This window comes from Trachypithecus francoisi, unplaced genomic scaffold, assembly GCF_009764315.1.
Source record: "Trachypithecus francoisi isolate TF-2019V2 unplaced genomic scaffold, Tfra_2.0 Lachesis_group0, whole genome shotgun sequence".
Taxonomy (NCBI): domain Eukaryota; kingdom Metazoa; phylum Chordata; class Mammalia; order Primates; family Cercopithecidae; genus Trachypithecus; species Trachypithecus francoisi.
Window position 1 is genome coordinate 79,687,569 of NW_022681453.1, and position 72,089 is coordinate 79,759,657.

General features: G+C 38.8%; 1 pseudogene; it reads left to right on the forward strand.

Moving 5' to 3' along the window:
- Nucleotides 1–38,944: 38,944 nt before the first annotated feature.
- LOC117078284 lies at nt 38,945–39,478 on the forward strand (annotated as a pseudogene).
- The last annotated feature ends 32,611 nt before the right edge of the window (nt 39,479–72,089 follow it).

Genomic DNA, 72,089 nt, shown 5'->3' on the forward strand with positions numbered 1-72,089 from the left:
GGCAAAGTCCTATGCAAGGAAATCCAAAAAGCAATACAAGAAGTGAGGGGAGTAATATTCAAAAAAATAGATAGCATAAATAAAAAACAGTCAAAACTTCAGGAAACAATGGACACAATTATAGAAATGCAAAATGCTCTGGAAAGTCTCAGCAATAGCATTGAAGAAGTAGAAGAAAGAAATTCAGAGCTAGAAGACAAGGTCTTCACATTAACCCAATCCAACAAAGACAAAGAGAAAAGAATAAGAAAATATGAAGAAAGCTGGGATTTTGTTAAACACCAAACCTAAGAATAATCAGTGTTCCTGAGGAAGAACAGAATCTATAAGTCTGGAAAACATATTTGGTGGAATAATTGAAGAAAATTCCCCAGCCTTGCTAGAGACCTACACATCCAAATACAAGAAGCTCAAAGAATACCTGGGAAATTCATTGCTAAAAGAACATCACCTAGGCACATTGTCTGGTTATCTAAGTGAAGATGAAGGAAAGAATCTTTAAAACTGTGAGAAAAAAGTACCAGTTAACTTATAAAGGAAAACCTATCAGATTAACAGCAGATTTCTTAGCAGTAACCCTACAAGCTGGAAGGGATCGGGGCCCTATCTTCAGCCTCCTCAAACAAAGCAATTATCAGCCAATAATTTTGTATCCAGCGAAACTAAGCTTCACATATAAAGGAAAGATGAAGTCTTTTTCAAACAAACAAATGATGAAGGAATTCCCACTAACAAGCCACCACAATAAGAACTGCGAAAAGGAGCTCTAAATCTTGAAACAAATCGTGGAAACACACCAAAACAGAACCTCTTTAAAGCATAAATTTCACAGAACCTATAAAGCAAAAATACAATTTAAAAAGCAAAAACGAAAAACAAAAAACAAGTATACAGGCAACAAATAGCACAGTGAATGGAATGGAACCTTACATCTCAATACTAACATTGAATGTAAATGGCCTAAATGCTCCACTTAAAAGATACAAAACAGCAGAATGGATATGAATTTACCAACCAACTGTCTGATGCCTTCAAGAGACTCATCTAACACATAAGGACTCATACAAACTTAAGGTAAAGGGGTGGAAAAAGACATTTCAGGTAAATGCACAACAAAAGCAAGCAGGAGTAACTATTCTTATATCAGACAAAACAAACTTTAAAGTAACAGCAGTTTAAAAAGACAAAAAGGGGCATTATATAAGGATAAAAGGCCTTGTCCAACAGGAAAATATCATAATCCTAAACATACATTCACCTAACACTGGAGCTCCCAAATTTATAAAACAATTACTAATAGACCAAAGAAATGAGATAGACAGCAACACAATAATATTGGGAAACTTTAATACTCCACTCACAGCACCAGACAGGTCATCAAGACAGGAAGTCAACAAAGACCAACAACGGATGTAAACTATACCCTGGAACAAACGAGCTTAATAGCAATATACAGAACATTCCATCCATCAACTGTAGAATATACATTCTATTCAACAGCACATGGAACTTTCTCCAAGATAGACTATATGATAGGCCACAAAACAAGCCTCAATAAATTCAAAAAAAATTGAAATTATATCAAGCACTCTCTCAGACCACAGTGGAATAAAACTAAAAATCAACTCCAAAAGAAACCTTTAAAACAATGCAAATACATGGAAATTAAATAACCTGCTCCTGAATGATCATTGGGTCTAAAATGAAATCAAGATGAAAATTTAAAAATTCTTGGAATGAAACAATTGTAACACAACCTACCATAACCTCTGCGACACAGCAAAGGCAGTGCTAAGAGGAAAGTTCATAGCCCTAAACGCCTGCGTCAAAAAGTCCAAAAGAGCACAAACAGACAATCTGAGTTCACACCTTAAGGAACTAGAGAAACAAAACAAAACCAAACCCAAACTCAGCAGAAGGAAATAACCAAGATCAGAGCAGACTGAATGAAATAGAAACAAAAAAATACAAAAGATAAATGAAACAAAAAGTTGGTTCTTTGAAAGAACCAATAAAATGGATAGACCATTAGCAAAATTAACCAAGAAAAGAAGACAGAAAATCCAAATAAGCTCAATTAGAAATAAAACGGGAGATATTACAACTAACACCACAGAAATAAAAAAGATTATTCAAGGCTACTATGAACACCATTACTCACATGAACTAGAAAACCTAGAATAGATAGATAAATTATGGGAAAGATACAATCCTCCTAGCTGAAACCAGGAAAAATTAGACACCCTTAACAGACCAATAACAAGCAGTGAGATTGAAATGGTAATTTTAAAATTACCAAAAAAAAAAAAAGTCCAGGACCAGATGGATTCACAGCAGAATTCTCCCAGACATTCAAAGAATTGGTACCAATCCATTTGACACTATTCCACAAGATAGAGAAAGGGGGAACCCTCCCTAAATCATTCTATGAAGCCAGTATCACCATAATACCAAAATCGGAAAAGGACATAGCAAAAAAAGAAAAGTATAGACCAATATCCTTGATGAACATAAAATTCTAACATTCCTATGGAATCCACCTAAGTCTTCCTCCACATCATCCTCATGGGACTTGAGGGTCAAGAGAGCCATGTGAACATTAATCTCCCTCTTGTACCGTGCACACTAATATTCTTTGTCTCTGACCCAGGGGCTTTGTGTCTTCTGGCAGCATCTGTGAAACTGTGGCAGCTACACTGTTAGCTTTCAAGTAGCATAAAATCTTTTCCCCTCTGGAGTTTGTGACAAGTAGGAACACAGCAAAGACAGCTTGGGAGAGAATTTCAAAATATAAATCTGGAAAAGAAAGCAGGATTTTATGAGACATGGGCAGAAGTAATATTGCAAATATTGAACAACCATTCTAACACAGGCACTAACCAATGTGAATGAATGAACTCAAGACAATTGGACAAGCCATTAACAAGTCAATACGGTTTTAGAGCTTCATACCAGCTGAATATCACACATAGCCTGGGATACTTTAAGAAGACAACAAAATCATCATAAAATGTTTAGCTAGGGGGTGGTACTAGCAGATCTGGGTTTTTTTAGACGATTATTCTGATGACAACTAAATGTAATTTGTGAACGTGGATACATGTCTGAATCAGAGAAAAAAATTATTGTACGATGATGATATTAGTGGGGAAATCTGAAAATGTGATCAAAATTTATAATTATATAATAGTCTTATATTGTTAATTTTTTGATGCTGATCACTGTACTTTGGCCATATAAAAAAACTACTTATTTTAAATAAATACACACTGAAGTATTTCAATATAAAGAAGTATCGTGTTTCCAATGTACTCTCAAACAGTTCAAAATATACAACTATAGAGAGAGAAAAAAAAGGAAAGAAGGAAGGAAGGGAAAGGGGAAGGAAGAAAGAGAGAAAGGAAACAAGAGAGAGATAAATGTGGTAAAATGTTAACATTTGGGAAATCTATATAAAGAGTATATGGAATTTATTTTTGAAACTTATGTAAATCTAAAATTATTCCAAAAAAACTTAAAAAGTACTGTGTTGGCAATATGGAAAATGGTTTAAAGGAGGTCACATATAAAGTGAGTGAAACATTTTTAATTAATAAATTTATCTAATTTTTTTATACAAATAAAGCACATTATCACTTGATCTAGTTGACTTCTACCTTACTACTATAAAATGCAATGCAGTCATCGAATTTTAACTAGTCTTTTATTATTCAGACATTCTATAATAATATAAATTTATATTACTATATTATCCTATAATAATATTTAGCAATTATGCAGCCTTATATCTACAAGTTATAAAGGTTTTTCTTGCACCTCTTCTCAATTTTCACTGAAGAGTATTGTCCTAAATTTTATATTTCTGAAAATTTTTTCCACTGTGCTATTTTAATTTTCCTGGTCTTCTCTCTACAAAGCTATGGTTCTTTTATTTCTCATTCACGACCCACTCCAATTTCCACACTTCGTGACAGTCTCATCTACTTCTCCATTGCTTTGTGCACTCTGAAATTAACTAACTTTACATGTTGTTAGCTTGCCCAGCATAGTTCCATCTGCAGACTTAATGAACAATCTCTCCATTCCATCACTGGAGAAGATGCTAATTAATTATTAAATTATAAGGTAGCGTATGAAAAATCAACTTCTCTCTCTCCTCTCTCTCTCTCTCTCTCTCACACACACACACACACACACACACACACACACACAGAGGCAAACATACAGGTACAGACAAGCTAATTTTAAATTCTGGAAAAGTTAGATGACATAGGAGAATCTCAATAAAAAGCCTGACTAATTTCTGAATGCTTTTGTATCAAGCTATTTGTCGTTAGTCTACTGACCAAAATAAAAAGTTTAAGGATCTCCTGCAGCTACAGGAGAGTCTCATACTTAATCAACAACAACAAAAAAAATCCCATCTGTCATCTATTTGCAGCTAGATTGTACCATGTTGAAAACTAGGTGAGTTGTGTAAGGTATCAGAGACAGAGTGTTGCACTGGATTTTCTTGGATCTTGGTGGAGGTTACAGATATACTGGAGGGGCCTGGGTTGTCAGCTCACTTTCAATATAACTTAGGATACTTAAGCTTGGGTGAGTTTCTTCTTAGAAAAAAGAACTGAACTCTCAGCTTCATTTTGTCTTCTCCTATGAAAATAGTATTATCTAAAGGACATGTAATTAAAAGGAATCAAAAAGGAGGCTCTGTGGTCCAGAAGTCTAGGGTTCCTGTTTCTTCCCCAGTCCCTGAGAATCATTTATATATTGACAGGATGCACTCACCCTTCAGTAACAAGTCAACCCTGAGGATATTAGGAAAATCAAAACAGAGAGAACTAGACAGAGGCCAAATGTATCTTTAGAAAGGCATTTAAAGAAATCAGATAATAGTGGCATCTGCAGTTTCAATCACAAAATCAATTCATGTTTGATTTGATTACATTATGGCAGCAGTTATCAGAGTTATCAGCGAAACAAATCCTACACTCTGAGGAACAGAGGCAGGAAATGACACATCATCAAGCTCAGCACAAGTACAATTAAAATTAATGTAATATTTGGGTCACTCCATGTACTGCATAGAGATAGGGGGATAAACTGGGTGACCTCTCACTCTACCCTTCCACCCTACCATTTCTGTTTCTGTGGAACAGGTGGCTTCTCAGAAACAAACCTGACTTGATGCATTAAAATTTGACCTCTAGCTAACATCCATCTCTCTGGTGTCAGGCCCACGTCTAAAGGTAATACTGAAGAAAAGTTAATACAGGAGAGGCTCAGGTGTCCACTGTTATATAAGTGGTTACTTCTAATAGTCTATTAGATTATCTGTGGATGAAAAAAATGTCACCATCTGACAGCCTTTGGGCATTTAGTAAAATAATAAATAACTAGCAAGAAAAAAGTCTTTTTCATGCCAAGAGGAGAACAGCTGGGTATCTCTGGTCTACCTGTATCCATTGGATATTTTAGCCAATATCTTGTACCTACCCAGACAGAATGGGGAACTTTTGAAGCAGAAAACCTCCTGATATAATCCTTTCTTTAAAAAAATAGTGGTCCAGAAATGTAAAAATTATTTTATATATCACCTTACTTTTGGATCTTGTTATTACCAGTGACAGGGTATGAGTATTTCCCTAAGCTGCTGAGTGTTTCCACCCCCATGCTGTCCCGTGGGCACCTGTTAGCCATCGGTAGAAGAATCATTGTCTAGAATTATTTCTCCTGTTCCACTCTAACACTGCATTAACCACTGACTCTCTGGATTTCTAGTCTTTTCTGCTTGAACCAAAGAGGAAATTGAGTTCCAGATACCAGCAGCCTAAATTTCATAATGGTTATCATCTCTTCTTTGAATTTGTATCAGGCACTGACAGGGAAAGTCACAGGCACTCACCATTCCTAATCTATCTCAACAGTGTGTCAATGTCGAGGCCCATGTATGCAGAAAACCCTGATAGTGCCCAGTAAACAGGGATTTCCTATTTGTGCATTCATTAAGCAATTATAGGTGGGGCGCAGTGGCTTACACCTGTGATCCCAGCACTTCAGGAGGCTGAGGTGGATGGATCACTTGAGGTCAGGAGTTTGAGAGAAGCGTGACCAACATACTGAAACCCCATCTCCACTAAAAATACAAAAATTAGCTGGGCGTGGTGGCATGTGCCTGTAGTCCCAGCTACCTGGGAGGTCTAGGCAGGAGAATCTCTTGAACCCATGAGGCAGGAGTTTCAGGGAGCTGAGATCACACCATTGACTGGATTCCAGCCTGGGTGACAGAGCAAGTCTCTGTCTTAAAAAAAAAAAAAAAAAAAAAATACAAACCAATTTTTAAGTTGCAGAACATTGATCTCTGCTCTCAAGAAAATTATCATTCATCAAAGGAATTCTCTAATTCTTCCTCTGTTTAAATCCTCTTTCATTTTGACCTTTGTTTTTGTTTTTTCTCCATTTGTTGCTTAAGTGTTTCAAATTTCCAGTCTTACAGACTTAGTGCCTCTAAGCTGAGCAGTCCAGCCAACAGGCTGCTCTTTATTAGTGTTAACCATGTCCTCAGAGACTCTTCCCCCAACCTCTCTTCACTACCCACTTTTCCACTTTGGGCAGATTGTCCACTATCCGGGACGAGGTGTTGTAACTCAGAGGCAGATGTGAATCTAGAATGCATGACACCTTGATGGGTGCAGACTGAGAACATACAGAAAGTCAGTTAGAGAAATTATGCCAAGGACTGTGCAAATCACATTCCAAGTATATTTCAGTTAGTTTCCACAGCAATGCTATGAAGTAGATAAAGACTGTTAGTCTTAAGATGAAGAAAACTGAAGCTTAGAGAAAGTAACTTCCCCCAACTCACATAGTTGAGATAAATCAGATTTCCAGATCTAAACTATACCTTTTTCCTACCTCACTAAATTGTTAGCTTGCTCCATAGGATTGGAAATATTTCCCTTTGATAGTTAGGTTATAAATCTAAACCTGTTTACTGGAAGATTTTTCTGATTAACCGAGAACCACTAACTATAGCATTTAATCTCAATTCCAGAGCAAGTCACTCCTTCCTAATGTGCAAGAGTCAAGCATTCATCAATTTGATCCTTCTCATTAGACTATAAGTCCCTTGAGAACAAAGCTGATATATATTTAAACTAAAACAACTTTTGCGGCCTTCAAACGAAGCACAGTCCAGGATAGGAGACGATTCAATGAATATCAAGAATGTCAGCTTCTCAAGCAGACTACTCTGTAACATGTGCTCCCGTTGGGCACAGAGACTATGTTTTCATGTTGGTTTCCACGATGATTTTAGATAAACATGTCTTAATTTTTAATTGCTCTATAATTGGCAGTGAATTCCTAATTCTTTAATTTTCTCTGCCCTGGTATCTTTATAAAGTAGTTAATTATGTGTAAAATAAGCAGATGTACTTTAACAGCTGGCTTCTAGAAGTAACCCCTTGACAGATCTTTTCAGTAAGCTAAAGATCACTTATGAAAAACTCCCCCAACTTCTTTTTGTATATAAATGTTTCTATGTTTTTTAATAGACTAGGGTGCTCCTGTACTCTAGATAAACTAAGTTCCCAGAAAGAATCACTTATCTTGTGAGCACAGAACTCGGTAGAAAATGAAAAAAGTGCAAAGCTTGAATTTCCACAAAGTCCAAGAACAAACACTTTGGAAAATTAAATTCTGTTTACCAGGCATTTCCACTCAAATGGCAGGTTGTGGTGCTAGAAAAGTTACATCAAAAAATTGTATCTACTTGATACAGTTGGTTTAGAACAAAGCAAGTTAAATATGAAGGGAAAATGCTATGACACATTGACAACAGCAAAGGATATGTCATATGTGCCAGAGAAGTATGAGAAAAAATATTATTATGATGGAAGGTAATAACCAAAAAACTACTTTTCTTCATTTAAAGCTGTCAAAATGGATGGAATGGGAAGAGATTTTGGAGTTTAATCTCCTTTTTTCCTCCCTAAATGAAAAACCAAACCTGTTAAAGTAAAAGCCTAAATTACTGGAGTATGTTATAGTCTTACGTTACTTTCAGAAAATTGAAACAGCATTTTTCAACCCAGTTTCCTGCAGTGTACATCATTGAGCTGTTTCTCTCTTTTGCTGTGCTGCAGCAAAAGTATTTAATGTATTGATATTTGCATTTTGATTATAAGTCTGACAGGCAGCTTTATACTGAAAGCTCAACTGGTTTTTGTTGTTGCTTCCAGCTTCCAATATTTTTTTTTTTTTTTTTTTTTTTGAGACGGAGTCTGGCTCTGTCCACCAGGCCGGAGTGCAGTGGCGCAATCCCAGCTCATTGCAAGCTCCGCCTCCCAGGTTTACGCCATTCTCCTGCCTCAGCCTCTCACATAGCTGGGACTACAGGCGCCCGCCACCTCGCCCGGCTAGTTTTTTGTATTTTTTAGTAGAGATGGGGTTTCACCGTGTTAGCCAGGATGGTCTCGATCTCCTGACCTCGTGATCCACCCGTCTCGGCCTCCCAAAGTGCTGGGATTACAGGCTTGAGCCACCGTGCCCGGCCTCCAATATTATTAAACTTTAGGACGGGCGTAGTGGCTCAAGCCTGTAATGCCAGCACTTTGGGAGGCCGAGACGGGTGGGTCACTTGAGGTCAGGAGTTCAAGACCAGCCTGGCCAATATGGTGAGACCCCATCTCTATTAAAAATAAAAAAAAATTAGCCAGGCGTGCTGGCGCATGCCTGTAATCCCAGAGACTTGGGAAGCTGAGGCAGAAGAATCACTTTAACCAAGCAGGCGGAGGTTGCATTGAGCCGAGATCACACCATTGCACTCCAGCCTGGGCAACAGCGCCAGACTCTATCTCAAAAAAAAAAAAAACTCTGTGCCTGTCAGTGTGCTTCAAAAAAACACATTTTGTCAGTTTTGTTATTACACCACTTAGTGTTACACAGAATATATCTAAAGGATGGATACTCCTTCTGGCTTCGTATTTGAAAATACATAATTTTTTTTTTTTGAGACGGAGTCTCGCTCTGTCGCCCAGGCTGGAGTGCAGTGGCGCGACTGAAAATACATAATTTTAAGAAAAAAATATGTCTGACAATATTCTGTGATCATCTTTGACAAAGGAAAAAAACAGTCTAGGAACTTGATTTTTTTTTTTTTTTTTTTAATGTTCTGGTTTGTCTCTGGTCTTTACAGAACCATTTCACCAGACATTTGCTTCCACCACCAAAGAAAACAAATGGAAATAAATATATACCAAATCTCATGGCTTCATCTTAGCTTCCCATCTGGAAATCTTTCTGAATTCTACCTCTAATCAGCCACTTCATCTCAAACTCAAATTTTACTACTTAAAGTTTGCTTTATAATAAAATACTCTAAACTATCAGCCTTAGACATTTTCTGTGAAATCATTTGTTAATAGTGATTTTTTTCACAAAACATATTATGGTAAATAGAACAGAGTGAAGATATATATGTATATATACAGCCATATGCAGATATACATATACAAAAAAAGCTTGAAACTCTCATCCCCTGCCAAGCTTAACCCTTCAGATATCCCAAAACAGAAAAAAAAAAAAAAAAAAAAGAAAAAAAAGTTGGACATAAACAAAATGGAACATTGTAGGTAAGTAATTAGGCAATGGGTAAGTGGCCATTCTCAATCTTGCATTCAATGGCTAATTATATATATGACTTCATTGCTACAACTTGGGTTATACACTTGTAAACTATGGCTGATTACTTTATTGAAAGCTATATTTATAAAGAAAGTTGAGATCCTAGGATGAAATAGGTTGACATAATCTACCAAATGTTATTAGTGGACTTCTTCATTAACAAAATCCATTTCCAAATACTCTACCATCCCCAAGGATTCATGTTCTGTTTCTCCACAGTACTACTAAATTAGGGGGCCCCTTGGTTTACAACAGTAGCTATGGATGAGACTCTTAAACTTGATGGTGTATTCTGGCTTTATTTATTTTTATTTTTTACCCCATATACTACATTCAATGATTTTCTTTCTTCCAATTTCAAATCATTATCTGTGGATCAAGATTACATGTCTTGACTTTTTTCATAAAGGGCTATTTCTTCTTCAAAATGTGTGCTGTCAATTGCAACAAAAACAAAAATTGAGTGGGACCTAATTAAACTAAAGAGCTTCTGCACAGCAAAAGAAGACAGAGAAAACAACCCACAGAATGGGAGAAGATATTTGCAAACTATGCATCTGACAAAGGCCTAATAGCCAGAATCTACAGGGAACTTAAGTAATTCAACAAGCAAAAAACAAATAACTCCATTAAAAAATAGGTAAAAGACATGAACAGACAATTCTCAAAAGAAGACATACAAGCAACCAACAAACATAATGAAAAAATGCTCCACATCACTAATCATCAGAGAAACGCTAATCAAAACTATAATGAGATACCATCTTACACCAGTCAGAAAGGCTATTATTTAAAAAGTCAAAAAACAACATATGCTGGTGAGGCTATAGTGAAAAGGGAACACTTATACACTGTTGGTGGGAATATAAACTAGTTCAGCCACCACTCTGGAAAGCAGTTTGGAGATCTCTCAAAGAACTTAAAACAGAACTACATTTTGATCTAACAATCCCGTTACTAGCTACATATGCAAAAGAAAATAAATTGTTCTACCAAAAAGACATGCACTCATATGTTCATTGCAATGCTATTCACAATAGCAAAGATATGGAATCAACCTAGGTGGCCCCTCAGTGATGGAGTGGATAAAGAAAATGTGCTACATATACACCATGGAATACTACACAGCCATAAAAAAAAGAACAAAATCATGTCCTTTGGAGCAACATGGATGAATTTGGAGGCCACAATCCTAAGCAAATTAACACAGGAATAGAAAACCAAATGCCACATGTTCTCACTTATAAGTGGGAGCTAAACAGTGAGCATACATCAACATAAGCATGGGAATAGACACTGTGGACTACCAGAGGGAAGAAGCAGGAGGGGAATGTGTGTTGAAAATCTACCTATTGGGTACTATGCTCACTACCTGGGCACGATATGTCCCATGTAACAAGCTTTCACATGTACCTACTATCTAAAATAAAAGTTGACTTTTAAAAATAAAATAAAATAAAAACAGCAAAAAAAAAAACCACAGACACAACTGCTAAGATTGTTTTTTACTTGCATTTGATTTGCTAATGAAACAAACTAGACTGGCAAAGAGGAGATAAACTTATTAATTCAAGGTTGGTTGGAGATTTTCTTTTTCTTATAAAATTTAGCCAGTTCCTATTAAAATGTAAATAATTCAAAATTAACCTTAAAATAATTTGAAACTATAAAAAGGAAAAAAGGGAAAGTAAAAGAGACTAAAGAGACTGTTTGTTAAAAAATCAAACTGCCATGGAAACTTCTTTACCCAAAATTTTGGTCCATAGCCTTCATTAGGTTACCTATCAGGGCAAATAACATTTAGCTATATGAATACTTCCCAATTTTGTCAGAAACATAATTTGGATCCAACTGTATTTTATAAGCTAGTGAGTTTGTGTTATTACCTCATGAATTAGATTCTAAAATGAAAGCTATAAGGTCTGTATTTTGGTGTATGTGTATATATATGTGTATATATATATGCTTGGATGTACTTATGCATATGTACATGTATTATATTATATGTTGTGTCTACATGGTAAAACCTGATATATCAACCAGAAATTACTCAAAGATAAATGAGTACTTATATAAAATAAGAAATGTATAGTAATTAACCTAAATACCTTTTAATTTACATGACCTAAGTAAGTCATTAATCCATATGGTGGTTTGAAAGTTGTTGGTAAAATAAGCCGGGCGCAGTGGCTCAAGCCTGTAATCCCAGCACTTTGGGAGGCTGAGACGGGTGGATCACGAGGTCAGGAGATCGAGACCATCCTGGCTAACACGGTGAAACCCCGTCTCTACTAAAAATACAAAAAACTAGCCGGGTGAGGTGGCGGGCGCCTGTAGTCCCAGCTACTCCGAAGGCTGAGGCAGGAGAATGGCGTGAACCCGGGAGGCGGAGCTTGCAGTGAGCTGAGATCAGTCCACTGCACTCCAGCCCGGGCGACAGAGCAGGACTCCGTCTCAAAAAAAAAAAAAAAAAAAAGAAAGTTGTTGGTAAAATAAAAATAAAACATGTCTTCAAAAAAAAGAAAAAATGTGGCACACGTACACCATAGAATACTATTCAGCAATTAAAAAAAAACTAAAGCATGTCTTTTGCAGCAACACAAATACATCTGGAGGCCATTATCCTTAGCAAATTAAACAGGAACAGAAAACCAAATACAGAATGCTCTGACTTATAAGTGGAAACTAAACAATGAGTACTCATGGGCATAAAAATGGATACAATAGACATTGGGGGCTACTAGCAGGGGAGGGAATAAGGGGGCAAAGGCTGAAAAACTATTAGGTACTATATGCTCAGTACTTAGGTGACAGAATCAATCATACCTCAAACCTCATCATCATGTAATATACCCATGTAACAAACCTGCATATGTACCCCCGAACCTAAAATAAAAGTTGAAATTATTAGGAAAAAAAAGAAAATTTATGCTGTCACCAAGGTTAAAGAACGGTTCTTTCCAGATTGCTTAAGACGCCTTAGTTTTCAGAGATCTGAGCATTATTCTGAACACATCCAGTCATTACCTTTCTCAAGAATTTCATCAGACTCAGCCAGGTGCCATGGCTCACCACTGTAATCTTAGCACTTTGGGAAGCTGAAGTAGGAGGATCTCCTGAGGTCAAGAGTTCAAGACTAGTCTAAGCAGCATAGTGAGACCCTGTCTCTTCAAAACAAAAAATAAAAAAATTAGCCAGATGTGGTGATGCATACTTGTAGTCCCAGCTACTAGGCAGGCTGAGGTGAGAGGATGGCTTGGCCCCAGGAGTTTGAGGTTACAGTGAGCTATGATTGCACTACTGAACTCCAGCCTGGGTGATAGAGTAAGAATTTGTTGCTAAAAAGAAATTATTAATTTAAAAAAAATTTCATCAGACCCTCATGCAATGAGCAGCTCCACTGGCCTACCCCCTGCCCTGACACAGCTTTCTTTAGTGGATGATAATAAAACTAAGATCTGATGTAATTGGATAATAATCTTGGGTCTCTTTAGATCTTGGAAAGATGGTGAAATAGCATGCTCAGATTTTCCTAAATCAACCTTAGAAGAAAACTATAAAGAGACAAAAGTAAAAATAACAAAAACTAGAAAAATAATGTAAGAGACTCTAAGGAGAGCAAAGATTGTCTAAAGCAGTGATGCCCAACCTTTTTGGCACCAGGGACCATTTTCACGGAAGACAATTTTTGCACAGACAGGGGTTGTGGGGAATGACTTTGGGATGAAACTGTTCCACCTCAGATCATCAGGCATTAGATTCTCAGAAGGCGCGCAAAACCTAGATCCCTCACATGCACAGTTTTGCAACAGCGTTTGTGCTCCTATGAGAACCTAATGGCACCACTGATCTGACAGGAGACAGAGTTCAGGTGGTAATGCTCACTTGCCCACTGTTCACTTCCTTTTGTGCAGCCCAGTTCCTAACAGGCCATGGACTGCTACCAGTCCATTGCCTGGGGACTGGGGATCCCTGGTCTAGAGTATGGAGTAGAAGCGTGGGGAAAAGAAGACTGTTGTGTGACTCCCACCCTAGGATGGAAAGTAGTGAGGGGTGTTGGTAAGAACAGAAGTTGGAGGAAAACTTTTCCTCTTCTTGCCTGTCTGTTGTTTTGCCTTAGGTTTTTCATTGCCCAGTCTTTCTTCTTAAATATCAGGAACAATGACCCAGGTTGCAGACTACCTGTATTGGTGAGCAAAAATTAAGTTAGCACAAAAAGCCCTATGAGGTGCACATTTATTGAAACTAGATACTGGGTGACCAGTTGTCCTCAATCTGGTGGCAATCTGGAATACCTGGTCAAAATGGGCATCAACTCAGCACTTCTATTCATGAGTATTTTAAACAAATCCTTAAATATCTCTATGGGGATTTTCATGAGGATGTTGAGTTGTTCCATTCAGCATTGTTTGTCGTGGTGGGAAGTGGGAAATAATTGCATTGTCCCTCAGTGGGAGAATTTACCAAAAAAAAATAGATGTTTTATTTATCACCCAAGGGATCTCATAAGCAAACATTCCAAGAGAGAGGAAGCAGAAGCTGCCAGGTCTCTTAAAAACTAAGCCCAGATATAGCTGTGTCACTTTACCTCATTTTCTTTGTCAATGAATGTCACCCCAGCTTCAGTGTACATGGGAACAGCCAAAAGCATAAATAAAAGAAGGTATGGTTCACTTTGGGAACATCTTTGAAGACACCTTGTCACAGCTACTAAGTGGCAAAACTTCAATTTACTATTAGGTTACTTTTGCCCCCCAAAACTTCTACTGTATAATGCTCCCATCATTATCAGCAGGAACATCATCCACCTCAGAAGATACACAAATGGCCAACAAACATATGAAAAAATGCTCAACATCACTAATGATCAGGGAAATGCAAATCAAAATCACAATGCGATATTACCTTACTCCTACAAGAATGGCCATAATCAGGCTGGGCACTGTGGCTCACGCCTGTAATCCCAGCACTTTGGTGAGTGGGCCAAGGTGAGTGGGAAACCTGAGGTCAGGAGTTCAAGGCCAGCCTGGTCAACATGGTGAAACCCTATCTTTACGAAAAATACAAAAATTAGCCAGGTGTGGTGGTGAGTGCCTGTAATCCCAGCTACTCAGGAGGCTGAGGCAGGAGAATCACTTGAATCCAGGAGGCAGAGTTTGCAATGAGCCAAGATTATGCCATTGCACTCCAGTCTGGGTGACAAGAGTGAAATTCTATCTCAAAAAAAAGAATGGCCATAATCAAAAAATCAAAAAATAGTAGATGTTGGCATGGATGCAGTGAATGGGGAACACTTCTACACTGCTAATGGGAATGTAAACTAGTACAACAACTATGAAAAACAATGTGGAGATTCCTTAGAGAACTAAAAGTAGAACTATCATTTGCTCCAGCAGTTCTACCACTTGGTATCTACCCAGAGGAAAAGAAGTCATTATACAAAAAAGGTACTTGCACATGCATGTGTAGAGCAGCACAATTCACAACTGCAAAAATGTGGAACCAACCCAAATGCCCATCAATCAACCAGTGGATAAAGAAACTGTGGTGTATATACATGAGAGAATACTACTCAGCCATAAAAAGGAATAAGCTGATGGCATTTGCAATGACCTGAATGAGATTGGAGACTATTATTCTAAGTGAAGTAACTCAGGAATGGAAAACCAAACATCGTATGTTCTCATTCATAAGTGGGAGCTAAGCTTTGAGGATGCAAATGCGTAAGAATGACACGATGGACTTTGGGGACTCAGGGGGAAGGGGTGGGGGTGAAAGATAAAAGACTACATAATAGGGTGCAGTGTATGCTGCTCAGGTGATAGGTGCACCAAAATTTCACAAATCACCACTAAAGAACTTACACATGTAACCAAACACCACTTGTTACCCAGTAACCTATGGAAAAGTTAAAATTTTTTAAAAAAGAATCCCTGCAAGCACAAAATTTCTCGTTCAGAGCCAGGAATAGGACTGAGAGGGAAGCAATACTTTCCCCCTCACCTCATTTGTCCCTTACTGTTAAGTCTTAATTCACCACACAATAATTGGACTCAGTACTTGTAACACAAGAAACATAGCTGAGAAAATCAAGTTTCTGGGTATTAGAGATTCCACAACAAAACAATATGATGATGGTTACCATAGCCTAGGAAGCAGTAGGAATGCAGGCTTTGGAGCGCCCAGACGTGAGTTTAAATTCCAGCTCTTACTCTTGAGGGCTGAGCAAACTGGCTAGGTTGCTTGACCACCCTGAAACTATTTCCTTGTCTGTAAAATGGAATAATAAAACCTGCCTGTGGAGATTAAGTGGGGTAATACATTAAAATAATTAGTAAAGTTTGCAGCACTACTGACTACTAAATAAATGGTAGCTAAGATTACTATCAATTTAATTGTTTGAGGAAAATAAACATCTTATTCTGGGAGGCCAGAGATGGACCTAATTAAGTCTGCCATGTTGGAACTAGAGAAAAACAGGACAGTTTCTCCAGCAGCGGTATTCTCGGTACTTAGAAAGGACTATCTGATTTATTTTCTGACTTTGACTTTAATCTCTAATTCTAAATGAATGAAAAAAATTAAGAGTAATGTTTTTGGGTAATAAAAATCATTGTTTTCTAAGTATAAAGACAGTCTCTATGATACAAGTATTGGTTAAAATCTAAAAAAATGAGATACTAAGTATGTATATGCTATTTACTATAACCTTGGCAGGCATTTAATATTATTGAACCACGACTTAATTGTCTTTAAAGGGCAACATAATAGCTATTCAACCTTATACGCAGTTTGTGATGTATTTTTTACGAATACCTGGAAAAGCAGTTTCTGGTTTGAGATTATTAGATAAGTCTACTTAAACATTAACGTGATAGGTTTGCTCGCTGTTCCACTCTTAGCTAAAGCTATTGTTATTAACAAATATATTATCTAAAACTGTAGAGTCAAATTTGCTATCATTTTAAACTATTTGCAATCAGAAATTACTAAGTCTTCACATTGAGAAAATTAGAGAATATACTGGAAATGAATCACATATTTATATATGTTTTACTCTAACAAAAAATTTTAAAGTTACTTATTCATTTTCATTAAAAAATTTACCAAGTGCATACTATGTGGTAGGTTCAGCCAGTGCAAACATGAAAAAGACAGTCTCTACTCTAAAGATGTTTATAATCATATAATATGTTTAATAGCAAATTTATATTTCCACATAGTTACATCATGTTTTACAAATTTGTTTGTAAAAATCAGGTAGTTTGTTTAAATATCTCTTTCTTTTCTGAGTAATAAAGTGCTGAATTTTAAAATGTAGATCATCTCACTGATACCTGCCTACAAATGTTTGGTACTCAATGCATTTAATTTTCAATGTTCTTGATTTTAAATTGATTCTACATCCACTGTAGCCCATTCAAGTGATCAGAATGCTTTTTGTAAAAGAACAAAGAAAATAAGAAGTTTCATTAGCAGTAGTAAAGGTAAAAATACCTAATACAAACGAGAAACATGCCCATGGAAACACCAGTATTAAGCAATTCGTTCCACACGTTAAAAATGGAGTTAACTCACAGAAATCACAGAGTAAGTACTTATTTGTATCAAAGGCAGTAAAAGATATTGCTTTTGCCAACCTTTACATGACATTTACAGAAAAACGTGGGCTCCATGATCTTTAGAACTCAGTTCTCATAGCCTGATTCTCCAGAACTCGGCCTTAGACCGGACACTAAATTTCAAGCAAAAGAAAGGCCAAACATAAATCCAAACAAGGAAGAGAAGCAAGAGGCAGGCTGCTGGTGCACAGGAATGGGCTCTGGAAGGAGCAGGGATCAGGTAACAATGATTACCAAAAAAATGGGCTCATTTCAGGCATCAGCTCCTCACTAACAGAGGCGTAGCTCAGCTTGTAAGAGTTCCAGTCTACAAAGCACAAAATAGAAATATAGTTCGTAGGATAACTTGATTGCTGGATGATTTGTTCTTACATGTGGTTGCCAAGAGATGCATTAAATAGCAACATAAATATTGACCAATTTTCAAACTGCTGCTATTTCATTTAGTATATATTTCAATGTCACTCTGTATATTGAAGTATAAGACTAATTAATTAATAAACTACAGTGGGATCCATTTGAAAATATTTATTTTCTCTCAATAAATACTCATTAGAATTACTCCATCATATCAGAAAATTCCTCCCAATTCCAATTAAGGCATATTAGATATGCATGAATTAACATTGGCATAATAAATGCCAAATAAATTAATAACTATCGACCACTAATTATAAGACGAGACAGCAGAAAAATTGAAAAAGATTAAAATACAATTTGGGAAGAGGCAGTTCCCACCTTGTTTATTCAACCATGAAGAGCTGGGCTGTTGTTTTTATTTCTATTTCTGAAATTCTCATAAATTTATATCGCCCAAATATTCAACAGCTCATCATCATTTAGTTGTCTTTTGTTTCTTCTCTACTTGACTTTTCTTTATCCTGTTTGAAATTGAAGTTTGAGGCACAGCTGAAGTAATGAAGATATAACCCTTCAAAAATATTTTTAATATATTACATTTCTAAGACTACAATAACTTCCCCAGCAATGATTATTTACCACTGTATTTGTCACAAGTGGCATTAAAAACAAAAACAAAATCTTCACAGGAAGTTTGTCTTAAGAGAACAGTCCGGAGGGGTGAGTAGAGAATACATAGTAAACGTCTGAATATCAAATAAGGTTTCATGACAGATAGTATATACATTTTATGCTTTGGAAGGCAATCAATTTTGCACTTAAGATTCCCAACACGTGCTTCAAAGGCTATTTTGCTCTTGGCTGGATACAGTCTCCACATATACAAAGTCCCATGAAACACCTAAAATACATTTGTCCAAGGAATGGCTTATATTTATTTTCACTTTACCCTTTAAGCATGCACATTTCAAGATACATCATTTTATTGGAAAAAAACTTACCAATTGTAAGAATATGAATTTGTTTAAGCAACCACACTGGGTACGACTTTATACCAAAAATTAGCATAAATCAACAGATCCAATGTTTTTAAGCTCCAATCTCCTTAATCCCCTATCCCTTTAAAGTTGCAATTATTGCTATAAGATATATACTTATTGATTAGTCTTGATAATTAAGAAGCAATTAACCACCTACAAGACACTTACAAAGTTGATCTTGTTCACGAGAGTTTTTAAAGTTGTTTTTGCAATGGGCTGCACAAAAGAAGACAGGTGTACAAATATGTACAACAAAAATAGGGTCACTATCAGGAATATATAAAACTTCACTAGTTCATTTTAAATACCTACACATGCATTTTATGGAAAATATGAATGTTCATTTTTTTTCTTCTCAGGTGCAATGTTCATGAATCTAGTGACAGAACTTTGAAAGAGTCACACACAGTTTTCCATGGATAATTGTGAATTTTGGAATATAAAGCATACCTTTTAAGAGAGGAGGAAAGGAATATTAGCTTGGAATGAGACATTAGAGGGGTTTCTGGGTGCTTATTAATTTTTTATTGATAGTTGGTTACAAATGTATTAGTTTGTGGTAACTGATTGAGCTATATGCATATGATTTGTGTGCTTTTCTCTATTATAACTGATGCCTGCTTCATGGATATGTAGTGTGGTGGTTACTACAATTTACATAAATGCAGTTTTCCATTCACATTGCTTTTTTATTTTTAGCTTGTCAGAGAGAGGACAAGGTTGGATTTTAATTGAGTCTATATTTGTTCCCTTGTGCACTTGTCCTCTTCAACTGCGAGGCAGTCTAGCTCTGGCAATAGGTTCTAGACAGTGAGGAGTTTTGTAGCAGGAGGATTTGGGGGATAAAAGACATTATTTCATCAAAAGGTCATCCTCAGGACAAACTCACTGGGGATGTTCAGTTTGTAAATTTTTCTCTTTGTATAAATTAACAAATGGTGACACATACTTACTGTTACATGCTGGTAGATAACTTAAAAATTAACTGTTAAAATATAAGTATATAGCTTCTCCAAAAGTTAACCCCCTGCCACTTTCAGTGTCTTTTTTTTTTTTTTTTTTTTTTTTTTGAGACGGAGTTTCGCTCTGTCACCCAGGCTGGAGTACAGTGGCGCGATCTCGGCTCACTGCAAGCTCCACCTCCCGGGTTCATGCCATTCTCCTGCCTCAGCCTCCCGAGTAGCTGGGACTACAGGCGCCCGCCACCTCGCCCGGCTAGTTTTTTGTATTTTTTAGTAGAGACGGGGTTTCACCATGTTAGCCAGGATGGTCTCGACCTCCTGACCTCGTGATCCCTCCGTCTTGGCCTCCCAAAGTGCTGGGATTACAGGCTTGAGCCACCGCGCCCGGCCTCAGTGTCATCTTAATAAACTAACAGGCAGAACTTTCATGTGATCATGGATACCTGCATATTATTATATTAGTGCAAACTCATGCCAACAACAGGGAAGTTTGGTGAAATGTACCTTCCCTTTTGAACAAACAGAAGATGCCTTCTGTGAGTTCTAAGGAATTGTAGCAGACTCTCCAGAATGCGCGCACACACACACACACACACACACACACACACACATATCCCTTTCTGAATGACTTGGAAAGCAAAACATATTGTTCCTTCCTCCTTCAATAAGCCCTACTCATGGGTGAGAAGCTGTGAATCTCCAGAGCCCCCTTTTCACTTGGGACCTCATGCAGCAAGGGCCAATATGAAGGTTCATCATCATTTGATTTAAGCCAGCTGGGCCCTTAGGTTACGCTGCATGACTTCAGACACTACTCAGCTACTTATTGGCTATGCAATCTTGGATATGTCCCTTAATCTCCGTGGATCTGTTTCTTCCTCCTCCTCTAACGGGAAGGAGATAATTTTAACTACCTAATAAATATGTTATTACAATTAAATAAACTTATACATGTAAACTGCTTGGCACTAGGCAAATGATGAATAAATGGTAATTATTATCTTTTCTGTGTAGGTGTATATATATGTTAATCTACATATATACTATTGCTAAAATATGTCAATAATGTATATTTATTTAAATACATATCTATATATTTATACATTTATAAATATAATATATAAATACATACAGATACGTGTGTGTGTATGTGTATATACATATATATAGTATATCAGTGGTCAGCAAACCTTTCTATGAAGAGCTAGATAGTTAACATTTTAGGATTTGAAAGCCATACAGTCTCTATCACATCTACTTGACTGCATTATTGTAGTTCACAGATGACTGTAGACCATATGTGAACAAAGAAGTCTGGCTATGTTCCAATAAAACTTTATTTATAAAAATAGTGGTAGACCACATTTAACCAACAGTTTGTCAAATACTGGTATAAACGGTATTTGTGGTATCGATATTACATATACTGTGTGTGTATACATAGTCACACACACACATATATAACTTAAATATGATACGATTTTTTTCTAAAGTTCACCTTAGTATATTCTTATGGGCTTGTTGCATGTCTGTATGTTTATGTTAAACAACATTGTGAACACACTGAAATATACCTTGGAGAAATGTATCTGAGTTAATATAAGGAAGATGTTTTTCACAATGGACAAGTTCCTTTATTATCACTGAATAATTTGCCAAATACAAATATTTTTATAATACTCTGAAGATGTAAAGGTGCCCCACATTGGTAATGATAATAAAAAGTAATTAATAATCATAGCCATAATTTTAGGTACATACTATATGCTAGATGCTGAATTATGACTTTGATGTACATTATATAAATAAATGCTAACACCTACAGTGTAAATAGGTATTGTCTCAGTTTTACAAATGGAAAACATTAGTTTGCCTAGTAGCTACCCAGACCATGTAAGAATTGATGCACGAGGCAATTCTGTTTTCTATTCATACAGTATTTTGCAGCTCTAAAATGATTGTCTTATTCCTTAGACACAAATTTACTCACTCTTCTCTCTCACTCCATTATTCCATTTCACATATGAAGAAACTGCAGCTGAGAGCAGTAAAGTGATTTGTCCAAGATTCCTCAGTTAGTGAAAAGAAAAGGTGGGACTTCAAGTTTACTGCCAACTTTTAAAGGTAATGGCAATAGTCAAGTGCAATGAATGAGGCCGGGCACGTGGCTCATGCTTTTAATCCTAGCACTTTGGGAGGCTGAGATGGGCTTGAGCTCAGGAGTTCCAGACCAGCCTGGGCAACATGGTGAAACCATATCTCTACAAAAAATACAAAATATTAGCCGGGCGTGGTGGCGCCTGCCTGTAGTCCCAGCTACTTGGAGTACAGAGTTGGGAGGATCACCTGAGCACAGGAGGTGGAGGTTGCAAGTGAGCCAAGATCGTGCCACTGCACTCCAGCCTGGGTCTAAAAAAAGAAAAAAAATTAATGGGAATTTTTCATTTAATATCAAAAATACAAGGTTTGCTGGCTAGCTTAATTTTACATATCTAATGTTACAGAAAGTGTTTTTTGTTTTTTTTGTTTTTTTAAATGGAGTCTTGCTCTGTTGCCCAGGCTGGAGTGCAGTGGCACCATCTTGACTCACTGCAATCTCTGCCTCCCAGGTTCAAGCTATTCTCCTGCCTCAGCTTCCTGAGCAGCTGGGATTACAGGCACCTGCCACCACATCTGGCTAATTTTTGTATTTTTTTTTAGGTGGAGATGGGGGGTTCACCATGTTGGCCAGGCAGGTCTTGAACTCCTGACCTCAAGTGATCCGCCCGCCTCATCCTCCCAAAGTGCTGGGATTACAGGCATGAGCCACCGTGCCCAGCCTAATGTTATAGAAAGTTTTAAAATGTGCAAACATACAGGAAAAAAATCACACTCCTTCAAATTTTAATAATTCTTCGGAAGTCACAGCACCAACCTAAAAGACTAAATACAAAAGGGAAATATCCCCAAGGTCTTTTTAATGTTCCTACTGTATTTATTTCCTCTTTTTTGTTCAAGCAGCTAATCTCTTGATTGATTCCTCTTTTAGAAGTAACTCAGCCTCTTGGCCTGACTTTAGACACTGGCCCCTATACCCTGGTCTGAGTGTCAGTTTTTAGTCTTTATTGTCTCCTCTGAGGACCTCCCTCCCCTTCTGCCTGTGGCAGCATAATGACCCCAGGCCAACTTAAACTTGGGTCTCTGCTCTTTGTAGCTAAGCAGCCCTTGGCTAAGCCATATTTCCCAACTGTTAGCATGCTGCCCCTTAAGACAGTGTCTTTAGAAAATACCAACAGAGAAAGAAACATCACCATGTTAAAGAAGTTGGAATATTGACTTTGTTTAGTCTTTCTCTGTCTAGGGATCAAGTCAGTCATTACCGTGATATTCGTTGTACTATTGTTAATTCAAATATATGCAAAATCATTTACTTAAAATTGTTAGAGCTCATATGATACAATGAATGAACTAATGCATTATTATTTAGTAGAAAATAAATATTTCCATAAGAATTTCAAGATGTTTAGCTACTAACTGTAATACTGCATGAAGAAACACAAAAATATTATACAGTCTTGAACTTTAACTAATATTTACAATTACATTTAACAGTATTTGTAAAATTTTTATGTTTCACATATATTAAAGAATAAATTCAACTTTGTTTGTATTTTTCCCCTGAAATAGCTTTCTTTTTGTCAGATGTTCAATGATTATTGCAACATAGTCGTCATTTTTGGTTTTGCAAACTGGACTTTTCTATATATATATTCCAACTCTAGTTTAACCTGAAGCTATACTAAAGAATAACTTTTCCTGCTGTATGTAATGTTCTGTTTCTGTAAAATACCAGTTGGTACCCAGGCCTCTAACTGCCTACCTCAAAGTGACTTATAATTTTCTAAAAATCACACCTGCTAAAATAATCAGGAGACCAAAACAAAATAAACACATTTGCCACTCTTTGTCGATATTATTGAATCCTTAATATAGGCCCTGAAAAATCTTTAGTAAATATGCTTTCCTTAAAGTTAGATACTAAGTTTAGAAGTTTAGAGGAACAAAACGCACCCTCCCCCATCCCCTTTTGTTAATAGAGGGCTTTTGGTTTTGGTTTTGTTTCTTTCCTTTGTTGACTCATGTTATTTATTTGCATTTTTTATATAGTACCTTTAAATATCTTAGTTTTAGTATATGTTATTTTCTCACTTCCTCAAATTTTAAATCACAAGTATCCTTTTTGTATTATTTCATTTGTAAACAAACTCTTACTCCCTACTTTGATTTCTTTCAAAGTGAAATAAGTCATTGTCCAAGTCTATTTAGGGTTGTTATTAAGAAATACCTGAGACCGAATAATCTGAAAGAAAACAGCTTTATGTGGGTCATGATTTTCATGGCTGGGAAAGTTCAAGGTTGAGCATCTGCATCCGGTAAGGGCCACAGGCTGCTTCCACTCATAGCAGAAAGTGAAGGGGAGCCCATGTGTGCAGAGATCACATGGTGAGAGAGGAAGCAAGAGAGAGGAGGGAGGTGCCACACTCTTTTTAACAATCAGCTCTTGAGGAAACTAATAGAATGACAGCATGCTGCTCATTACCACTACTATAGCATCAAGCCATTCATAAGGGATCTGCTCCCATGACCCAAACACTCCCATTAGGCATCACTTCTACCACTGCGGATCAAATTTCAACATGAGATTTGGAGGGGACAAAGATCCAAACTACAGCAGTAATGGCATCTAATATTTAATTTAAAAGCATATTGAACTATATTGAATAACATTTAATTGTTTTTTCACTCTCCTTCCAGAGAGAAACACATACTGCTTGAACCAATTCACACAAAAATCAAGCCCTGAAAACATATACTAGTTATCTAAGCATTTATTCCCTATTTTATTAATTTATTTTTCAATAAATATCTCTTGAATAATTACTGCATGCAAGGCACTGTGCTAAACATTGATTATGCCATGGTGGATAAAAGAAACATGACACCCTCCTCTCAGAGTTTAAAAACCAGTGAGAAAGACAAAGAACAATCAAGGTAACAAATAAATACAGATTTTCAAATTGCAAAAATCTTCATAGAAGAAATTGTCAGGGTACAGGAACAGAAAAGAACGGTGGGCCTTACACAGGTGGGGTATTGGAAGATTACACTGACGAGGTATCACTTTGACTGAAACTGGGAAGATGAGAAGAGGTTACTTCTTGAAAATAGGAAGTAAAAGATCTTCAGAAAAAGAAACATGCCTATATAAATAGATGTTCCCAATGCGGAAGATAGCTGGGCATATCTGGAACATTAAAGGTGGCCCAATTGGCTCAAATTGTGATTTGAGAGAAAAAAATTACACACACACATAAATTAGATAGATAGATAATGCTAAAGCAGGTATGTTTAGGTGCTAACATTTGATAGATCTGCATGAAAAGTGTAGGGGGATTCTATGTCCTTTTATTAAGTCTGAAATTTTTTCAAAAAGTTTTTTTAATGTTTCCCACTGGGCGCAGTGGCTCACTCCTGTAATCCCAACACTTTGAGAGGATAAGGCGGACAGATCACTCGAACCCAGAAGTTTAAGACCAGCCTTGTCAACATGGCAAAAATCTATCTCTACTAAAAATGCAAAAATTAGCCAGGCGTGGTGGCACACACCTGTAGTCCCAGCTACACTGGATGCTGAAGCAAGAGAATCACTTGAACCCAGGAGGCAGAAGTTGCAATGAGCCGAAATCGCACCACTGCACTTTCAGCCTGGGTGAGGAAGGGAGACCCTGTCTCATAAAGAAAAAAAATAATGTTTTACAAAAAGGATTATGAAAGCAATGAACCAATATCCCTATAAATATAGACACAAAAATTATCACCAAAATACTAGCAAGCTATATTCAACAAAATATAAAAGTCCATCATGACCAAGGTGGATTTATTCTAGGAATATAAGGTTGGTGGTTTAGGCTACAAAAATCAATCAAGGTAATATACCATATTAGTAGAAAAATAGAAAATAAAAAACATTATTTTCTCAATAGACTGTTGCAGGAAGTCAGGGACCCCAAACAGAGGGACCAGCTGAAGCAGAGGCAGAGGAACATAAACTGTGAAGATTTCATGGACGTTTATCAGTTCCCAAATAACACTTTCACAATTTCTTACATCTGTCTTACTTTCATCTCTTAATCCTGTTACCTTCGTAAACTGAGGATGTACATCACCTTAGGGCCACTATGATAATTGTCTTAACTGTACAAATTGATTGTAAAACATGTGTGTTTGAACAATATGAAATCAGTGCACCTTGAAAAAGAACAGAATAACAGCAATTTTCAGGGAACAAGGGAAGACAACCATAAGGTCTGACTGCCTGCGGGGTCAAGCAAAATAAAGCCATATTTTTCTTCTTGCAGAGAGCCTATAAATGGACATACAAGTAGAGAAGAGATCACTAAATTCTTTTCCTAGCAAGGAATATTAATAATTAATACCCTGGGGAAGGAATGCATTCCTGGGAAGAGGTCTATAAATGGCCACTCTGGGAGTGTCCATCCTATGTGGTTGCGATAAGGACTGAAATACGCCCGGTCTCCTGCAGTACCCTCAGGCTTACTAGGGTGGGGAAAAACCCCACCCTGGTAAATTTGAGGTCAGACTGGTTCTCTGCTCTCGAACCCTGTTTTCTGTTGTTAAAGATGTCTATCAAGACGATACATGCACTGCTGAACATAGATCCTTATCAATAATTTTGCTTTTGCCCCTTGCCTTGTGATCTTTGTTGGACCCTAATCAGGAGTTTCTGATTTTGCCCTTAGAAGCATGTGATCTTTGTTCTCCTTTTTGCCCTTTGAAGCATGTGATCTTTGTGACCTACTCCCAGTTCTTGCACCCGCTCCCCTTTTGAAATCCTTAATAAAACTTGCTGGCTTTAAGGCTCAGGTGGGCATCACAGTCCTACTGATATGTGATGTCACTTCCAGAGGCCCAGCTGTAAAATTCCTCTCTTTGTACTCTTTCAATTTATTTCTCAGCTGGTCGACACCTACAGAAAATAGAAAGAACCTATGCTGAAATATTGGGGGTGGGTTCCCCTGATAATAGACAGAAAAAGCAGTTGAGCTGGGTGCAGTGGCTCATGCTTATAATCCTAGCCCTTTGAGAGGCCAAAGTCAGTACACAGCTTGAGCCCAGGAGTTCATGACCAGCCTGGGCAACCACGGCAACACCCTGTCTCTACAAAAAATACAAAAATTAACCAGATGTGGGGGCATGTGCCTAAAGTTCGAAGTTTACTCAGGCACTGAAGCTGCAGTGAGTCATAATCAAGCCACTGCACTTCAACCTAGGTGACAGAACAAGACCCTGTCTCGAGAAAAAAAAAGAAACCACAGCTGAAAAAAATCCAACACACTTTCATGATAAAAACACTTTTAAAAATTAGAAATAAAAAGGAATGTTCTCAGTCTGATTAGGGGTATCTGTGGAAAACCACAGCTAACATGCTTAATGAAGGAAAACTGAGTGCCATTTCTCTAAGAACAGGAACAAGATAAGGATGTCTGCACTCACCACTTGAATCCACATTGCTCTTGAGGTTTTAGGAAAGCAACTGCGCAAGAAAAAAGATTGAAAAAGAAGATAGGAAATTATCTTTATTTGCAAGCTACCTATATTTGTACATAGAAAACTCTAAGGAATGAGATTTTAAAACTTGTAGAACTAACAAATGAGTTCAAAAACTTGCCAGGATACAAGGTCAATATACAAAAATCAATTGTATTTCTATCTACAAGTAATGAACAATCTGAAAATGAAATTAAGAAATGATCCCATCTTTATTAGCAGCAAATAAAATACCTAGGAAAATTTTAGCCGAATAAATCACAGGATCACAGGCCTTCTACACTGAACACTGCAAATATTGTTGAAAGAAACTAAAGAATCTAAATAAATAGAAAGACATTCCATATTCATGAATCAGAAAACTTAAATTGTTAAGATAGCAATACTCCCCAAATCTACAAATTCAACAAAATATCTATCAAAATTCCAACTGTTTTTTCAATTCAAAAATTGACAGGCTGTCACTAAAATTTATATGGGAATGCAAGGGATCAAGAATAGCCAAAAGAATACTGAAAAATAAAAAGTTGGAAGACACACTTCCTGATTTCCAAACCTACTATTAGGTTGACGCAAAAGTAACTGCGGGTTTTACAATTGAAAATAATGGGGCCGGGCGCGGTGGCTCAAGCCTGTAATCCCAGCACTTTGGGAGGCCGAGAAGGGCGGATCACGAGGTCAGGAGATTGAGACCATCCTGGCAAACACGGTGAAACCCCGTCTCTACTAAAAATACAAAAACTAGCCGGGCGAGATGGTGGGCGCCTGTAGTCCCAGCTACTCGGGAGGCTGAGGCAGGAGAATGGCGTAAACCCGGGAGGCGGAGCTTGCAGTGAGCTGAGATCTGGCCACTGCACTCCAGTCTGGGCGACAGAGCGAGACTCCGCCTCAAAAAAAAAAAAAAAAGAAAATAATGGCAAAAACTGCAATTACTTTTGGACAATATAAAGCTACAGTAATTAAGATGGTGCAAAACTGACAAAGAAATAGACATATAAATCAATGGAATAGAATTAGGAGTCCATACATAAACTCTCACATTTATTGTCAATTGATTTCTGACAAGGATATAAAAACAATTCAGTGGAAAAAGAATAGTATTTTCAAAAATGGTGTTCAGACGATGTGAAAAAGAGTAAGTCTGGACATCTCTGCCTCACAATATATACAAACATTAATGCAAAATGGCTAACAGATCTAAGTGTAAGAGGTAAAATTATAAAACACCAAAAGGAAAACATAGGAGTAAATCTTTGAGACACCGGATTAGGCAATAGCTGATTTCTTAGATAAAACACCAAAAGCACATGAAACAAAAAAAAATAGATAAATTAAGCTTCATTAAGATGTAGAACTTTTGCGCATACAAAACTGAAAAAAGGAACTCCTGGCCAGTTACACTGGCTCATACTGTAATCCCAACATTTTGGGAGGCTAAGGCAGAAGGATCACTTGAGCTCAGGAGTTTGAGACCAGCCTGGGCAACACAGTGAGATCTTGTCTCTATTTTTTTTTTAATTAAAAAAATGTAAAAAAGAGAAGAAAAGAATAGAAGTCCTTGTCAGAGCAATCAGGCAAGATAAAGAAATAAAAGGCACTCATGCCAGGTGTGGTGGCTCACGCATGTAATCCCAGCACTTTGGGATGCCAAGGCAGATGGATTACCTGAGGTCTGGAGTTCGAGACCAGCCTGGTCAACATGGTGAAACCCCATCTGTACCAAAAAAGTACAAAAGTAACCAGGCATGGTGGTGGATGCCTGTAATCCCAGCTACTTGGGAGGCTGAAGTAGGAGAATCTCTTGAACCTGGGGGTCGGAGATTGCAGTGAGCCAAGATCATGCCATTGCACTGCAGCCTGGGCAACAAGAGTGAAACTCCATCTCAAAAAACAAAAAACAAAAAGCATCCAAATAGGAACACAGGAAGTCAAACAATATGATATTATACCTAGAAAACCTGATGGTCTCTGCCCACAGGCTTCTAGATCTTGTGACCGACTTCAGTAAAGTTTTAAGATACAAAATTGACGTACAAAAATCAGTAGCATTTCTGTACACCAATCAATAACATCCAAATTGAGAGCCAAATCAAGAATGCAATCCCTGGCCAGGCGTGGAGCCTCATGCCTATAATCCCAGCACGTTGTGAGACCGAGGCGGGTGGATCACCTGAGGTCAGGAGTTAGAGACCAGCCTGGCCAACATGATGAAACCCCATCTCTACTAAAAACACAAAAAAATTAGCTGGGCATGGTAGTCTGCCTGTAATCCCAGCTGCTCAGGAGGCTGAAGCAAAAGAATCACTTGAACCCAGGAGTCGGAGTTTGCAGTGAGCTGAGACTGCACCACTGCACTTCAGCTTGTGTGACAGAGTGGGATTCCATCTCAAAAAAACAAAAAAAGAATGCAATCCCATTCACAGTAGCCACAAAAGAATAAAACATCTAGCAATACTGCTAACCAGAGAGGTGAAAGATCTCTACAATGAAAATTACAAAACACTGCTTAAAGAAATCAGAAATTACCCAAGCAAATCGAAAAACAATCCATACTCATGGATAGGAGAATCACTATTGTTAAAATGGCCATACTGACCAAAGCTATTTACAGATTCAATGCTATTCTTATCAAACTACCAATGACATGTTCACAGAATTGGGGGAAAAAATTCTAACATTCATTTGTGACCAAAAAAGAGCCTGAATAGCCAAAGCAATCCTAAGAAAAAAGAACAAAGCCAGAGGCATCACACTACTCAACTTCAAACTATACTACAAGGCTACAGTAACTAAAACAGCATGGTAGTGGTACAAAAATAAACACATAGACCAAAGGAACAGACTAGAAACCCCAGAAATAAGGCCACACACCTAAAACTATCTGATCTTGAACAAAGCCAACAAAAGAAATTGGGAAAGGACTCCCTATTTAATGAATGCCGCTGGGATAAATGGCTAAGAATATGCAGAAGATTGAAACTGGACCCCTACCTTTCACCATATAAAAAATCAACTCAAACTGGATTAAAGACTTAAATGCAAAACCTAAAACTATAAAGATCCTAGGAGAAAAGGGAATGCTTATATACCACTGGTGGGAATGTAAATTAGTTCAGCCACTGTGGAAAACAGTCTGGGGATTTTTCAAAGAACTTAAAATAGAAGTACCATTAGACCCAGCAACTCCATTATTGGGTATATACCCAAAGGAATATAAATTGTTCTACCATAAAGACACATGCATGTATATATTCATTGCAGCATTACTCACAATAGCAAAGACATGGAATCCACCTAGATGCCCATCAACAGTGAACTAGATAAAGCAAATGTGGTACATATACACCATGGAATACTATGCAGCTATAAAAATTAGATCATGGCTTTCTGGGCAACTTAGACGGAGATGGAGGCTGTAATCCTAAGTGAATAATTGCAGGAATAGAAAACAAAATACCACATATTCTCATTTATGAGTACAATGCAAACACTAAGTACACATGGGCACAAAGAAGTGAACAATAGACACTAGGACCTATTTGAGGGTGCAGTGTGGGAGGAGGCAGAAGACTGAAAAACCAATTATCGGGAATTATGCTGATTACCTGGGTGACAAAATTATCTGCACACTAAACCCCCATGACACACAAATTACCCATGTAATAGACCTGCATATGTACCCCCTTGAACTTAAAATAAAAGATGAGACAGAAAAAAAAATTGAAAAGACAACCCACAGAACCAAAGAACATACTTCTAAATCATATATCTGATAATGCAATCATCTAGAATAAATAAAAATGGAACTCAATAATAACAAAATAAATAACTCAATTTAAAAATTGAGCAAGGGATTAAATAAACATTTCTCCAAAGAACATACATAACTGGCCAATAAACACATGAAAAGATGCTCACTATCATGAGTCATTAGATAAATGCAAATCAAAACCACAGTGGGATTACATTTCCATCTCACTAGGATGACTATTTAAAAAAAAGAGAGAGAAATAATAACAAGCATTGTAGAGAATGTAGAAAATTAGAATCCTCACATATTGCTGTTGAGACTGTAAAACAGCAAAGCCACTTTGGAAAACAATTTGGAAATTTTTCAGATGTTAAACGTAAAGTAACCATATGACCAGCAAATCCACTCCTAAGAGATGAAAACTCCCAAGAGAAATGAAAGCATTTGTCCACATAGAGACTTATGCATGAACAATCACAGAAGCATTATTCATAATAGCCAAAATGCAGAAACAATCTATCCATCAGCAGGTGAACAGGCAAACAAAATGTCATACATCCATACAGTGGAATATTATTTGGCCATAAAAAATGAAGTATTGAAGGAGGTTCCAAGATGGCCGAATAGGAACAGCTCCAGTCTACAGCTCCCAGCGTGAGTGACGCAGAAGACAGGTGATTTCTGCATTCCCAACTAAGGTACTGGGTTCATCTCACTGGGGCTTGTCAGACAGTGGGTGCAGCCCACGGAGGATAAGCCAAAGCAGGGCAAGGCATCGCCTCACCCAGGAAGCACAAGGGGTTGGGCAATTCCCAATCCTAGCCAAAGGAAGCCATGACAGATGGTACCTGGAAAATCGGGACACTCCCATCCTAATACTGCACTTTTCCAAAGGTCATAGCAAATGGCACAGCAGGAAATTATATCCTGTGCCTGGCTCAGAGGGTCCCACGCCCACAGAGCCTCGCTCACTGCTAGCACAACAGTCTGAGATCGAACTGCAAGGCGGCAACGAGGCTGCAGGAAGGGACTCCACCATTGCTGAGGCTCGAGTAGGTAAACAAAGCAGCCGGGAAGCTCAAACTGGGTGGAGTCCACCGCAGCTCAAGGAGGTCTGCCTGCCTCTGTAGACTCCACCTCTGGGGACAGGGCATAGCTGAACAAAGGCAGCAGAAACTTCTGCAGACTTAAACGTCCCTGACAGCTTTGAAGAGAGTAGTGTTTCTCCCAACATGGAGTCTGAGATCTGAGAATCGACAGACCGCCTCCTCAAGTGGGTCCCTGACTCCTGAGTAGCCTAACTGGGAGACACCTGCCAGTAAGGACCGACTGACATCTCATACACCTGGGTGTCCCTTTGAGGTGAAGCTTACAGAAGAAGAATGAGGCAGCAACATTTGCCATTCTATAATATTTGCTGTTCTGCAGCCTCCACTGGTGATGCCCAGACAAACAGGGTATGGAGTGGACCTCCAGCAAACTCCAACAGACCTGCAGCTGAGGGTCCTCACTGTTAGAAGGAAAACTAACAAACACAAAGAACATCCACACCAAAACCCCATCTATATGTCACCATCATCAAAGACCAAAGATAGATAAAACCACAAAGATGGGGGAGAAACCAGAGCAGAAAAGCTGAAAATTCTGAAAACCAGAGCACCTCTTCTCCTCCAAAGGAATGCAGCTTCTCACCAGCAATGGAACAAAGCTGGATGGAGAATGACTTTGATGAGTTGAGAGAAGAAGGCTTCAGACAATCAGTAATAACGAACTTCTTTGAGCTAAAGGAGGATGTTAGAATCCATCGTAAAGAAGCTAAAAACCTTGAAAAAAGACTAGATGAATGGCTAACTAGAATAAACAGTATAGAGAAGACCTTAAATGACCTGATGGAGCTTAAAACCATGGCACGAGAACTACGTGATGCATGCACAAGCTTCAGCAGCAGATTCGATCAAGTGGAAGAAAGGATATCAGTGACTGAAGATCAAATTAATGAAATGAAGTGAGAAGAGAAATTTACAGAAAAAAGAGTAAAAAGAAATGAACAAAGCCTCCAAGAAATACGGAATTATGTGAAAAGACCAAATCTACATCTGATTGGTGTACCTGAAAGTGATGGGGAGAATGCAACCAAGTTGGAAAACACTCTGCAGGATATCATCCAGGAGAAATTCCCCAACCTAGCAAGGCAGGACAACATTCAAATTCAGGAAATACACAGAACACCACAAAGATACTCCTCGAGAGGAGCAACGCCAAGACATATACTTGTCAGATTCACCAAAGTTGAAATGAAGGAAAAAATGTTAAGGGCAGAAAGAGAGAAAGGTCAGGTTACCCACAAAGGGCAGCCCATCAGATTAACAGCGGATCTCTTGGCAGAAATTCTGCAAGCCAGAAGAGAGTGAGGGGCAACATTCAACATTCTTAAAGAAAAGAATTTTCAACCCAGAATTTCATATCCAGCCAAACCAAGCTTCATAAGTGAAGGAGAAATAAAATTCCTTACAGACAAACAAATGCTGAGGGATTTTGTCACCAACAAGCCTGCCCCACAAAAGCTCCTGAAGGAAGCACTAAACATGGAAAGGAACGACCGGTACCAGCCACTGCAAAAACATGCCAAATTGTAAAGACCATCAATGCTAGGAAGAAACTGCATCAACTAATGAGCAAAATAACCAGCTAACATCATAATGACAGGATCAAATTCACACATAACAATATTAAACTTAAATGTAAATGGGCTAAATGTTCCAATTAAAAGACACAGACTGGCAAATTGGATAAAGAATCAAGACCCATCAGTATGCTGTATTCAGAAGACCATCTCACGTGCACAGACACATATAGGCTCAAAATAAAGGGATAGAAGAAGATCTATCAAGCAAATGGAAAACAAAACAAAAAAAAAAGCAGGCATTGCAATCCTAGTCTCTGAAAAAACAGACTTTGAACCAACAAAGATCAAAAGAGACAAAGAAGGCCATTACATAATGGTAAAGGGATCAATTCAAAAAGAAGAACTAACTATCCTAAATATATATGCATCCAATACAGGAACATCAGATTCATAAAGCAAGTCGTTAGAGACCTACAAAGAGACGTAGACTCCCACACAATAATAATGGGAGACTTTAACATCCCACTGTCAACAGTAGACAGATCAAAGAGACTGAAAGTTAACAAGGATATCCAGGAATTGAACTCAGCTCTGCACCAAGCAGACCTAATACACATCTACAGAACTCTCCACCCCAAATCAACAATACATTCTTCTCAGCACCACATCGCACTTATTCCAAAATTGACCACATAGTTGGAAGTAAAGCACTCCTCAGCAAATGTAAAAGAACAGAAATTATAACAAACTGTCTATCAGACCACAGTGCAATCAAACTAGAACTCAGGATTAAGAAACTCAATCAAAACTGCTCAACCACATGGAAACTGAACAACTGGCTCCTGAATGACTACTGGGTACATAACGAAATGAAGGCAGAAACAAAGATGTTCTTTGAAACCAATGAAGACAAAGACACAACGTACCAGAATCTCTGGGAAACATTTAAAGCAGTGTGTAGAGGGAAATTTAGAGCACTAAATGCCCACAAGAGAAAGCTGGAAAGATCTAAAATTGACAACCTAACATCACAATTAAAAGAACTAGAGAAGCAAGAGCAAACACATTCAAAAGCTAGCAGAAGGCAAGAAATAACTAAGATCGGAGCAGAACTGAAGGAGATAGAGATGCAAAAAACCCTTCAAAAAAATCAATGAATCCAGCAGCTGGTAGCCTGAAAAGATCAACAAAATTGATAGACTGCTAGCAAGACTAATAAAGAAGAAAAGAGACTAGAATGAAATAGATGCAATAAAAAATGATAAAGGGGATATCACCACCAATCCCACAGAAACACAAACCACCATCAGAGAATACTATAAACACCTCTACACAAATAAACTAGAAAACCTAGAAGAAATGAATAAATTCCTGGACCCATACACCCTCCCAAGACTAAACCAAGAAGAAGCTGAATCCCTGAATAGACCAATAACAGGCTCTGAAATTGAGGCAGTAATTAATAGCCTACCAAACAGAAAAAGTCCAGGATCAGACGGATTCACAGCCGAATTCTACTAGAGGTACAAAGAGGAGCTGGTACCATTCCTTCTGAAATTATTCCAATCAATAGAAAAAGAGGTAATCCTCCTGAACTCATTTTATGAGGCCAGCATCATGCTGGTACCAAAGCCTGGTAGAGGCACAAATAAAAGATAATTTAAGACCCATATCCGTGATTCCGTGATGAACATCGATGCAAAAATTCTCAATAAAATACTGGCAAACCGAAACCAGCAGCACATCAAAAAAGCTTATCCATCACGATCAATTTGGCTTCATCCCTGAGATGCAAGGCTGGTTCAACACACTCAAATCAATAAACGTAATCCATCATATAAACAGAAGCAAAGACAAACACCACATGATTATCTCAATAGATTGAGAAAAGGGCTTTGACAAAATTCAACAGCCCTTCATGCTAAAAACTCTCAATAAACTAGGCATTGAATGGATGTATCTCAAAATTGTAAGAGCTATTTATGACAAACCCACAGTCAGTATCATACTGAATAGGCAAAAACTGGAAGCATTCCCTTTGAAAACTGGCACAAGACAGGGATGCCCTCTCTCACCACTCCTATTCAACATAGTGTTGGAAATTCTAGCCAGGGCAATCAAGCAGGAGAAAGAAATAAAGAGTATTCAATTAGGAAAAGAGGAAGTCAAATTGTCCCTGTTTGCAGATGACATGATTGTATATTTAGAAAACCCCATCGTCTCAGCCCAAAATCTCCTTAAACTGATAAGCAACTTCAGCAAAGTCTCAGGATACAAAATCAATGTGCAAAAATCACAAATATTCCTGTACACCAATAACAGACAAACAGAGAGCCAAATCATGAATCAACTCCCATTCACAATTGCTTCAAAGAGAATAAAATACCTAGGAATCCAACTGACAAGGGATGTAAAGGACCTCTTCAAGGAGAACTACAAACTGCTGCTCAGTGAAATAAAAGAGGACACAAACAAATGGAAGAATATACCATGCTCAAGGATAGGAAGAATCAATATCGTGAAAATGACCATACTGCCCAAGGTAATTTATAGATTCAATGCCATCCCCATCAAGCTATCAATGACTTTCTTCAGAGAATTGGAAAAAATTACTTTAAACTTCAAAGAGCCTGCGTTGCCAAGACAATCCTAAGCAAAAAGAACAAACATGGAGGCATCATACTACCTGACTTCAAAGTATACTACAAGGTTATAGTAACCAAAACAGCATGGTACTGGTACCAAAATGGAGAGATATAGACCAATGGAACAAAACAGAGCCCTCAGAAATAATACCACACATCTACAACCATCTGATCTTTGACAAACCTGACAAAAACAAGAAATGGGGAAAGGATTCCCTATTTAATAAATGGTGCTGGGAAAATTGGCTAGCCATATGTAGAAAGCTGAAACTGGATCCCTTCCTTACATCTTATACAAAAATTAATTCAAGATGGATTAAAGACTTAAATGTTAGACCTAAAACCATACAAACCTTAGAAGAAAACCTAGGCAATACCATTCAGAACACAGGCATGGACAAGGACTTCGTGACTAAAACACCAAAAGCAATGGCAATAAAAGCCAGAATTGTCAAATGGAATCTAATTAAACTAAAGAGCTTCTGCACAGCAAAAGAAACTACCATCAGAGTGAACAGGCAACCTACAGAATGGGAGAAAATTTTGGCAATCTACCCATCTGACAAAGGGCCAATATCCAGAATCTACAAAGAACTTAAACAAATTTACAAAAAAAAATCAAACGGCCGGGCGCGGTGGCTCAAGCCTGTAATCCCAGCACTTTGGGAGGCCGAGACGGGCGGATCACGAGGTCAGGAGATCGAGACTATCCTGGCTAACACGGTGAAACCCGTCTCTACTAAAAAATACAAAAAAAAAACTAGCCGGGCGACGAGGCGGGCGCCTGTATCCCAGCTACTCGGGAGGCTGAGACAGGAGAATGGCGTGAACCCGGGAGGCGGAGCTTGCAGTGAGCTGAGAGCGGCCACTGCACTCCAGCCTGGGCGGCAGAGCAAGACTCCGTCTCAAAAAAAAAAAAAAAAAAAATCAAACAACCCCATCAAAAAGTGAGTGAAGGATATGAACAGACACTTCTCAAAAGAAGACATTTATGCAGCCAACAGACACACAAAAAAAATGCTCATCATCACTTACCATCAGAGAAATGCAAATCAAAGCCACAATGAGATACCATCTCACACCAGTCAGAATGGCAATCGTTAAAAAATCAAGAAATAACAGGTGCTAGAGAGGATGTGGAGAAACAGGAACACTTTTACACCGTTGGTGGCACTGTAAACTAGTTCAACCATTGTGGAAGACAGTGTGGTGATTCCTCAAGGATCTAGAACTAGAAATGCCATTTGACCCACCTATCCCATTCCTGGGTATATACCCCAAGGATTATAAATCATGCTGCTATAAAGACACATGCACACATACATTTATCACGGCACTACTCACAATAGCAAAGACTTGGAACCAACCCAAATGTCCATCAATGATAGACTGCATTAAGAAAAGGTGGTACATATACACCATGGAATACTACGCAGCCATAAAAAAGGATGAGTTCATGTCCTTTGTAGGGACATGGATGAAGCTGGAAACCATCATTCTCAGCTAACTATCACAAGGACAGAAAATCAAACACTGCATGTGCTCACTCATAGGTGGGAACTGAACAATGAGAACACTTGGACACAGGGTGGGGAACATCACACACCAGGGCCTGTAGTGGGGAAGAGGGATGGGGAGGGATAGCATTAGGAGATATACCTAATGTCAATGACGAGTTAATGGGTGCAACACACCAACCTGGCACATGTATACATATGTAACAAACGTGCACGTGGTGCACAAGTACCCTAGAACTTAAAGTATAATAAAAATAAAAATAATAATAATAATAAAATGAAGTATTATTACATTCTACATGGATAAACCTTGAAAATGTATTCTAAGAAAAAGAAGTCAGTCACAAAAATACTACATATGATATGGGTTCATGTATGTAAAATGTCCAGAATAGGCAAATCCATAGAGATGGAAAGTAAATTAGTCCTCGTCAGGAGCTATGGCTAGGTCCAGGGCTTGAGGCAAAGGATTTTAAGGTAAGGGTGAGAAATGGAAAATAGGTTTGTAAAGGGTGTAAGGTTTCTCTTTAGAGTGTTGGAGAAATCCCGTCTCTACTAAAAATACAAAATTAGCCAGGCGTGGTAGTACATGTATGTAATCCCAGCTACTCAGGAGGCTGAGGCAGGAGAATCACTTGAACCCAGAAGGCGGAGGGTGTGGCGAGCCATGATCATGCCATTGCACTCCAGCCTGGGCAACAAGAGTGAAACTCCATCTCAAAAAAAAAAAGTTCTAAAGTTAAATTGGAAATGGTTGCACAACTCTGTGAATATACTAAATTGAATGGTACACTTAAAATGGATGAATTTTATGCTATATCAAACATATATCAATAAAGCTGTGAAAAGAAAAAGAATAGAAGCTATGCCATAAATTGACCTTTTCGTATGTAAGTTAGAAACTTATCTGTAATCAGGAGTTTCTCCAACCATTTTATTGAGATATTTTAGTACTGGGTATGACTTATGTACACAAATAGATAAGGTAGAATTTCTTCTAAATGTTTCATATTTTCTTTTGGTACACTTTCTGAATTTTCTTGTTAACATGACAACACCATTCTTTTTGTTAAGAACTGCAGGCTTTGCAGATGCCACCACCACTGGGAACTCCATACTATCAGCCATGGTCAACCTCACCGTGTTCTTCGACACTGCCGTTAATGGAGAGCCCTTGGGCTGCATCTCCTTCAAGCTGTTTGCAGACAAGATTCCAAAGACAGTAGAAAACTTTTGTGCCCTGGAGAGAAAGGATTTGGTTATAAGGGTTCCTGCTTTCACAGAATTATTCCAGGGTTTATGTGTCAGTGTGGCAAGTTCACATGCCATAATGGCACTGGTGGCAAATCCATCTGTGGGGAGAAATTTGATGACTGTGGTGAGAAATTTGATATGAGAACTTCATCCTCGAGCATACAGGTCCTGGCATCTTGTCCACGGCAAATGCTATACCCAACACAAATGGTTTCTGGTTTTTCATCTGCACTGCTAAGACTGAGTGGCTGGATGGCAAGCACGTGGTCTTTGGCAAGGTAAAAGGCGGCAAGAATATTGTGGAAGCCATGGAGCGCTTTGGGTTCAGAAATGGCAATACCAGCAAGAAGATTACCATTGCAGACTATGGACAATTCTAATAAGTTTGACTTGTGTTTTATCTTAACCACCAGACCATCCTTTCTTTCAGGTGAGCACCTCTCCACCCCATTTGTTCACAGTATCCTAGAATATTTGTGCTCTCGCTTCAGCTCCCTTTGGGTTCTATGTTTTCCTTGTTCCCTTCCATGCCTAGCTGGATTGTAGAGTTAACTTTATGATTATGAAATAAAACCAAATAACAAAAAAATTAAAAAGTAAAATAAATAAAGAGCTGCAGTCAGCTATGAGTAACAGAACTGCCTCGCACAAAAAAAAAAAAAAAAGAAAGGCAATATACAAATTAAACCAGTGGTGGTTCACTCCTGTAATCCTAGCACTTTGGGAGGCTAAGGCAGGCTGATCGCTGAGCCCAGGAGTTACAGACCAGCCTGGGCAACATGGAGAAACCCCATCTCTACAAAAAAACACAAAAAAAAATAGCCAGGTGTATTAGTCCATTTTCATACTGCTATGAGGAAATGCCCAAGAGTGAATAATTTATAAAGAAAAAGAGGTTTAATATATTCACAGTTCAACATGGCTGGGAAGGCCTCATGATCATAGTGGAAGGCAAAGGAGGAGGAAAGGCATGTCTTACATGACAGCAGGCAAGAGAGTGTGTGCAGGAGAACTGCCCTTCATAAAACTATCAGATCTCATGAGACTTATTTACTATCACAAGAACAACATGGAAAAACCTACCCTCATGATTCAGTTACCTCCCACCAGGACCCTCCTACAACATGTAGGGATTATTGGAGCTACAATTCAAAATGAGATTTGGGTGGGACACAGCCAAACCATATCATTCTACCCCTGGCCCTTCCCATTTCAGCATTAACTCAAAAGTCCACAATCCAAAGTCTCATCTGAGACAAGGCAAATCTCTTCCACCTATGAGCCTGTAAAATCAAAGCAAGTTAGGTACTTCCTAGATACAATGGGGGTACAAACATTGGGTAAATACAGCCATTCCAAATGGGAGAAATTGGTAAAAACAAAGGTTTTTACAGGTCCCATGCAAGTCTGAAATCCAGAGGAGCAGTCAAATCGTAAAGCTCCAAAATGATCTCCTTTGACTCTGTGTCTCACATCCAGGTCATGCTGATGCAAGAGGTGGATTTCCATGGTCTTGGGCAGCTCCACCCCTGTAGCTTTGCAGGGCACAGTCTCCCTCCTGGTTGCTTTCATGGACTGGCATTCAGTGTTTGCAGCTTTTCCAGGTGCACAGTGCAAGCTGTGGGAGGACCTATCATTCTGGGGTCTGGAGAACGGTGACCCTCTTCTCACAGCTCCGCTAGGCAGTGCCCCAGTAGGGACTCTGTGTGGGGGCTCCCACCCCATACTTCCCTTCTGCACACTGTCTTAGCAGAGGTTCTCCAGGATTGCCCTGCCCCTGCAGCAAATTTCTGCCTCGAGATCCAGGCATTTCCATACTTCCTCTGAAATCTAGGTGGAGGTTCCCAAACCTCAATTCTTGTCTTCTGCCCATCCACAGGACCAGCACCATGTGGAAGCTGCCAAGGCTTGGGGCTTGCACCCTCCAAAGCCACAGCCTGAGCTGTACTTTGGCCCCTTTTAACCACAGCAGAAGCAGCTGGGACACAGGGCACCAAGTCCTGAGACTGCATGTAGCAGGGGAGCCCCAGACCCAGCCCAGGAAACCCTTTTTTTCCTCCTAGACCTCTGGACCTGTAATGGAAGGGACTGCCAGGAAAGTCTCTGACATGTCCTGCAGACATTTTCCCCATTGTCTTGGTGATTAGCATCTGGCTTCTCATTACTTACGCAAATTTCTGCTGCCAGCTTGAATTTCTCCCCAGAAAATGGGTTTTTCTTTTCTACTGCATCATCAGGCTGCAAATTTTTCAAACTTTTATGTTCTGCTTCCTCTCGAACACTTTCCGCTTAGACATTTCTTCCATCAGATACCCCAAATCATCTCTCTCAAGTTCAAAGTTCCACAGATCTCTAGGGCAGGGGCAAAATAACACTAGTCTCTTTGCATATCAAGAGTGACCTTTACTCTAGTTCCCAACAAGTTCTTCATCTCCATCTGAGACCACTCAGCCTGGACTTTATTGTTCATATCACTATCAGCATTTTGGTCAAAGCTACTCAACAAGTCTCTAGGAAGTTCCATACTTTCCCACATCTTCCTGTCTTCTGAGTCCTCCAAGACTCTAGAAAGTTCCACTTTCCCACATCTTCCTGTCTTCTACTGAGTCCTCCAAATTGCTCCAACCTCTGCCTGTTACACGATTCCAAAGTCATTTCCACATTGTTATGTATCTTTATAGCAGCACCCCACTCTACCAGTACCAATTTACTGTATCGGTCCATTTTCATACCGCTATGAATACCCAAGACTGGGTAATTTATAAGGAAAACAAGATTTAATGGACTCACAGTTCCACATGGCTAGGAAGGCCTCACAATCATAGTGGAAGGCAAAGAAGGAAGAAAGGCACGTCTTACATGGCAGCAGGCAAGAGAGCATGTGCAGGGTAACTGCCCTTTATAAAATCATCAGATCTCATGAGACTTTTTCACTATCATGAGAACAGCATAGGCAAAAACACCAGCATGATTCAATTATCTCCCACAGGGTCCCTCCCACAACACTTGGGGATTATGGGAACTACAGTTCAAGATGTGCCTTGGGGAGCGGGGGACCACAGCCAAACCAATCACCAGATGTGGTGGTGTGCACCTGTAGTGCCAACTACTCAGAAGACTGAAGCAGGAGTATCACCTGAGCCTGGGGCATCAAGGCCGCAGTGAGCTGTGATCATGCCACTGCACTCCAGCCTGTGTGACAGAGTGAGACCCTGTCTCAAAACAAAAATCAAAAACAGTAGCTAAGAAAAAATATATGGCTTTTTTTGCATATAAGAGATGCCCAGATGTACAGTCCAGAATATGAATGGCAGCTCTGTGACATCAATCATTAGGCCGTATTTCCTTCATCTTTGTATTTTGCCTCTTGAGAAAAGGCTTTCATCCTCAGGTTACCTCCTAATTCAACAGGATTGCTGAAACTCCTGGAAATATTTTTTGAACTTTAGATTGGAAAAAAGGGGGAGGGGAGGAGAAATGCAAACAGATTGTTTCCAATCAAGGTAGCTTGATTTAAAGAGCTCTTGGAAACATCTTCCACTTACATTTCATTGGCCAAGTCTAGTTATCAAAAGCTATAAAATTTGGTGTCTTAGCTGTACACTTTGCCTCACTGTTTAAAATCAGGGCTCATTGCAATGGAACAAGAAGTGAATGGATTTAATAAGCTAACCAGTACTTGCCCTGACATCTGAAATGCATCCCTCACTGATATCTAAACCCATAAACTTTGGAGAATTCTTTAAAAGTCAGAAAATGAGAAAGATGCCATAGTCTTGAAGGAAATAAAATAGGTTATTTCAGGACAAGAATCACTTCTTTCCAAGGTATTCAAATCATTTATCAAAAAGTCTCAATATAAATTATGTCCAGCTTTACTATTGAGTTTATTTTCTTTCTTTTCTACATAATAGAAGTCTCCAGATTGACCATTTATTCATTCAGTCATTTAGCCAATAATTTGGTTTTTGATTTTTTTTTAATTTGGATTCAGGGGTACACGTGCAAATCTGTTACATGTATATACTACATAATGATGAGGTTTGGGCTTCCAGTATACCCCTCAACCAAATAGTGAACATTGTACACAATAAGTAATCTTTTAACCCTCACCCCAACTCTCAACCTCTCCCCTTTTTGGAGTCTCCAGTATCTATTATTTATGTGCCCATTGTTTAGCTCCCACTTAAAAGTGAGAATGTGTAGTGTTTGATCTTCTGTTTCCATATCAATTCACACAGGATAATGGCCTCTAGCTCCATCCATGTTGCTGCAAAGAACACGATTTCATTCTTTTTGACACGTATTCCATGGTGTGTGTGTGTGTATATATATATATTACATTACATAAATTATAAATATTACATAACATAAATTTTACGTATTTATATATATAAAAGTTTCTTTACCCATCATATGTTGATGGACCCTTAGGTTGATTCCATGACTTTGCCGTTGTGAATAGTACCACAGTAAACATAAAAGTGTAGGTGTTTTCTTATATAATAATTTCTTTTTCTTTGGGTAGATATCCAGTGGGATTGCTAGGTCAAATGGAGTTCTACATTTAGTTCTTTGAGAAATTGTCATCCTGTTTTCCACAGATGTTGTACCAATTTACTTTCTCATTAACAGTGTATAAGGTTTTTTTCTGCATCCATGCCAACATCTGTTGTTTTTTGACTTTTTAATAGTAGTCATTCTGACTGATGTGAGATGATATCTCATTGTGGTTTTAATTTGCATTTCTCTGATGATTAATGTTGAGTATTTTTTCATATGTCTGTTGGACGTTTGTATGTCTTCTTTCAAGAAATGTCTATTCCCATCCTTTGCTCTTTTTTAAGGGGATTATTGGTTTTGTTGTTGTTGTTGTTAACTGAATTCACTGAATTCCTTGTAGACTCTGCATATTAGTACTTCGTCAGAGGCATAATTTGCAAATATTTTCTCCAATTCTGTAGGTTGTCTGTTTACTCTGTTGGTTATTTACTTTGCTGTGCAGAAGCTTTTTAGTTTAATTGAATTCCATTTCTCTTTCTGTTTTTGTTGCATTTGTTTTGGGGATCTTAGTCATAAATTCTTTGCACAGGCCAATGTCTAGGAGTTTTTCCTAGGTTTTCTTCTAGAATTTTTATAGTTTAAGATCTTACATTTAGGCCTTTAATCCATCTTGAATTAATTTTTGTATACGGTGGGAGATAGGGGTCCAGTTTTATTCTTCTGCCAATCTTCCCAGTACCATTTATTGAATAGGGTGTCCTTTCATAATTGTTTATTTTTGTTGACACTGTCAAAAATCAGCTGGTTGTAGTTATGTGGCTTTATTTCCGAGTTCTCTATTCTGTTTCACTGATCTATGTGTCTATTTTTGTAATAGTACCATGCTGTTTTAGTTACTATAGCCTTGTAGTATAATCTGAAGTCAGGTAATGTGATGCATTTGGCTTTATTCTTTTTGCTTAGGACTGCTTTTGCTATTCTGGCCCTTTTTTGGTTTCACATGAACTTTAGAATTATTTTTTCTAATTCTATGAAGAATGACATTGGTAACTTTACAGGGATTGCATTGAATCTGTAGACTGCATTGGGCACTATTGTCACTTTAATGATATTGATGCTTCCAATTAATGAGCATGGGATTTTTTCTATTTGTTTGTGTCACCTATGATTTCTTTCATCAGTGTTTTGTAGTTTTCCTTGTAGATATCTTTCACCTCCTTTGTTTAATGTATTCCTAGGTATTTAATTCAACCAACAATTATTGAATGCTTATTTTATACCAGACACTAATGAGTAGTACAGAGTTTACATTCCAGTGGGAAATACAGCAAGTAAACAAATTATTTATTTAACCACAAAAAGCTGCCATATCAGTGGATTTTTTTCAGTAGATTATTGATTTCATTTGTTTGAGTTTTATGTAGCAGAAGATGATAAATTTAATGGAAGAAAAACTAAAGTGGAAGAGAGAGCTAATTATTGATAGGGGATAGGGATGAAGATTTCAAACAGAGCAATCAGGTAGGGCTTCACTGAATAGGTGATGGATGAGGACAAGAGAAATATGGAAGACATTCAACCAGGTATCTGGAGAAAAAGAACCAGAGATAGAGGAGTGAATGTGTGCAAGAAGAAGGAGCAAGCAGTCTAGGATAAGTAGGGAGGTAAGTGTGACCAAAGAACAGTAATCAGACGTGAAGAGCAGATGAGGTCAGAAAAGTAACAGGAGTCAGATAAAACAGGGCCTTGTGGGTCATTATAATGACTTTGCCTTTTACTCAGTGTGAGGTAAGAGACCATTAGAGACTCTTGAGCAAAGCAGTGAAAGAATATGACTTTTGTAAAGATCATTGACAGCTGTGTTGAGAGTAGAATGTAATGGATAGAGAGAATGTATTAACAGGTTTTTCAATTACAGTGAGAAATGATGGTGGCTCAGACCATGATGGGAACAGCAAAGGTGGCAAAAAGTTTCTAGAATATTGGAAAGGTACATAGTGCAGGGTTGCCCAGTGGAAAGGATATGAAGTGGGAAAGAGCCAAGGATAACCCAAATGTATTTGGGCTAAGCAACTGCAAGAATGATGTTACTGCTAGGATGTGAAGAGCTGGAGGTGAAGACTGAGGAGAAAAATTAAGAGTTCTGTTATGGCCATGTTAAGTTTGAGGTTTGCATTAGACAGACAAGTGGTGAAATAAATGGAATATTAGGTATAGAATAAGAAGGTCAGAGCCCAGGAACTATTTCCAGTTTATCTATAAACCTATGGGGAGAACTAGAATCAAGAGGTATGTGTATGTGTTTTAAAAGAAGGGAAATAACAGCACCTTTTATGCTGATGGGAAAAATCTAGTAGAGGAGATAATTTTTTCAGGAAAATTGTCCTTTTATTGTGTGAATTATTATTAATAATATCTTGTAGCCTCAGTTTCCACACTGGTGAAATGAGAAATTCAGGACATGATGTCTAGGATTCAAAGGTCTATGTTGTATTATTCAAAGGAAATATTCTTCATAACTCTAAAGGCCTATATATGGATCACTTCATTCGGAAATGGAATTTTGTTCCAGACTGTGGTAGATGGTACAATATGTGAGCAGAACTTTAATCTCCATTTTTTTGGTATATAGCACTTCAGCTTTCCCTTCACTATCTTTACTTTTTTCCCTATTTCTTCCTCAGAATCAGCCCCAAAGGACAATGTTATGTTTCTCTTATGATTTATCTATGTTGCATTAAATCACCTGTGAAAGCAACTAGGCATTACCTGGAGTTTAAACATCTTTGATTGTATAGAGAGTCTCAGTGCAGTTCTATTGGTAATAAAGAGAGACGACCAATTCCCTCCATGCCATCTCAGCATTTTTGTATGCAGAATTTTAACTTCTTCTACCTCGTAATTTCCTATTTCCTCGAAATCCATGTCATTCTTTTTTTAAATCCCAGAGAAGCTCATTATTATCACCATCGAAAAACAGTTTGATAATAACTGTATTGGTTCATACACATGGATATATAAAAACACATGAGTTTTTAATGTGTATGAGAGAGAAGACAGAACACTGGTCACCACTGGCAGTAACTGAGACCCCAAACACTCTTTCTTTTTTTTGTTATTAAACTTTAAGTTCTAGGGTACACGTGCACAACGGGCAGGTTTGTTACATATGCATACATGTGCCATGTTGGTGTGCTGCATCCATTACCTCGTATTTTATATTGGATATATTTCCTAATGTTATCCCTCCCCCCGCCCCACCCCATGACAGGCATCGGTGTGTGATGTTCCCCATCCTGTGTCCAAGTGTTCTCATTGTTCAATTCCCACCTATGAGTGAGAACATGCGGTGTTCCCCAAACACTCTTTCTAAGGCAGAATTTTAGGGAAAGAATTGAGAAATTGTCTAACCTTTTTTGTGAAGTTTATTTTGGATAACCAAAGGGGTACAACTAAAGAATGAAACTTCTCCACAAAATGTTTATATCTTAAAATGTGGAAGGAAAAATAAGAAAAGCATTTACAACTTTTAATAAAACAGCTGGTGAAAAAAATAAATGAAAGTTTCATGGTGAGCTTATATATGAGGGAAACAGTGTCATGTAAATTTCAATGAGGAATCTTTGCATCATTAAAGTAGGGCAACCAAAAATATATGCTTCATGACATGAAACATACGCAGCATCCAAGACCACTTATGAAGTGTCACTTACGAATAGTCTGTTTTCACACAGCTATAAAGAACTACCTGAGACTGGGTAATTTATAAAGAAAAGAGGTTTAATTGACTCACAGTTCTGCATGGCAGAGGAGGCCTCAGGAAAATTACACACATGCACACATTTCCTAGTCTCTTGTTTTGTAAATATTATAACACAGGACCATAGTGTGCATTCACCCAATAGAAACAAACATGATGGTAAAGTCAAAGTTTCTTTTCTAAGATGCTAGAAGATGATCAGTTTAGTTTAGCATTTCTAGAACACAAAATCTCACGTCTATCTTCCCACAATTGTGGTGTAGGAAATAATACTAAGGATGAAGCAAACCAGAATTGTGAAGCTCTAAAATTTTCCTTCTTTTATTCATTATGTAATTGCTGATCCTCTACTATCTGCTTGGCACTGTCAGAGTCATCATGATGAATAAAACACCATTCCTTCCTCAAGAAACTCGTATTAGTCAGCTAGAGATATATTAACAACTAAATTTAAAATAGCAAGATATGAACAAAGAAAAAGGGCCAGAAGGGTACAAATGATGTGCCAAATTCAGTTAAAAGGGTCAAGAATAACTTCACAGAAGAATGGCATTCATTCATTAATTAATTCAACACATATTTATTGTGTTCTTACTGTGCTCCTGGCACTGTTTTGGGACTGTGAATATGCTACCAAGTCAACAAAGCAGTCGCACTCTCATGGGGCTTTCTAGTGGGGGGAGACAGACAATAAACAAACACAAATCAATATGTATGATTCCAGTTGGTTATAATAAGGTAGGATAGAGAGGTTTATGGAGGGAAGAAGACAGGGGCAGGCCCAACATTTTTGCTGGGGTGATATTTAAACAGGTTCATGAATGGAGTGAGGGTAATGTGAAAGTCTAGAGAAAAAGTATACTAGGCAAAAGGAACAGGAAATGCAGACACTCTGAGGTAGAACTCAGCTTGGCATGCTTGGGGAATAGGAAGGTTAATAGGAGAGCTGGGCTTTGAAGAGTCTCTAGGAGTTTTTGTGGTGGTTGTAGGGAATACTGGCAGCAGGAATACCATGTAGAAGCACAGAGCATCCAAGAGTAAGGAATAGGGGGTTGTTCTAGCTTCTCAGGCATGTGGAAAAGGCAAAGGATAGGAAGGGTTTTCTGGGAGAAGAGATGGGATTGAAAGAGGCGATGGGGCCGGGCGCGGTGGCTCAAGCCTGTAATCCCAGCACTTTGGGAGGCCGAGACGGGCAGATCACGAGGTCAGGAGATCGAGACCATGCTGGCTAATACGGTGAAACCCTGTCTCTACTTTAAAAATACAAAAAAAACTAGCCGGGCGATGAGGCGGGCGCCTGTAGTCCCAGCTACTCGGGAGGCTGAGGCAGGAGAATGGCGTAAACCCGGGAGGCGGAGCTTGCAGTGAGCTGAGATCCGGCCACTGTACTCCAGCCTGGGTGGCAGAGCGAGACTCCATCTCAAAAAAAAAAAAAAAAAAAAGAAAGAGGAGATGGGGTATAGAATGATTATGATAAAAAAAAAAAACCTTCAAACATGCCACAAAAGTAGAGGAAATACTATACTGAATCCCTGTATCTCAATTACCTAGATTTTATAATTATCAAGAATTTGCCCCCTTCCTTCTTCTATCCTCCTTTCTTCTCCTCCTCCTCTTTTGCTAAAATATTTAAAGCAAATCTCAGACATTATGTAATTTCTCTAACATATCTCAGAGTATATTTCTAGAGTTACATGAATTTTTGAAAATATAACCATAACATCATTATCACATTTGCCAAATTTAATGAAATTTCCTTGCAACATTCATAGCCAACCCACATTCAAATTTAACACACTGTCTCTACTAATTTTTCAACTGATTGATGTATTCAAATGAATATATAAATGAGGTCTACCATTTGTATTTGGCTATTAAGTGTCTAATCTTTTTTTTTTTTTTTTTTTTTTTTTGAGACAGGGTCTCACTCCATTGCCCAGGCTGGAGTGCAGTGGCATGATCATGGCTTCAGGGCTCACTGCAGCCTTGACCTCCTGGGCTCAAGAAATCCCCCCACCTCAGCCTCCTGAGTGGCTGGGACTACAGGTGCATGTCACTGCCATGCCTGGCTAATTTTTGTATTTTTTTGTAGAGACAGGATTTTGCCATTTTACCCAGGCTGGTTTTGAACTCTTGGGCTCAAGTATCTGCCCACCTCAACCTTCCAAAGTGTTGGGATTACAGGCATGAGCCACTGTGCCTGGCCTGTCTTTAATCAAAGACACTGGCAACATTCTAGTTCCTGAATGGGAAGATAAGCGTAGGGGTGGATGGATGTTTTATTATTCTTATTTAAAGTTTATTATGTAACATATGTGTTCTTTTGTATGACTGATTTTTATATAGGTTTTTTAGAAGAAGAATATGTTAAGAACAGGTCTTTAGAATAAACAGGAAATAATTAAAGGCAAGGAACATTTCCAAGATCAACTTGTGCAGGCTGTGTCCACTTTGAGATAAATGTATTTACCTTGCAAGTAGAATGGTTGTATTCATATTTCTAAATATTTTTCCTCAATATTTCTGCTTGTGGCAAAGTAAATAACAGTAATTTTTTTTTACTATGTTGGTAAGTCCCCAGAAAGTTTTGGTAAGACAATTTTGTCTTGCCAAAAGAAAAATAATAAATGGAACATAGCTCTAATAATACATGCAGAGAAAACATGTAGATCAAAGAATAAGTCAAACAGGTGATACAATCAGCAAAGTATAATCTCTCAGAATCTCTGCAGCACAAACAACCACTTGCTTCCACAAATAATTTGCAAGGAAATAAATGAATGAATGAATGAATGAATGAATGACAGGGAGGCGAAAAAGGAAGATGAAGAAGAGGGGAATCTATTGGTCAAAAGACATGTAAGAGTTAGATCAACTAAGGGAGAGCAACCTTATTTGTTCAAAAAATTATTTTAAAAAGGAGATAAGAAAGAAATTTTAAATACTTACTAGATAAATTATTGCTTCAAGGAGTTATTTTTATTAGTAATTGATGTGGTTTGGCTGTGTCCCCACCCAAATCTCATCTTGAATTCCCACGTGTTGTGGGAGGGACCCGGTGGGAGGTGGTTGAATCCACCAAAGAACTCTTTCTCAGAATCAGGTCTTCCCTGAGCTGTTCTCATGATGGTGAGTGGGTCTCACGAGATCTGATGGTTTTAAAAATGGGAGTCTCCCTACACAAGCTCTCTTCTCGTCTGCTGCCATGTAAGATGTGCCTTTCGCCTTCCAAAATGACTATGAGGCCTCCCCAGGCACGTGGAACTGTGAGTCCGTTAAATCTCTTTCTTTTGTAAATTGCCCAGTCTTGGGTATGTCTTTACCAGCAGCATGAAAACAGACTAATACAGTGATAATGGTGTTTTGTGAGAAGGATAATTTTTTATATTTTTAATTTTTATTTTTAATTTTTGTGGGTACAAAGTAGGTGCATATTTATGGGCTATATGAGCTATTTTGATACAGAAATACAATGTGTAACAACCACATCAGGGTAAATGGGGTATCCAGCCCTTCAAGCATTTATTCTTAGTGTCAGTCCAAACAGACTCTTTTAATTATTTATAAATGTATAATTAAATTATTGACTATAGTCACTCTGTTGTGCTAGCAAATACTGTCTAACTCATTCTTTCTATTTTTTTGTGCCCATTAACCATTCCCACTTCCTCCTACACACACCCTCCCAGTACCCTTCACAGCCTCTGGTAACCATCCTTCTACTCTGTATCTCCATGAGTCATATTGTTTTGTTTAGTTCACACAAATAAGCGAGAAAATGTGAAGTTTGTCTTTCTATGACAGTTTTATTTCGCTTACATAATGAACTCCAGTTCCTACCATGTGATGGCAAATGACAGAATCTCATTCTTTTTTATGGCTGAAAAGTACTACACTGTGTATAAGTACCAAATTTTCTTTATCCATTTGTCTGTTGATGGACACAGGTCACTTCCAAATCTTAGCTATTGTGAATAGTGCTGCGATAAACACAGGAGCGCAGACATCTCTTTGATATACTGATTTCGTTTCTTTTGGGTATATACCTAGCAGTGGAATGGCAGGATCATATGTTAGCTCAATTTTTAGGTTTTTGAGAAACCTCTAAACTGTTCTCCATAGTGGTTGTACTAATTTACATTCCCACGAAAGATGTACAAGAGTTCCCTTTTCTCTGCATCCTTGCCAGCATTTGTTATTGTTTGACTTTTGAATAAAAGCCATTTCTAGTGTGTATATTAATTTTTTAATATAATTTTTTGCATGAGGCCGGGCGCGGTGGCTCAAGCCTGTAATCCCAGCACTTTGGGAGGCCAAGACGGGCGGATCACGAGGTCAGGAGATTGAGACCATCCTGGCTAACCCGGTGAAACCCCGTCTCTACTAAAAAATAGAAAAAACTAGCCGGGCGAGGTGGCGGGCACCTGTAGTCCCAGCTACTCGGGAGGCTGAGGCAGGAGAATGGCGTAAACCCGGGAGGCGGAGCTTGCAGTGAGCTGAGATCCGGCCACTGCACTCCAGCCTGGGCGACAGAGCGAGACTCCGTCTCAAAAATATATATATATATATATAATTTTTTGCATGAAACATTCAAGTAAAATGGACACTTCAGAAAGATGTTCAATGAGATGTTCAATGGCATTACATTGCCCCTGTTACACCACCTTGAGGAGTTAGATTCACCTCATCCAAATTTGAGAAAAGCAATAAAAAAAACACCTTCTTCCAATGGCACCATAAGGTATGACACCAGAGTCCACAAGCAGCAGTGTCACCAGCACACACTGCAAGCCTCAAGCTCCCAAGGATGTCCCAGGCATATCCCTGGACTAGTTCAGTGGCATAATCAAGGGCACATTTTCCACCTGCACAGCCCCAGCCTAGTTCTCCTGGCTTCCCGGTGTCTCTGTGAACTACCCAGCATAACTTCTTTTCTTTTTCTGACATATTTCTATAAATTCTTTTTTGCTTGTATCTGTTAGAGCTGGCTTCTGTTACATACAACAAAAACCCTGACCAATGCGCTACCCAACAACGAGGCAGAGTTCTTCAGTGGTAGAAAGCCTCCAGAATCCAGGAAACAGAATTGTCTGGAAAAGAGGCAGGTGCCTTATCAGGGAATTTCTCATGGCAATTGATGGCACTGGTCAAGGGATTTATGACCAGATTGAGCTCTCTTTTTTCTATTCTGTTATTCATCAAGACATATTAGGGTTTGTCCTCCACAGGAATCCGTGTTTCTAAGTTATAGGGTTCATCAGTACACTCCCCGGCCCACCCCTCTTTTGTGACACAAGACAAATGGCAATAGGGTTAGCTTGTTTCTTCTGAAAATTCTCCAAATACTACCACCATCCCCAAAAATGTAGGAAAGAAAATAAAGAATTTCATTAGAGGACACTTGATATCTGTTAAATTATTCTTCACTTTTGTGATGTCTTTCAAAACAAATACCCAAAATAAAGTCCCAATTTAACATCTTTTAATTCTCCTTTCCAGACCAAAACATGCTTCCCTTCAGTAAAAGCCATTTTAACTGGGGTGAAATTATATCTCATTGTAGTTTCAATTTGTATTTCTCTAATGATCAATGATAATGATCACCTTTTCACATACCGGTTCACCATTTGTATGTCTTCTTTTGAGAAATGTCTATTCAAATCTGTTGCCCATTTTTAAATCAAATTATTCAATTTTTTTTCCTGTACAGTGGTTTGAATTTCTTATATATTCTGGTTATTAATACTTTGTTAGGGGCAGGAGCGGCAGTTCACGCCTATAATCCCAGCACTTTGGGAGGCCGAGGTGGGCGGATCGCCTGAGGTCAGGAGTTCAAGACCAGCCTGTCCAACATGGAGAAACCACGTCTCTACTAAAAATACAAAATTAGCTGGGCATGATGGCACGTGCCTGTAATCCCAGCTACTCAGGAGGCTGAGGCAGGAGAATCGCTTGAAGCTGGGAGGCGGAGGTTGCCGTGAGCAGAGATCATGCCATTGCACTCCAGCCTGCGCAACAAGAGCAAAACTCCATCACAAAAAAAAAAAAACAGCAACAACAAAAGAAAAAGAAAAAAAATTTGTTAGTTGGGTACTTTGCAAATATTTTCTCCCATTCTGTGGGTTGTCTTTTCACTTAGTTGATTGTTTCCTTTGCTGTGCAGCTATTTTTCTTGATGTGATCCCATTTGTCCACTTTTGCTTTGGCTGCCTACACTTACGGGGTATTACTGAAGTAATCTTTGACTAGACCAATGTTCTGGAGATTTTCCCCGAAGTTTTCTTTTAGTAGTTTCATATTTGGGATCTTAGATTTAAGTTTTTAATCCACTTTGATTTTACTTTTGTGTATGACAAGAGATGGGGGTCTATGTTTCATTCTTCTGCCTGTGAATAATGAGTGTATGCAATAATAATGCAAACATGCACGTATGTTTTTTCCCAGCATGATTTATTGAAGAGACTGTCTTTTCTCCAATGTGTGTCTTGACATCTTTGTTGAAAATTAGTTTGTTGCCGGCCGGGCGCGGTGGCTCAAGCCTGTAATCCCAGCACTTTGGGAGGCCGAGACGGGCGGATCACGAGGTCAGGAGATCGAGACCATCCTGGCTAACATGGTGAAACCCCGTCTCTACTAAAAAATACAAAAAACTAGCCGGGCGACATGGCGGGCGCCTGTAGTCCCAGCTGCTTGGGAGGCTGAGGCAGGAGAATGGCGTAAACCCAGGAGGCGGAGCTTGCAGTGAGCTGAGACCCGCCACTGCACTCCAGCCTGGGCGGCAGAGCGAGACTCCATCTCAAAAAAAAAAAAAAAAAAAAAAAAAAGAAAATTAGTTTGTTGCAGATGTACAAATTTGTTTCTGGGTTCTCTATTCTGCTCCATTGGTCTATGTGTCTGTTTTTATGCCAGTAGCATGCTGTTTTGGTTACTATAGCTCTATAGTATAATTTGAAGTCAGGTAATGTGATTCCTCCAGTTTTGTTCTTTTTGCTTAGGATAGCATTGGCTATTTGGGGTCTTTTGTGGTTCCACATAAATTTTAGGATTTTTTTCTATTTCTGTGAAGAATGTCATTGGTATTTTGATACAGATTGCATTGAATATATAGATTGCTCTGGGTAGTATGAACATTTTAACAATATTGATTTTTCCAATTCATGAACGTGGAATCTCTTTCCACTTTTCTGGTGTCCTCTTCAATTTTTTCATCAGTGTTTTATAGTTTTTATTGTAGAGATCTGTCACTTCTTTGGTTAATTCCTAAATATTTAATTTTATATGTAGCTATTGTAAATGGGGTTACTTTCCTGATTTTTTTTTTTCAGATTGTTTGCTGTTGGCACATAGAAATGCTACTGACTGGCCGGGCGCGGTCGCTCAAGCCTGTAATCCCAGCACTTTGGGAGGCTGAGACGGGCGGATCACGAGGTCAGGAGATCGAGACCATCCTGGCTAACATGGTGAAACCCTGTCTCTACTAAAAAATACAAAAAGCTAGCCAGGCGAGGTGGCGGGTGCCTGTAGTCCCAGCTACTCGGGAGGCTGAGGCAGGAGAATGGCGTAAACCCGGGAGGCGGAGCTTGCAGTGAGCTGAGATCCGGCTACTGCACTCCAGCCTGGGCGACAGAGCGAGACTCCATCTCAAAAAAAAAAAAAAAAAGAAATGCTACTGACTTTCGTATGTTGATTTTGAATCCAATTGATTTTACTAAATTTATCAGTTCCAATAGTTCTTTTGTGGAGTCTTTGGATTTTTGTAAATATAAGATCATATAATCTGCAAACAAGGATAATTTGACTTCTGCCTTTCCAATTTGGATGCCCTTTATTTTTTTCTCTTGTTTGATTTCTGTAGCTAGGACTTCCCGTACAATATCAAATAACAGTGGTGAAAATGGGCATTCTTGTTGTGTTCTAGATCTAAGAGGAAAGGCTTCCATTTTTCCCCATTCAGTATCATACTAGCTGTGAGTCTGTTATATATGACTTATGTTGAGGTATGTTCCTTCTATACCCAATTTTTTAAAGATTTTTATCATGAAAGGATGTTAAATTTTCTCAAATGCTTTTCAGCACCAATTGAAATGATCATATGTTTTTTGTCCTTCATTCTGCTGATATGATGTATAACATTGATTGATTGGCATATGTTGAACCATCCGTGCATACTGGGACAAATCCCACTTGGTGGTGATAAATGATCTTTTTAATGCATTGTTGAATTTGGCTTGCTAGTATTTTATTGAGGATTTTTTTCCTCAATGTTCATCAGTGATATCGCCCTCTTTCTTTCTCTCTTTCTTTCTTTTCTTTTTTTATTTTCTCTTGTTTTCTTATTTTGAGAGAGGGTCTCACTCTGTCACCTGGGCTGGAGTGCAGTAACATAATCATGGTTCACTGCAGCCTCAGTCTCACAGGCTCAAGAGATCCTTCCACTTCAGCCTCCAGAGTAGCTGGGACTACAGGCACATGCCACCAAATCTAGGTAATTTTTGTATTTTTGGGTAGAGACAGAGTTACACCATGCTTCCCAGGCTGATCTCAAATTCCTAAGCTCAAGTGATCCTACTGCCTTGGCCTACCAAATTGTTGGGATTACAGGCATGAGCCACTACATCAAGCAGAGTTTTCTTTTCTCTTTTTTTTTTTTTTTTGGATGTATTTTTATCTAGTTTTGGTATCAGGGTAATACTGGACTCAGAGAATGAGTCTGAAAATATTCAGCGAGGTGCAGTGGCTCACATCTGTAATCCTAGCAATTTGGGAGGCCAAGGTGGGTGGATTGCCTGAGCTCAGGAGTTCAAAACCAGCCTGAGCAACATGACGAAACCCTGTCTCTACTAAAAATACAAAAAAAAAATAGCTGGGAGTGGTGGCATACGCCTGTAGTCCCAGATACTTGGGAGGCTGAGGCAGGAGAATTGCTTGAACCCAGGAGGTGGAGGTGTAGTGAGCCGAGATTGCACCACTGCACTCCGCCCTCCAGCCTGGGCAACAGAGCGAGACTCCATCTCCAAAAAAAAAGAAGCTACTCTTTCCACTTCTATTTTTTGGAATAGTTTCAGTAGGATTGGTACTGGCTCTTCTTTAAATGTTTGGTGAAATTCAGCAGTGAAACCATTGGGTCTTGAGCTTTTCTTCACTGGGAGCCTTAACAAAGAAACTGCAGTAATAAAAATAATCAAATAGAAATTCTGGAGTGGAAAAAATGCAGTTCACATACTGAAGACTGCATTAGAGTCTCTTAATAGCAGAATGAATCAAACAGACGAAAAAAATAGTGAGCTTGAAGGCAGGCTATTTGAAAATACACAGCCAGAGTAGACAAAAGAATAAAAAACAATAAAATATGCTTACAGGATCTAGGAATTAGATGGCAAATGTAAGAACTATTGGCCTTAAAGAGGAAGAAGAGAGAGAGATAGGGGTATAACCTTTATTCAAGGGGATAACAGATACAGCTTGTATCTCACTACTTATTATTGGCCTGTTCAGGTTTTATAATTCTTTATGCTTCAGTCTTGGTATGTTGTATGGGTCTAGGAAGTTGACCATTTCTTCTAGGTTTTAAAATTAATTGGTATATAGTTACAGTAGTTTCTAACGATCCTTTGAATTTCTGTGTTATCAGCTGGAATGTCTCCTCTTTCATCTCTGATTTTATTTATTTGGATCTTCTTTCTTTTTCTCTTAGTTGGGCTGAAGGTTTGTTAATTTTCTTTTCTTTAAAAAAAACTTTCATTTCACTAATCTTTTATATGGTTTTCTTCATTTTAATTTCATTTATTTCTGTTCTGATCTTCATTATTTCTCTTATTCTACTAACTTTGGGTTTGGTTTGCTCTTGCTTTTCTGGTTCTTTGAGATGCATTATTAGGTTGTTTACTTGAAGTTTTTATTCCTTTTTGATATAGGCACTTATAGCTCCCTCTTAGCACTGCTTTTGCTGTATCTCAAAGGTTTTGGTATATTGTGTGCCCATTATCATTTGTTTCAAGAAACTTTTCAATTTCCTTCCTAATCTCCTCTCTGACCTGCTGGTCATCAGAAGCATATTATTTAATTTCCATGTTTTTCAACAGTTTCAAAAAATTCCTCTTGTTATTGATTTCAAGTTTTATTCCATTGTGGTCAGAGAAGATGCTTGATATTATTTTAAAATTTTTTGAATATTTCAAGCTTTGTTTGTGGCCTAACATATGGTCTATCCTTGAGAATGATCCATGTGCTGAGAAGAATGTGTATTCTGCAGCCACTGAATGAAATAGTATGTAAATATCTATTAGGTCCATTTGGTCTATAGTGCAGATTAAGTCTGATGTTTCTTTGTTGATTTTCTGTCTGGAAGATCTGTCCAGTGATGAAAGTGGAACGTTAAAGTCTCCAGCTATTATTGTACTGGGGTCTGTGTCTCTCTGTAGCTCTAATAACATTTGCTTTATATATCTGTGTGCCCTAGTGTTGGCTGCATATATATTTACAATTAGTATTTGGGAGTTTTTTTAATCTCTTGAGGTAGTCTTCTTTGGGTTAAATCTGCTTGGTGTTCGATAACCTTCTTGTACTAGGATATTGATATCTTTCTCTAGGTTTGGGAAGTTCTCTGTTATTATCTCTCTGAATAAATGTTCTACCCCTATCTCTCTCTCTCTTCTTCCTCTATAAGTTCAATAATTATCAGATTTGCCATTTTGAAGCTATTTTCTAGATCTTTTAACTGTGCTTCATTGTTTTTTATTTTGTCTTTTGTCTCCTCTGCCCATGTACTTTCAAGTAGCCAGCTTTCAAGCTCACTAATTCTCTCTTCTGTTTGATCCATTCTGCTATTAAGAGACTCTGATGCATCCTCCAGTAAGTCAACTGCATTTTTCCACTCCAGAATTTATTTGATTATTTTTATTACTGTAATTTCTTTGTTAAATCTATCTCATAGGATTCTGAATTTTTTCTCTGTGTTATCTTGAATTTCTTAGTTTCCTCAAAAGTTATTTTGAATTACCTGTCTTGAAAGTCACACATCTCTCTCTCTCTCCAGGGCTGGCTCCTGGTGCCTTATTTAGTTCATTTGGTGAGGTCATGTTTTCCTAGATAATCTTGATGTCTGCGGATGTTTGTCAGTTTCTAGACATTGAAAAGTTAGGTATTGTAGTCTTCACGGTCTGGGCTTGTTTGTACCCTTCCTTCTTGGGAAGGCTTTTCATCTATTCAAAGGGACTTTGCTTTTGTAATCTAAGTTTCTAGTTAGTGTAGCTGTGTCCGCATAAGAGGGCACTGCAAGCCCAGGAATGCTGTGGTTCTTACAGATTTATAGAGGTACTGCCTTGATGGTATTGGATAAGAGCCAGAAGAATTCTCTGAGACTAGGTTCAGTAGCTCACACCTGCAATTCCAGCACTTTGGGAGGCTGAGCAGGTGGATTGCTTGAGCCCAAGAGTTCAAGACCAGCCTGAGCAACATAGCAAAACCTCATCTCTACAAAAAATACAAAAATTAGCCAGGCATGGTAGTGTGCACCCGTAAGTCCTATCTACTTGGAAGGTTGAGGCAGAAAGATAACTTGAGCCCAGGAGATGGAGGTTGCAATGAACTGAGATCATGTCATTATACTCCAGCCTGGGAGATACAGTGAGACTCTGTCTCAAACAAATAAAAAATAATTTTTTTAAAAGAGAATTCGCTGGGTTACCAAGCAGAGACTCTTGTTCTCTTCCCTTATTTCTCTCAAACTAATGGAGTCCCTCTCTCTGTGCTGAGCTGCCTGAGGCTGGGGGAGCACTGACATAAGCACCCCTGGGGCCACCACCACTGGGACTATGCTGGATCTGACCTGAACCAGCATGGTACTAGATCTTCCCAAGGCCCAGTGCAACCACTACCTGGCTACTGCCTATGTTTGCTCAAGGCCCTAGGGCTCTACAATCAGCTGATGGTAAAACCAGCCAGTCTGTGTTCTTCTCTTCAGCATGCTAAGTTCCCCTGGGCCCTGGCAGGTCCAGAGTTGCTGTCCAGGATCCAGGACCTTGTGCTGTAAACTTTAAAAGTCTACCTGGTACTCTATTCTGCTGTAGCTAAGTTGGCACCAAAACTGCAAGACAAAGTCCTTTTGCCTCCCCACTCCTGTTTCTCCAACCAGGGATGTCTGTCTCCATATCCACCACCACCCGAGGCCATGGACAGTACTGCTGAAGTTCATTTAAGGCTCAAGGGCTCTTCAATCAGCTTGTGTGAAATGCTACCAGGCCTGGGACTCACTCTTCAGTGCAGTGGACTGCCCTCTGGCCCAAGGTAGGTCTAGAAATGCCATCCAAGAACCAAGGCCTGGAATCAGGGACCCCAAGGGCCCACTTGGTGTTCTTCCCCATTGTGACTGAGCTGGTACCTAAGCTGCAAGACAAAGTCCCCTTTATTCTTCCCTCTACTTTTCTCAGAAGGAGTTTTTCCTCATAGCCACCACAGTTGTGAATATGCTGGGTCACACCTGAAGCCAGCACATCTCAGAGTATCACCCAAGGCTCACATTATGCACTACCTGGTTACTGCTGCTGATTATTCAGGACTCAAGAGCTCTTTAGTCAGCAGGTGATGAATTCTGCCACAACTGGGTCCTTCCCTTTAAGGCAGCGAGTTTCCTTCTAGCACAAGGTGTGTCTAGAAATGTCATCAGAGACTACACACTCGGTACAGTGTACACTACTCAGGTGATGGGTGCACTAAAAAAATCTCAGAAACTATCACCAAAAACCTTATTCATGCAACCAAATTCCACCTGCTCCGTAAAAATCTATTGAAACAAAAAATGAATTTTTGGCCAGGCACAGTGGCTCAAGCCTGTAATCTCAGCACTTTGGGAGGCCAAGGCGGATGGATCACGAGGTCAGGAGTTTAAGACTAGCCCGATCAACATGGTGAAACCCTGTCTCTACTGAAAATACAAAAATTAGCCGGGCGTGGTAGCACATGCCTGTAATCTCAACTACTCAGGAGGCTGAGGCAGGAGAATCGCTTGAACCTGGGAGGTGGAGGCTGCAGTGAGCTGAGATCATGACACCGCACTCCAACCTGGGCGAAAGAGCGAAATGCCATCTCTAAATAAATAAATAAATAAATAAATGTTAAAAAAGAACTTTTTCCTTAACAAAAACCACCTGTTCCATTTTGCTTGCTGCTGGTGGGGCAGGGTATGAAGTTTTCAGAACCTTGGGCCCATAATTATAGACACATTCCTTCCATTAATAACTGAACATTTGGCTGTAAATGCAATTTTGTATGCTGAATCATAATTAAAGCTCTATGGTGGCTGGGATCAGTGGCTCACATCTGTAATCCCAGCACTCTGGGAGGCCGAGGCAGGTGGATAACTTGAGGTCAGGAGTTCGAGACCAGCCTGACCAACATGGTGAAACCCCGTCTCTACTAAAAGTTCAAAATAATTGCATTTTTTTGTGGTGGTGGGCACCTGTAATCCCAGCTAATTGGGAAGATGAGACAGGAGAATCACTTGAACCTGGGAGGTGGAGGCTGCAGTGAGCTGAGATCGTGCCACCACACGCCAGCCTAGGGGAGAGTGACAGAGCCAGAGAGCCCGACTCTGTTCAAAAAAAAAAAGCTCAATGGTATATTCAAAAAGAAAGAAAGGAAGGAGGAAGAAAGAAAAAGGAAAGAAAGAAGGAAAGAGAAAGAAAAAAATAAATGAAAGGAGAAGAAAAGAAAAGTTAAGTTATCTGGGAGCTAGGGCCTGGAATGGGGAACCTCACAACTCTGCTTGATGTCCTGTCCTACTATGGCTGAATTGGTTTCCATGTTGCAAGACAAAGTCCTCTTTACTCTTCCCTCTCCTCTCCTCAAGTGCAAGGAAGGGGTCTCTTTTGGAGCTGTGAGCTGTGCTGCCTGGGGTTGAGGGGAGGGGTGATGCAAGTACTCCCTTATCCACTCTAGTTTGTGACTCACAAGCTGGGTGTCCCCCAAGTCCACTGGCTCCAAGCCCAGCACAGCACTGGAGTTTGCCTAGGAATTATAGTCTTGCCTGGAATTACAACCTAGACTACCTTTCAGGTTTATTTGGGACCCCAGAGCCTCTTAGCCCACAGTGGCAAAGCTTGCTGAAACTCAAGTTCTGACTATTGGAACGGGCGATTCCCCTCTGGCTAGGGCTAGTCTAAATGCTTCCTCTGTGGGTTTTGGCTGAGTTCTGCCTGGTGTTGGCAGTCCTGAGTTCCAATGCAAAGTCCCACAATTGCTGTAGTCTCCCTCCGCCAAGCACACCCCGTGTGGCACCCATCTTTATGCCACATTGCCACTGCCAAGAGATGAGGAAGGGGTTGTGCAGGCAATTCAAGACTGTCTTTCCTACCCTTTTCAGTACCTTTCAGTGATATGATGTTAAAGCCAGGTATTGTGATCATTCACCTGATTGCTGGTTCTTACAAAGGTGTTTTTTTGTGGAGGCAGTTGTTAAATTTGGTGTTTTTGTCAGGAGGGTAATCAGTGGAGGCTTCTATGCAGCCATATTGCTCCACCTCCTTGGTCAATAGTATTTTTTTAATAAATAATTATCTTTATAATTAAATTTTTGTCTGAGATTTGTTTTAAAATAATTTAGTCATGAGTTGGTAAGTACTGAAATTGAAGAATAAATATGTAAGAGTCATCTTTTTCTTTTTTTTTTTTTTTTTTTTTTTTTTGAGACGGAGTCCCGCTGTGTCGCCCAGGCTGGAGTGCAGTAGCCGGATCTCAGCTCACTGCAAGCTCCGCCTCCCGGGTTCACGCCATTCTCCTGCCTCAGCCTCCCGAGTAGCTGGGACTACAGGCGTCCGCCACCTCGCCCGGCTAGTTTTTTGCATTTTTTAGTAGAGACGGGGTTTCACCGAGTTAGCCAGGATGGTCTCAATCTCCTGACCTCGTGATCCGCCCCTCTCAGCCTCCCAAAGTGCTGGGATTACAGGCTTGAGCCACGGTGCCCGGCCAAGAATCATCTTTGTAGCTTATATGTGGGTTTGTACATGGTTAAATTTTCAGAAATGAAAATGTTTTAATAAATTATCTACTTGTCTAAAAGCATCTTTGACATTTCCCCAACCAAAGATAATGAAAGAATTAGAAAGTTGACCTAGAGGGAAAAACTGAAAGAATTAGTATCAGCTTTGTCCAGATGCAAGTGAAAGTCAATCTGATCAAGTATCTGGAATGGTTATATAATAAACAAACTTTGTTTTCTTTCTCATTCCCCAAGTAACTGAAGACAAGAAAACTTTTCTTCATTGTAAAAATTTGCATGATAGAATAGAATAGGTAATAGGATTGATTACAACTTCTAATAGAAGATTGAATCAATTAGAATCAAATAAATTACAACTTTTTTTTTTTTTTTTTTTTTGAGACGGAGTCTCGCTCTGTCGCCCAGGCTGGAGTGCAGTGGCCGGATCTCAGCTCACTGCAAGCTCCGTCTCCCGGGTTTACGCCATTCTCCTGCCTCAGCCTCCCGAGTAGCTGGGACTACAGGCGCCCGCCACGTCGCCCGGCTAGTTTTTTGTATTTTTTAGTAGAGACGGGGTTTCACCGTGTTAGCCAGGATGGTCTCGATCTCCTGACCTCGTGATCCGCCCGTCTCGGCCTCCCAAAGTGCTGGGATTACAGGCTTGAGCCACCGCGCCCGGCACAACTTCTAATGTAGGCTAAACACCATGTCACTTAAAGCTTTCAAAGTAACCTACATATAACCTAGTTTATATGTTCAGACCAATGTCTGAAAACCCAGCTGTTGTCTGTGGAATCAGAAGGGGACCATTATGAAGTAGGAGAGGGTCATCTATTGAAATTTGGCCTTATCTATAAAGTTTCATTTTTATTATTCACTTTTTACATGGGGGAGGTGTGAGGGGAATGTATTTTTGTTACTGTGAATAAAAAGAAACCTTTTTTGAAGTAACCCTTCTCTTCTGAGCAATGCTTTATAGACAAGGCACAGAGAAATTCCCATGTTTAGCTACTTTCATTACTGCCTAGCAGGGGAATGGCAAAGCACCTAAATCATGTGTGCACCCTGATAATGATGATTGATAATGAATTAGTGCCTTTCACCCAGAGGAATCCATGCTGAGTCTTTGTAGAGGAATTAGATCAACTTTGTGAGCCTGATAATAAAGTTTCTTGGGCTTTAAAGTGTTCTGTGAATCATAAACCTTTCAAAGAAAACACATAGATTCCTACATCCTAAGGAGTATGTAGTGAACGAATATTAGTTTTTCTACACAATATCCCATTTTCTCTTCTTCTGGTAAAAGCAGCTCAATTTTCATTAGGCAAACCACCCTTTCTTCACAATTAAGTTCATGAGGCTTAAGTAAGGATAAACTTGTTCCCCTCCTCAATTCAGACAGCCAAATAAGAGTCAGAGATTGCAGATTGGCTACGGAGGAAGCATGAAAATATAAACTCTGTCAAAGAGAGTCATCCCTGAAACTTTTGAGAATGAGGTACTGACAGAATTTTAGGTCATGTTTTCCAGTGACCATGTTTTTCACTTTATAGGAAGATCTTGCCTGAAAAGGAGACCAACACAAAAGAACAGAAATGAGAGAGAGGGAGCCCTAGTGACACCACGTGGGGCTCTGAACTAGAGGTGCTATTTTCTTGTTTAAATTAGAGTTGGTGTGGCAGGCACAATAATGGTCCCCAAAGATGCCCACTTCTGCATCCCCAGAACCTATGAATGTTACCTTACATGGTAAAAGGAACTGTGCAGAGGTGATTAAGCTAAGCATCTTGGCAGGGAGAGATTATCCTGGATTATCCAGACGGCCCAGTGTAATCACAAGGATTCTCAAAAGACAGAGGAAAGAGGTCGAAGTCAGAGATAAGAAGTGACAACAGAAATAGAGGTCAGAGTGATGCAGGGAAAGGGGCAGGAGCCAAGGGATGCAGGCAGCCAATAAAAGATGGAAAAGACAAGGAAGCAAATTCTCCCCCAGAGCCTCAAAAAGGAACATGGCCCTGCTCACTTTAGCCTACCCAGCTTGATTTTTGGATTTTTGACTCCAGAATTGTGAGAAAAAAAATTTGTGTTGCGATGAGCAACTCAGTTCATAATATTTTGTTACAACAGCAATAGGAAAGGAAGCAGTTATGATTCTGGCACTTACAACTGCTTATGATTATTGTTCCTAATGATTATAGTTCCCATGAACAATTCAAAACCAGTTATAACAAGAAGCTCAACCACCTAAATGGATCTCCACAATTACTAAAAAATGCAAAGCTTCAGGAGTGAAGTTATTGAAAACATGAATCCAATCTCAGATTTGATTCTAAAGTAGAGCCAAAATTAACTTTTAATGGTGTAATTACTCTGAGTATATTTTCACACCAGAGAGTATTGGCTTATCCAAACAAAATAAAGGTATTCTTATTGGAATAAATATAGATTTTCTGTAAATCTAGTTTAATGTCTACACTGATAATTACCACAAAGCTGAAAAGTACAGAAGAAAATTCCTATAGGGACATTTCCCCAAAATGTTAAGTTGATTAAAAGAATGTGATAAGAGGCCGGGCGCGGTGGCTCAAGCCTGTAATCCCAGTACTTTGGGAGGCCGAGGCGGGCGGATCACGAGGTCAGGAGATCGAGACCATCCTGGCTAACACGGTGAAACCCCGTCTCTACTAAAAAAATACAAAAAAAAAGCTAGCCGGGCGAGGTGGCGGGCGCCTGTAGTCCCAGCTACTCCGGAGGCTGAGGCAGGAGAATGGCGTGAACCCGGGAGGCGGAGCTTGCAGTGAGCTGAGATCCGGCCACTGCACTCCAGCCCGGGTGACAGAGCGAGACTCCGTCTCAAAAAAAAAAAAAAAAAAAAGAATGTGATAAGAATATGATGTGAATCAAGCAGGACACACACTTTGCAATCAATGACATCAAGGTTGACTTTTAGTTTTCTTTTATGTTGACCTGCTCTTCAAAGAAGAGTGAGCCAAAATTTTAGAGTAGAAGGAGATAGATATTGAGAATTTGGAAATAGCCTTAAAATATAAGAAACGCAAATGAAGGGAAAAGTCAGCTGTGGATTCATAGCTTGAAAGGAAGAGAAAGGAAACTAAAGAAAAAAGAACTGGAATTATTAACTTCAGAACCTTGACCATTTATCTGCTTCCTTCTTCATCTCCTACTTCAAACTTAATGGGGAAAATAAGAAAAAAGACTGTCTCAGCCTGTTCAGCCTACTATAACAAAATACCTTAGACTGGGTAATTTGTAAACAATAGAAATTTATTTTTCATAGTTCTGAAGGCTGGGAGGTCCAAGATCGAGGTGCCAAAGATTCGATGTCAGGTGAGAGCCTATTCCTCACAGATTGCACCTCTTGCTGTGTCCATACATGGCAGAAGGGGCAAGGCAATTCCCTATTAACTCTTTTATAAGGGTACCAATCCCATTCATGAGAACTGAGGCTTTACTACTTCATCGCTTCCCAAAAGGACCCACCTCTTAATACTATCACACTGAGTATTAGGTTCCAACATAGGAATTTTTGAAGGACTCCAACATTCACACCATAGCAAAGACCAAAAGGGGAAGAAAGAAGGAAATGGGATGATCAAAGGGCAGCACTATAATAATTTTTAGCCATTCCAATTTGGACACCTGAAGCATTTAATCAGTTGAAGAAGAAAGGCAACAAAACAAAAATGACTGTAGAAGAACGATTTAAGAAATCATTAAGTTCCTCACAAAATTATAAACAATCTAAAAGGAAAATCCAGAAAGATTTTATGTGGTGTTTGGTTTTGTTTTAGTAATGCTCACTAGATGCTAGCTCAGGTGCTGGAGACACAGGCTAGTGGAGGATTATGGAAGGGAATAGGCTAATTCCTCCTGCAAGAAGGTTACATTCAAGTGGAGTTACGCAGGACTAAAGAAGAAATGTTATTCCTTTTTTTCTCTCCCCCGCTCTACCATTCATCTTTTCCCCACTCCTACATACCTGATTTAAACTGAGGAGCCCCAGCTACCAGGCGGCTGAGACAAGAAGATCACTTGAGCCCAGACATTCAAGGCTGCAGTGATCTACAGTCACACCACTGCACTCCAGCCTGGGTGATAAAGCAAGACCTCCTCTCTAAAAAAAATAAAATAAACTGAGAGCCCTTTTAAAGTAGTCAAGGTCACCTGGCCAATATGGTAAAACCCCATCTCTACTAAAAATGCAAAAATTAGCTGGGTGTGGTGGGGCACGCCTGTAGTCCCAGCTACTCAGGAGGCTGAGGCAGGAGAATCACTTGCACCCGGGAGGCAGAGGTTGCAATGGGCCAAGATCATGCCCCTGTATTACAGGCTGGAGACAGAGTGAGACTCTGTCTCAAAAAAAAAAAGTAGTCAAGATCAATGCCTAATAGAAACAGAGTTTGTAGACAGTGACAATTCTCAATTAATCAACAGATATTTAGCTATTTCTAGGTAAATACACTAAAACCTTACCATAATTGTTCTCAAATAATTTTTACATAATTATGTGTTAAAGTAATTTCAGTGAGATCAGTCTTATTCACTACCACATATCCATTACCAGGACAGTGCCTGACACATAGAAGATGCTCAATAAACATGTGTTAAATCAAGGAGAAATATAAAGAAACCACAGGCTATTAATTTTTGTCATGGAGAAAAGACATAGAAAAAGAAACAGCTGAAAAAACACATGATACTAATCAAATAAGTGATACAGCTACAGATCAGTGATATAGTTTACTCTGGTGTAAGAGAGGAGAAAATTCTGTGATTTTACATTTGAAATACAAATATTTAGTAGCTACTCCTCTACAACGCATGTGAAACCAGCAATTTTTTTCACTTGGGCTTAGAAAAGGAGTATTTATTGTATGTCAATGACTAGAACTGCACTGTCCAATATAGTAGCCACTTGCCATATGTGGTTCTTTTCATTGCAACTAAATTAAAAATTATATCACTCATTTGCATTAGCCACATTTGAAGTGCTCAACAGCCACATGAGTCTAGTGGCTATCATATTAGGCAGTGCAGATGTAGAACATGTCTATCATCATAGAAAATCCTGTTTTATGACTCTGGTTCATACTATGATGCATTATAACATAGAAGCAGCCAGAATTTTACAAGTTAGAGAAATAAGACACAAGCTCACACACACACTGTTATATAAAGTGCTCCATATCAACCCATCATCTAGAGTGACCAAATCAATATTTTCTCTGATCTCACTTTCTCCCAAATGTTTTCATTTATTTAGCACAAATAATTGTGTTTATTTAAAGTCTAGCAACCACTGAGAAACCCCAGCACCATCTGACATCATCAACCACTTCTTTTTATTCAGTCCTTCAAACCCCGAGACTCTCTCTTCAGGTTATATCTGTTAACCCCTGGCATTTGTGGACTTGTGCATTCCTCCAATGGGCATTGGTTGAAAGTCTTGACAATTCACCTTTAGAACTGACTATGTACTAGACCTCAGCAGCACATCTGCCAAGCCACAATTAGCCAGATAAATATGCATCTTATTTCTAAAGGTCCACAGAAGCATGTGTACCCAAACTGACAAGTCTCTGGTATTAAATTATTCCCTAGACTTTGCACTTCAGGAGGATATCTAATAGACAAAGATTGATTCACCAGTTAAATAAAATTTGCACCTTCCTAAATCAAAAACAAGCTCATTGAGGTTTATTCAGCTAGAAATCCCTTGTTAAATTATTGTTTAAAAGTAAGACATAAACAGGGGAAACACCATTGCATGATGAGTAATTAGAAAAATGAATGACTTTTTGACCAAATTAGAGGTTGAAGTGAAAATTCCTGGGGATGAAAAATAAAACAAATGTACATGTGTTATTATGTTATATATGTGTCCCTAGGTGTGCTATAACATCTAAGACTTGATGGCTATATTTGTTGAATACAAAAAAAAAAGATTATTAGATATGAATAAATTTGGAAATACTTGCATACATTCTTTGTCTTACTTAACTTATTCCTACTGAATTAGAGATTTCCCTCTTCTAGATAGCAGTAATATAAAATCAAGAAGATAAACTTGGAAAAGAATATGACCTTTGGTAAAAATAGCACTAATTATTTACAAACTGCCCAAGCTAAAAAGAGTAAAAGAGAAAGAGTTCTAATAATGAGACTATCCAAATGCAAGAAGTCTATTGCTCCTTCAAAAACACAAACATTGCAGGGCATGATGGCTCACACCTGTAATCCCAACACTTTGGGAAGCCAAGATGGGCAGACTGCTTGAGCTGAGGAGTCTGAGCCTGGGCAACATGGTGAAACTCTATCTCTACAAAAAAAATACAAAAATTAGCTGAGCATGGTGGTGCACAGCTGTAGTCCCAGCTACTCAAGAGACTGGGATGGGAGGACCACCTGAGCCCAGGAGGTAGAGGCTGCAGTGAGCCATGATGGTACCACTGCACTCCAGCCTGGGCAACAGAGTGAGACCCTGTCTCAAAAAAAAACAAAACAAACAAACAAAAAACATTAAATAACTTTCATAGGGATTAGCAAATCCTGGTCTGCTTAGCAACATCCTGAAGATCTGAAACCCTCACCTTGCAGAGGGAGCCCAAAGTGACCACTCTTAAGAAGGCACATGAGATCATACTTTCAAACAGGCAATGTAATGAATGATCTCATAAAAATTTTTCATGCCCTACCAATTTTGATGATAGAAGTCACATTTGATTAGCCTGCTTAAATGTCCATTGTCAAGAGCAGCTTAGGTAGATAGAAATGTCCTCTCTTACTGCCAAATTGCCCCATAGATTATTTAGAATCTTATCCATGTTTAAAGTTTTTATCTCAGGGCATAAATTATCTGTTTTATAAAGGCACCCCAAAAATGCTTTATATACTTGAAGAGAGTTCCAATATATAGTTATTGGAGGAAAAAAGACAATTTTAACATTTATTTTCCAAAAATTTGACTTTGCATTTCTATGGAGAGGAAGAAGTCAGAATTGTCCTTCAAAGATTTGCTGTTAAAATAAGGAACATGCCACTTTCCAGCAATGGCCCTCACTAGACGGCTAAGGAAAAAAATAGCTAGCGATCTCTCTCCATCCAATATTTGAGGCTAACATACATAAATATTATTGACATACAATAAAACAATTGTTTTCATGGTCAACCACTAAAACAACTTAAAATTATAATAGTTACCATTCATTGAGTGATTTGTTTGTAGCAGGCACTAGCTTCAGCACATTATAAATATAATTAACAACTCTATTAAATAGGTACTTTTAGTCCAATGTTCAGATGAAAATACTGAGACTCAGATTGTTTAAAAGATATATCAGGTTTAAACAGTTATGAACCAGCAGAGATGGGATTTATACTACAGTCAAATCCTGATTCTAAAGTTTGAGTGTTTCCATAGTGCTTCTCGAATTGCCCACATTATGAATTTATACAATTTTCTTATGTAGAAGAAAAACAAATTTTTATTTCCCATTCTCCTTACTCTTAAAATGGTATTGGTACTATCTTCTTCAACTGATAGTACTTCAACTGATTGGTACTATCTTCTTCAACTGATAGCTCTACTAAAGTAGAGCGTATAGTGGCTCAAGTCTGTGAACCCAGCACTTTGGAAGGCTAAGGTGAGAGGATCACTTGAGGTCAGGAATTCGAGACCAGCCTGAGCAACACAGCAAGATATCATCTCTACAAAAAAAAAAAAAAAAAATTTAATTAGCCAGGCATGGTGCTCATGCCTGTAGTGAGCTTCAGGGAGGTTGGGGCAAGAGGATTGCTTGAGCCCAGGAGTATAAAGCTGCAGTAAGTTAGGATCGCAACACTGCACTCCAGCCTGGACAACAAAGTGAGAGTTTACCTCTAAAAAAACAAAGAAAGAAAGATGATCTTCTCATCTCAATTCCCCTGTAGAAACTGGTAATGTTAGTCACCTTCAGAAGGCAATCGGTGTGATTGTAGGAAAGGAAAGAGAGGGAGAATTTTCACCACATGCCCCTTTTACTTTTTTAGTCATGTAACTAAATTAACTGATTAAAGAAATAAATAAAATTTAATTTTTAAAAATAATTTTCTAGACTCTACATATAAGTGAGATCATATAGTATCTGTTTTTCTGTGTCTGTCTTATTTCATTTAACATAATTTCTTCCAGTTTCATCCATGTTGTTACAAATGGCAGGATTTCCTTGTTTCAGAGCTGAATAATACTCCATTGAATCTATACAGCACATTTTCTATAAATATTCATCTGTTCATAGACACTTAGGTTGTTTCCATATCTGGGCTATTGTGAATAATGCTGCAATGAAAATGGGAGTACAGGTATCTCCAGACATCTCTTTTTTTTTTTTTGAGACAGGGTTTCACTCTGTCACCTAAGCTGGAATGCAGTGGCGTGATCTCGGCTCACTGCAACCTCAACCTCCTGGGCTCAAGTGATTCTCCTACCTCAGCCTCTGGAGTAACTGGGATTACAGGCACATGCCACTACGCCAGGCTAACATTTTGTAGTTTTAGTAAAGACAGGGTTTCACTGTGTTGCCTAGGCTGGTCTCAAACTCCTGGACTCAAGCAATCCGCCCCTCTCAGCCTCCCAGAGTGCTGGGATTACAGGCGTGAGCCACCATGCCCAGCCAGATATCTCTTTTAGATACTGATTTCACTTCCCTAAAAGTCAAACTTATAGAAGTAGAGACTAGAACAGTGGCTGCCAAGGGCTTGGAGGTGGAGGAGCTGAAGAGATGTTGGTCAATGGGTACAAATTTTCAGTTACAAAGTGATTAAGTTCTGAGGATTAATGTACAGGAAAGTGGCCATGGTTAATAATACTGTGTTGTTTACTTAAAATTTGATAAAAGAACTGTTTTTCAGTGTCTTCTCCATACACACACACACACACACACACACACACAGCACTTACACAGAAAATAGTAATTATGGATGATGATAAATGTGTTAATTTGGTTGTAGCAACTATTTCACAACGTATACATACATCAAATCATCATGTTGTAAATCCTGAATATATACATTTTTATTTGCAGTTATATTTCAATAAAACTAGAAAAAAAATCAAGAGTAACCTGTGTAGTAATAATGGATTTCAGTTCTATATATCAATCTAAATTCATGTTTAGCTTAAAATAGATAAAAATATGTACAGATACCTATGTATGCATGGGCTAGTATATGCACATATACTTTTTGCTCTGCAGGCCTAAAGAAATAACAATATCCTGTAGCAACAAAAACTCATCAGGTCCCAGAACTTGTTTTCTTTTTTTTTTTTTTGAGACGAAGTCTTGCTCTGTTGCTCAGGCAGGAGTCCAACGGGGCAATCTTGACTCACTGCAACCTCCACCTCCTGGGTTCAAGCGATTCTCCCTCCTCAGCCTCCCAAGTAGTTGGGATTACAGGGAAGTGCCAATCATTTCCAACAAAAGGAATAAGGGATCTTTGAAGAAATGGCTGGCTTAAGCCTGGGGGAGGAAATACACAAGATAAGCCTGAAGCATCTTGTGTCAAAAAGTAAGGAAGCGCTGAAAATAAAAACAAAAAGCCACATTGCTAAAGACACAGTGAGACACAGCAGGGGGTCTCTTTTGGGGGTCCTATGAATCTCATGAACATAAAGGAGAATCCTGAAATTCCTTCAAGTGAAATTCCAGACATCTAGTTAGCCCCAGAAATAAACAAATCGTAGCCTAAAACAATAGCCAAGGAAATTAAAGTTCCAGAGAT